Source organism: Pleurodeles waltl, chromosome 1_1, assembly GCF_031143425.1.
Source record: "Pleurodeles waltl isolate 20211129_DDA chromosome 1_1, aPleWal1.hap1.20221129, whole genome shotgun sequence".
Lineage (NCBI taxonomy): Eukaryota > Metazoa > Chordata > Amphibia > Caudata > Salamandridae > Pleurodeles > Pleurodeles waltl.
The window spans coordinates 11,205,254-11,277,342 of record NC_090436.1 but is presented as its reverse complement, the minus strand read 5'-3'; the positions used below and the strand labels follow the sequence as shown (position 1 = coordinate 11,277,342).

The 72,089-nt window shown below is 47.0% G+C and overlaps 1 protein-coding gene across 1 annotated transcript; it reads left to right on the top strand.

The window, feature by feature from the left end:
* Positions 1 to 36,886: 36,886 nt before the first annotated feature.
* LBX2 (ladybird homeobox 2) lies at positions 36,887 to 64,149 on the top strand. The gene is made up of 2 exons (XM_069205782.1): positions 36,887 to 38,527; positions 61,494 to 64,149. The coding sequence occupies exons 1-2, from the start codon at positions 38,203 to 38,205 to the stop codon at positions 61,970 to 61,972; spliced, it is 804 nt and encodes a 267-aa protein (XP_069061883.1). The 5' UTR covers positions 36,887 to 38,202; the 3' UTR covers positions 61,973 to 64,149.
* Positions 64,150 to 72,089: the final 7,940 nt, after the last annotated feature.

Here is a 72,089-nt window from a genome sequence, read left to right as displayed (position 1 = left end):
TGTACTGGCTCTGCAGCACCCCTGCAATGGAGGCCATAGTGGCATTGAGCTGTTTCCATTGCTCCATGGCCTCCTGGTGGTGTGCTACCTGCAGCCTCTGATTCTCCTCCAGCGTGGCCAGGATCTGGCACATCCTGTCCTGGGAATGGCGGTATGCTCCCAGGACCTCAGCAATGACCTCCTGGGCAGCAGTATCCCTCCTTGTGCCACCCCCCTGGGCCACTGATACCCTCCACTGGCCCTAGCCCCCTGTGTCACTTGCACAGGACTGGCAGTCCTACTTGCACTGGGCCCTTCACCATCCTGCCTGGTAGTGGGTGGAGACTCAGTCCTGTGTACTTGTGGGCAGACAGTCCGTGGCCTGGAGACACTGGTGTGGGGGCATTAGGCCAGAGCTGATGGTGGTGGCTGAGTGGTACAGGTGTCAGTGGTGTCCTGGGTGGGGCTTCTGTAGGGTGTCTGTCCAGGGCTGTAGGATGGGCCAGGGATTTCCTCTGTGTCCAGACATCCCTCTGCACTCTCCTGAGTGGGGCCTTCTTCTTCAGCTGGAGAACTGGCACTCCTTGGTGTCTCCATCCAGGTGGCATGGGTGGTGGTGCTTATGTGGGAGAGAATAGAGACGTTGGTGTCCTGCACTTACTTGTCCCCCCTTCCAGCACTGCGTAGGAGTTATTGGTGGTTACATTCCCATGTAGTGGCATGCAGGGTCCATTCATGTTCTTTTGGACGCATTTAGTGAGGGGGGTGTTGAATTCTGGGTGTTGTAGTGCTCCTGCCATTTCATGCCTGGGTTGGTGACTGTGCACAGAGGGCTGGATAGTAATCTGTTGGGGGGGGGCATGCAGGGAACATGAGTAGGAGTGTTTGGGTGTTGTGGGCTGCGTAGGGGATGGGGGGATGGTGGTAGTGAGAGGGATGGGGTGATACATGCATTTCAGGTGTAGTTGACTTACCCGAGTTCAGTGAGGCCCTCCGGGTGCAGGATATCCAAAACCTTCTCCTCCCAGTCGGTGTATTTGGGGGGAGGATGAGGGAGACCACCAGCCAGTCTTCTGTCCCGCGATGTTGTGTCGTGATGCCATGGAGCGCACCTTCACCTGCAGGTCGTTCCATCTCTTCCTGATGTCATCCCTTGTGCATGGATGGATTCCCACTGCGTTGACCTTGTTGACAATCCTTTGCCAGAGCTCCATCTTCGTGGCCAAGGGCGTATGATGCGCCTGTGCCCAAACAGCTGCTGCTTGACCCTGAGTATTTCATTCACCATGGTCCTCAGCTCCCTGTCGGTGAAGCGTGGGAACTTAGGGGGTGCCATGGTATGTGTTGTGGGTGGTGTGTTGTGGGTGTGTTTGTGATGGTGCAGTTTTGTGGTTGTGAGTGTGGTCTGTTATGGTGTGTATGCTGTGTTTGATTTTTGGTTGTGGTTTAGTGTGTGTGACTTGTGTGCTGGTTGCTTGAGTGTATGTGTGTTGTGGTGTAGATTTCTGTGGTGCTGTTGGCGTTGCAAAGGATTGTGGGTTGTGTATGTGTGTGTTTAATGGTTGCGTGGGTGTATGTCAGGTGTGTGCTTTTCAAATTTGCCAATGTGTGCTTCTGTTGTTGGCGGCTTCCGTTTCTGCGCGTGGCGGTTGTTACCACCAATGGTCGTTCAACACCCACTGTCCGCCGTGCTGATTTGTGCATCATTATTTGGTGGGTGGGGGGGGTGTAGCGGTGGTGGGCTGCTGTGTCCTGCCTTTCCTCCATCGTTGGCCCTGGAGGTGAGTGTAGGTTGTCATTTTTTGGTGAATGTGTTTTTGACATCATTATTCGGCAGAGTGCAGTCCATCGCCACTGGTGGTCTTTTGTTCACCGTCAGCACGGTGGTTGGCGGAGATTGCCGCCAAGTTCATAATGAGGGCCTTTATATTGATTTGCGCAGTCTGACCAGAGTGATATGGGTTGATACATATCCTTTACCACGTATTGATGACATCACAACTACTTTTGCGGGAAAAGACATTTTCTGCAAAATATATTTGTCCTCAGCCTATCATCTAGTTGAGTTAGACAAAACTTTGAGGCATTAAACAGCTTTTGTGTCACCTTTTGACACTTTCCAATTCAAGAGTATGCCTTTAGGTTTGGTGTCCGCCGCTTCTGTTTCTCAGAGAGTTTTAGAAAATATTATTCAAGGTATTAAAGGTGTCGTAACTTTTCAAGATGATATCTGGTCGCATGTGAGGACAAGCAAACTCATGATAAAGCAATAAACAAAGTGATACAAAGATTACAACAATACGGTGTGGCAGCAAATATAAAAAAATGTGAGTTTGCCAAACGCAGCATAGAGTATTTAGGTCATGTAATCCCACAATGTGGGGTAGACCAGGGTTGGTAGAAGCGATTGCTAATGCACCCGAACCACAAACAAGGGGTCAGGAAGCATCTCTTCTAGGTGTATTGGAGTTTTAACTCAAAATTTATTAAGATTTGTTCCTCTAAAACGGCAAATTTGCAGGAACTCCTCAAGAAAAATAAAGTATTTGTGTGGGGTACAGTCTCACAGGAAGAGTTAAGAGCACTTAAAAATGACATCGTTGAGGCAGGAATTTTAGCACCATTTGATCCTGCTAAATATTGCGTTGTCACAGTAGACGCTAGCAACGATGGTTTGGGGACAACGTTATCCCAAGAGGATAAAAATAATAACAAACAGACTATAGGCTTTGCGTCACACTCTTTGAGAACTAATTAAAAGGTTTTCTCTGTGATACAAAAGGAGTTACTGGCTTGTTGTTGGGCTGTAGAGCAATTCAAGAACTACATTTGAGGGAGGAGGTTCACACTTAATCATAAGTGTGAACATCCTTAGTGGGGAAGTTATCAAAGAATACACTCTGAGAATCGCTACACTGAGTTTAAAAGTACCACAGTATGATTTCTAGGTAGAGTATATTCCTGGTGGAACAAATATTGGGGCTGACTATTTGTCTCATTCACCAGTCGGATCGGACGTCAAAACAGAATTTGTGGATGGGGAGGATGAAGAGTGTTTGATTGCTGTTGTGGATGTGTGTTGATGGAAACCCTCTTTCGAGACTGAATGCACGAACAAATGTTGAAAGATGAAGAAATTGCATACATGAGGAACTATGTGACCCCTGGTTGGCCCAAGGAAAGTTCACTACCCACAAAGTTACAAGTTTACACTAAAGTGGCAGATGAATTATCAGATAATTGTGTTTGCCCGTCAAGGACATCTAGGACAAACCATTACTAAGAGGAACATAAGAGAGTGTTACTGGTGGCCAGGTATGGATCTTAAAATAGTTATGCGTGTGAGGTGTTGTGTTATCTGTACAATTAGTGACAAAGTGTTGAAAACTCAGCTAACACTTTTCTCACCGAGTATTTTGCCTGTGGGACCCTGGATTAAACTGGCCATTGATTTTGTTGGTCCTTTTAGTACTCGAGCAAGAAGATCCAGATTTGCGTTTGTGGTTGTGGACTATTATAGCAAATGGTGGAAAGTAGAATTTATGGAGGAACCTAATACTAATGCAGTTATTAAAAACTTGAAGAGATTATTTGCCAGAGAAGGAGTTCCCAAGGAAATAGTATCAGACAACTGGGTACAATATGTCTCAAGAGAAATGAAAGAATTCTTGGGAAGGTATGCCATTCAACACAAACGGACAGCTCTTTATCATCCACAAGGAAATTGTCTGGTGGAAAAAATGAATTGAACACTAGTTGAGTGCATACAATGGGCAATTCAAAACAAAATGGCAGTGAATGAAGCAGCGGATGGCATGTTGCTGTCACATTGCTTCTCTCCAAATGCGGTTACGGGAGCGAGTCCGTTAGAAGTGATGAGAGGTCGTGCTGTGGCCTCTAAGCTGTACCCTGCTTGGTTGAAAGAAGTCAAAGCTAATCCTGACAATGTCAAGTCTTTAGATGAGATCATAAGAGCGCGTGCTGAGGAGTTTCAAAATAAAATGAAAGATGAATATGATGCAAAGCATAATGTATGGGTAGAAAGAACTGAAATTAAATTATGTGATTAGGTATGAGTAAAAGATCCTACAAGTGTGGCTAAGGGGTTGTCCAAATTCAGAAGTCCAGAGAGAATAGATGCTGTGTCCAAGAACGCGGTACGCATCAAAGTTCATGAATGGTGGAATAAAAGCAGAGTGGTGAAAAATTAAGGAATAAATATGAAAGTGACACTTGGGGGGAAATTGCAGATGCTATTGATGAGACTACGAGGATTAAAAATCACGGTGAACAAGAATCAAAAAGCAAAAGTGGTTTGAAAGTTAACAATGGAGAACTAATGAGTCACAGAAGCAAAATAATTAAGAAAGCTGCTAGATATTGTGATGTCATTTATAGGGAAAGTTTATGTAGTTTGAAGTGCATTTACATTCAGTTGTTTGCTTTATCTTTCTTTTTTAAACGTACAGTATATATTAAGGTTTATCCTAATCTCGTATATCACTTTATATAGAGAAGGGAGATGTTGTGGTGATCTTGGTTATTCTACATGTCACTGTGGAATGTTTTATGCTGAGAGACACCTCGGGCGCGTTGCGGAGAGCGGTCGATGACTGTGGCCAATAAAGATCTATCACATACAAACCTCGTTTTGATATTTAATCGTTTGTGTTACTACCACAATATATAGTGCAGCCAGTTGGTCCTCTCTAGCCCAGACCTGCCAACTTCTGGGTTTTTTCTACTGTGTGAAGGGGGGTGAAGCCTGGGTAGTGACTAGATTATTCACTGCGATTCCATTGCTCTGACTCCAAAACTCCTCGTTCGAGGTTTCCCTTCCCACAACACAGCTGCCAAGTTAGGACTTAGCCTGGCCGATTGGTTCGGGCAGGACGTGGGTACCAGACATGGGTGGTCATTGTCACCCTGGCGGTCCGAGACCGCCAGGGCTAAAAGGACGGAAGCACCGCCAACAGGCTGGCGCTGCTTCCAGCCCGATTACAACCGCAGCGGTAGCGCCGCGGTCGCACCTCCGGGCCGGCGGTTTCCTGCTGTTTTAGCCCCAGCGGTGATAATCCGCCAGGGCAGCGCTGCAAGCAGCGCTGCCCTGGGGATTATGACACCCCTACCACCAGCCTATTTCTGGCAGTTTGCACCGCCAGGAAGAGGCTGGCGGTTAGGGGTGTCCTGGGGCCCCTGGGGGCCCCTGCACTGCCCATGCTACTGGCATGGGCAGTGCAGGGAACCCCTAACAGGGCCCCGGCCAGCTTTTCACTGTCTGCATAGCAGACTCCTATGTTGCGGCCTCATCCCCGCTGGGTCGGCGGGCGCAAACTTGGTTTGCGCCCGCCGGCCCAGCGGGAATGTCATAATGGGGGCCGCGTGAGTGCGGCCGCATTGGCGGCCGCACGGCGGTTACCGCCTGGCGGGCGGCGGTAGCTGCCCGCCAAGGTCGTAATGACCCCCATGATGTCTTGTAACTTGTTGGTCCCCATATACTTGCCTGCGAACGTCTAACTTAAGTGATGCAATGTGATTGACTAAGGAATTGTTTACGTGTCTGTGGCGGGCCTAAAGTTATGAGTGCAACGAGGAATACTGGACTCAGTGTACTGGAATGAACATAGGTAATTTAGGGCCCGATTTAAATGTTGGCGGTATGTTGGCCCGTCGCAATGGTGGTAGAGTTGTCACACGACAACATGAATGTCTGCCTGATTTAAATAGGGGCGGAGCTCTAGATTTGGCTACAGCCGTGACTAATCCACCACGGAGAAACGGCTACATGTTCACCCACCCAGCCAGAGAGGGCAGACATGACGCTGTGTTATTTAGTGTCTGCCAAACCCTGACGGAGAGGAGCAGTAAAAACCAAACAATGCTCCCCCTGCGGGGAAATGACCGCCTGCTTGGCGGTCATATTGACGGTCGGTCCTTCCGTCACGGGGATGGACGACGGGACGTCCGTCTATATATAGACCTAGCCCTATGTCTTTAGAGTAAATAATTCATGGAGGCCGCGCATCTGCTGACAAATAACATGGCCCAGCGAACCCTGGCGGCCACAGGACCCCAGGGTGTGGCCAGGCAGGAACAGAAGTTACACAAAAGGAAGCCAGGGTAAGGATGGAGAAAGGGAATGGGGGTGGAAGGGATGAATGAAGAAAGGAGGGGAGAGAGGGAAGAGGTGGGGAGACAGAAGGAGGGAGGGAGTAAAGGATGAGTGCGTGAGGAAAAAATGAGAGAAAGAAAAGAAGGGAGGGAGTGGGAAAGGGCAGGAAGGAGAAGGAATATTTTATGAAGGAAGGGAGAAAAGAGAAGAGGGGTGGAAGGGTGGGGGAAGGGAGATAGAAATTAATAAAGATAGCGGAGAAGGAGGGATAAAGGAAGGAAGCAAGAAATGAAGAAGGGACGTGAGGAGGACAGACGCTGGCGAGCCACTGAAAGCTCGAGCCTGGCTGGAGGCTGAAGCCCGGCTCTGGCTCGGCTCGAGGTCCTGTTGGAACCTCGAGCCCCTGACGAGCCGAGCTTTCACGTGGCTTCTGCGGCCTCCTCCTTGTCACCTGGACGTTGTGTGCGGCCACAGCTGTCGACTATAGAACTGGGGATCCAGGTTCCAGTCTCAGCATCGGCGCAACATGGTGCAATTCAGGGCAAATCACTCAGAACCTCATTTACAGTTCGATGGAGGGGTTATTCCCTCACAACAGTGACTGATATCCCGTCCGACGAAATATACACCCCTTAGATTATAATGGGATCTATATTTCAGGAGACAGGATTTCTGTCACTTTTTTGAGTATCTTGCCCGGCAAAGCCTGAATCAGGACCTTAAACTTCCCAAACCAATAAGCAATGATTGGTACCTTGTGTGACATGACTGGTGGCGCCAATACTTTCTGTTGAGTTGTGCACAAAATGCACAAGGAGGTAAACACAAAGCCTTAACATAAGGAAAGACAAGTCATCACCCCTTTACTGATTGATTTGTGAAACCAAAGAGAAACCAAGAAACCTGGACAAATCGCAGCTTCCCTGCCTAAATTGTCTGATCTTAGGCAAATATTTTATTCTTGCAAAAATTCTCTTTTCTCATTATCTGCTAGAAAGAGCTTTCAAATGTGTGAGTTCAGAACACAAGCTGTACAAAGACCTCGTGTTTGATTAGAGTGTCATGTTGCTGTGCAGGGATCCGAGCCACACACAGGGTTTCATTGGCAATGTCCTTGTCTCTGTTGCACTAACGGTTCTTGTTTAAAAACTATCACTTTTAAAAAGTGCTTCTCAGTGCAGCGCTATAATGTGACATATTAATGTCAAATCGTCAACGTATTCAATAAACTTTTTTTTAGTTTTGAAGAGACTTTGTCACAAGTTATGTTGTTTGTTCAGTGATGTACACAGCAACACCTTCAGGGCTCGGCTCGTGCAGGGGTCTAAGAGCCGAGCCAGGTCCTCGCCTGGCCCGGGCTCGGCTCTCCTGGTTAGTTAGTTGACCACCCACCCCTAAAGAGGGTGGGGGAGGACTGGGGTGAGGGAGGGAAAGAGGGAGGGAGGGAGGAAGGAGTGGGTGTGATGGAGGGAATGTGAAAAGGGAGAAAGGGAGAGAAAGAGAAAGGGCGGGAATCGAGGGGTGCAAGGCATCCTTGCGCTGCAGAGAATGTGAGCTCGGTGAGACGCCGAAAAGCAGAAGGCGCTATGTGTGTGAGTGTTTCAAGGCGCTGCGGAGATCAGTAAATGTGAGCTCGGTGAGACGTGGAGCAGCAGAAGGCGCTATGTGTGTGAGTGTCTCAAGGCGCTGCGGAGATCAGTAAATGTGAGCTCGGTGAGATGCGGAGCAGCAGAAGGCGCTATCTGTGTGAGTGTCTCAAGGCGCTGTGCGTCACTCTCGCAGTGAGTCCCGGCGCTGCAGGAAGCGTGTGGGCTCTCCGGGTCCTGTGCATTAAAGCTCCACGGAGAGACCCCAAAGGGGGCCCCTCTATGTGGATACTAGTTGGGCTCATAGAGGGACGGTCGGAAGTCCTCAAGCGCCTCGAGGCTTCTGGGGGAGGCGAGCAGGGAGAGACGAGTCGAGGGTAAGACAGGCTTGAGGGGGTAGGTGGGGCAGGGCCGGCGCTAGGAGGGAGGCGCCAACAGACACCTGCAGACACGCAGCGCTAGGAGAGAGCGCCACGACTTCAAGGCGCTGGTGGGTGGGTCGCATCCGTCTTCGCCCGCCCTCCCTTCATACCTACCAGACGCCTACAGTGCCTCGCTTCTCAGCGCTGCCTCCCTCTTCCCTTCTCTCCTCCTCGCTTCCTCTATCCCTCCGCGGACACTCCTTCCCTCCTCTGCTTTCTTCGGTCGTTTCTCTTTGTATTCTCTTATTCTCTTCCCCTGGTTTTTGTTTCTTTCGTCTGCCTTTTCTTCGTGCTGCCTTCTTATTTTTATCTTTTATTCTTCATGTCTATCTTTACTTCTTGTGTTTTTTTATTGTTTCCTCTTTCCCCATGTGTTCCTTTCGTTATCTTTTATTATTCGTTTCTTTCTTTTTTTCTTTGTATCATTGGTAGTGTCATTTTCCATTTTCTTCGTACGCTCTTTCCTTTTTTTCTTCCGTCTTTTTTTTTTCATTCTTTCCATCTTTTCCTTTCGTCATCGTTTATTATTCATTTCTTTTTTTCCCTTTGTATCTTTGGCGTGTCCTTTTCTCAGTTTTCATTCTTTCTTCCGTGTGACTGGTGTTCTTGATTTGTTTTTCATTCTTGTCTGTTTCCATCTTTTCCTATCTTTTATTATTCATTTCTTTCTTTTTTTTATTTGTTTCTTTTGGAGTGTTCTTTTCTCAGCTAACTTTCCGTATGCCCTCTCTGCTTGTTTTTCATTCTCGCCTGTTTCCCTCTTTTCCTTTCGTTATCTTTTCATATTTCTCTCTTTCGTTTCTCCTTTTTTGCCTTCGGTCGTGTCCGTTTCTCAGCTTTCCTTCTTTCTTCCGTATGTCATTTCTTCTTGTTTTTTTTTTGTTGCCTGTTTCTCTGTGTTTTTCTTTCGTTATCTTTTATTCTTCATTTCTTTTTTTTCCTTTGTATCTTTGATAGTGTCCTTTTCTCAGCTTTCCTTATTTCTGTTTCTTTGCCTTTGTCTTTTTCTTTGCCTCGATTATTTTCTATTTTGTCCTTCGCTTTAGTTTTTTTGTCACTCCCTTTCTTCCCATCTTTCTTTCTCCTCCTCCTCTCTTCGTTAAATTTCTCTTACTGCTTCCTTGCGTGTTTCTTTCCGTTTGTTTCTTTCGTTTGTCTTCATGTTCGGGTCTGTGGATTTCTCTTTCTGTTTCTGTTCATTATCCTCAGCGCTTATCAATAGTATATATTAACGACATTTGTCCCACTATCGCCCCCTCCCCCCCCCCCCCCCCACTCCACCCGCAGTCAGGGGGTTCGTTGCACAGACTGCTGCTCGGGGTCCGGCTGTTGCCAAGCCTGTGCCTTTCAGACCGAATTACACGCACAAAATGGATTATTAGACTGGGGGGGGGGGTCCCTGACTAGGCGGGGGAGCGGTGGGGGTCAGTGAAGGCTGCAGAGGGAAGAGCTTTGCACATTAAAAGAAAAACAAATCATTCATAAAAGCTGGAAAGCAGCGGTCACTTGAACCTGCACCCCAGGGGGTTGTAATAGTTGTAAAAAAAAAAAACGGAGGGAGAGGGGGTGTTTAGGGAGAGGATGTGGCGTCAGGGACAGATATAACGACCTTGGAGTTGGTGATCTGGGTTCGAGTCTCGGCGTCACCTCAACATCCTGTGATTCTGGGCAAATTACGTTATCTCCTTGTGAGGACAAAAACAGAATGTGTCCTTGTGTAACGTGATCGATGCTCATGTAAAGCGATCGATACCATATATATATATTTATACTAACAACTTAAATATTGTAAATGTCACTAGATACCTGTAAAATATATTACACGTTCCTGCTTAAGTAGTTTCACAGTACAGGTTTGTTTTGGGGAAGATTGCTTGAAAAAGCTGTTCCCCTCAAGGTGCCCCCAGAAATGGGCAGTGATTAGAACGAGAATGTTTAGGTGAAACTTTCACAATGAAGTTATTGATAAAGGATTGGAGAACGATGAGGGATTTATGCGGTTCTCTGGCTCAAGCCTTTACCAGATAATTATGCCACATATCGTTTATATTTCAGAGAAATTGTTTTTAGATGGATGAAAATAATACTGCCAGGAAATGTGATGTATACTGGTTCTTTCTAGCTACACAATTAAAAAAAAAAAAAAATAGTGGCCCTGTCATTTCTAAACTTCTGTAATCTGGGGCTGGCCTCTTGATGATAAAACTGTATTTCAAAGGGAAAGGTGAAATATTTACCTCATTTTAGGCGTCCCCGTGAAATATGGATTAAAAAAAAAATCTCTATTGAGTTTTTAGCATGGAGAAATGTATATATATATATATATATATATCAACTCAAACGCAGACCCTCGTCGTGCTGTGCTAATTTCCGATGCGTCCTATTGAAACTCGCAGCCCGATGGTTTATTGTTTAGTAAATTACACGTCTTAGTCTAAATTGTAGCGCAACAAATAAACTCGTTATTTTAGACAGCGTCGCACGAAGGGTTGGGAGGAGGGCAGAAACCAACCCCCCGACATCAGTAAACTCGAAAGATAACAGACTGAAACTGCTGTTTACAAAAATACAAGAGGCGGGCATCCCTCGGACATTAGGGGGTCTCTGGCCGGGACAGGCATCCCTCGGACATTAGGGGGTCTGTGGCCGGGACAGGCATCCCTCGGACATTAGGGGGTCTGTGGGTGGGACAGGCATCCCTCGGACATTAGGGGGTCTGTGGCCGGGACAGGCATCCCTCGGACATTAGGGGGTCTGTGGCCGGGACAGGCATCCCTCGGACATTAGGGGGTCTGTGGGTGGGACAGGCATCCCTCGGACATTAGGGGGTCTGTGGCCGGGACAGGCATCCCTCGGACATTAGGGGGTCTGTGGCCGGGACAGGCATCCCTCGGACATTAGGGGGTCTGTGGGTGGGACAGGCATCCCTCGGACATTAGGGGGTCTCTGGCCGGGACAGGCATCCCTCGGACATTAGGGGGTCTCTGGCCGGGACAGGCATCCCTCGGACATTACATGGGGGTCTGTGGCCGGGACAGGCATCCCTCGGACATTAGGGGGTCTGTGGCCGGGACAGGCATCCCTCGGACATTAGGGGGTCTGTGGCCGGGACAGGCATCCCTCGGACAGTAGGGGGTCTGTGGCCGGGACAGGCATCCCTCGGACATTAGGGGGTCTGTGGCCGGGACAGGCATCCCTCGGACATTAGGGGGTCTGTGGCCGGGACAGGCATCCCTCGGACATTACATGGGGGTCTGTGGCCGGGACAGGCATCCCTCGGACATTAGGGGGTCTGTGGGTGGGACAGGCATCCCTCGGACATTAGGGGGTCTGTGGCCGGGACAGGCATCCCTCGGACATTAGGGGGTCTGTGGCCGGGACAGGCATCCCTCGGACATTACATGGGGGTCTGTGGCCGGGACAGGCATGCCTCGGACATTAGGGGGTCTGTGGGTGGGACAGGCATCCCTCGGACATTAGGGGGTCTGTGGGTGGGACAGGCATCCCTCGGACATTAGAGGGTCTGTGGGTGGGATGGGCATCCCTCGGACATTAGAGGGTCTGTGGGTGGGACAGGCATCCCTCGGACATTACATGAGGGTCTGTGTCCGGGACAGGCATCCCTCGGACATTACATGGGGGTCTGTGGGCGGAATGGGCATCGCTCCGACATTACATGGGGGTCTCTGGCCGGGACAGGCATCCCTCGGACATTACATGGGGGTCTCTGGCCGGGACAGGCATCCCTCGGACATTACATGGGGGTCTGTGGACGGGATGGGCATCCCTCGGACATTAGGGGGTCTGTGGCCGGGACAGGCATCCCTCGGACATTACATGGGGGTCTGTGGGTGGGACAGGTATCCCTCGGACATTACATGAGGGTCTGTGGCCGGGACAGGCATCCCTCGGACATTACATGGTGGTCTCTGGCCGGGACAGGCATCCCTCGGACATTACATGGGGGTCTGTGGCTGGGATGAGCAACTCCCAGACATTATATGAGGGTCTGTGGCCGGGACAGGTATCCCTCGGACATTACATGAGGGTCTGTGGCCGGGACAGGTATCCCCCAGACATTAAATAGGGGGTTAAATGGGGGTCTGTGGCCGGGACAGGTATCCCCCAGACATTACAAAGGGGGTTACATGGGGGTCTCTGGCCGGGACAGGCATCCCTCGGACATTTCATGGGGGTCTGTGTCCGGGACAGGTATCCCTCGGACATTACATGAGGGTCTGTGTCCGGAACAGGTCTCCCTCGGACATTACAAGAGGGTCTGTGTCCGGAACAGGTCTCCCTCGGACATTACAAGAGGGTCTGTGGCTGGGACAGGTCTCCCTCGGATATTACATGGGGGTCTGTGGCCGGGATGAGCAACTCCCAGACATTATATGAGGGTCTGTGGCCGGGACAGGTATCCCTCGGACATTACATGAGGGTCTGTGGCCGGGACAGGCATTCCTCAGACATTACAAAGGGGGTTACATGGGGGTCTCTGGCCGGGACAGGCATCCCTCGGACATTTCATGGGGGTCTGTGTCCGGGACAGGTATCCCTCGGACATTACATGAGGGTCTGTGTCTGGAACAGGTCTCCCTCGGACATTACAAGAGGGTCTGTGGCTGGGACAGGTCTCCCTCGGATATTACATGGGGGTCTGTGGCCGGGATGAGCAACTCCCAGACATTATATGAGGGTCTGTGGCCGGGACAGGTATCCCTCGGACATTACATGAGGGTCTGTGGCCGGGACAGGCATTCCTCAGACATTATATGAGGGTCTGTGGCCAGGATGGGCATCCCTCGGACATAACATGGGGGTCTGTGGGTGGGATGGGCATCCCTAGGACATAACATGGGGGTCTGTGGGTGGGATGGGCCTCCCTCGGACATAACATGGGGGTCTGTGGGTGGGACAGGTATCCCTCGGACATTACATGAGGGTCTGTGGCTGGGACAGGTCTCCCTCGGACATTACATGGGGGTCTGTGGCCGGGATGAGCAACTCCCAAACATTATATGAGGGTCTGTGGCCGGGACAGGTATCCCTCGGACATTACATGGGGGGTCTGTGGTCATCACCAGGACGGGCATCCCCCGGACATTAAATGAGTAGGGGGTCTGTGGCCAGGACGGGCATCCCTCGGACATTACATGAGGGGGGTCTGTGGCACCCCCCAGGATGGGCATCTCTCTGAAATTATCACTGTGGTGGACGCACGACTAAACGTTGAGCACTTAGGAAAGGTGTGCACATCACCGTGGTGAATGCACCAACAAATGGTAAATACTTTGAAAGGTGCGTGCATCACCGTGGTGAATGCACCAACAAATGGTAAATACTTTAGAAAGGTGCACGCATCACCGTGGTGAATGAACCAACAAATGGTAATCATGGAATACAGGAAAATATGACAAGCTTAGTATTCCCAGGCCCCTCTGAAGTGATGTGACTGGTTCATGAGATGAGATGGGTCATGAGATGAGAGTGGAAGTGATCCCGCCCAGAAGAGAGATTTTCCAGGGGCAGGTCCTGGAGTATTCCCAGTTGCCTTTAAAGTGATGTGACTGGTTCATGAGAAGGTTTAAGGGATAAGAGTGGAAGTGACTCTGCCCAGAATAGGGATGCTTAGGGGACAGGTACTGGAGTATTCCCAGGTCCCTCTGAAGTGATGTGACTGTTTTATGAGATGAAATGGCTCACATGATGGAGAGTGAATGTGGCTCTGTCCAGAAGACAGATACTCAGGTGGACATGCCCTGCAGTAGTCCCAGGTCCCTCTGAAGTGATGTGACTGGTTCATGAGACAAGATGGTTCATGAGATGGAGAGAGGAAGTGAGTCTGCCCAAAAGAGAGATGCTCAGGAGTTCCTGGAGTAGCCCAGGTCCCTCTGATCTGATGTGACTGGTTCATGAGATGAGAGTGGAAGTGAACCACACCAGAAGAGACATAGTTAAGGGGCAGGTCCTGGATTATTTCCATATCCCTCTGAAGTGTTGTGACTGGTGCATCAGATGAGATGGTTCACAAGATGAGATGGTTTTTTGAGTTGAGAGTGGAAGTGACACTGCCTGGAAAAGAGAGCTGCTCAGGGGGAAGGTCCTGGATTATTCTCAGGTCTCTCTGAAGTGATGTGACTGGTTCATGAGATGAGATGATTCATGAAATTGAGAGTGGCAGTGACTCTGCCCAGATGAGAAATATCTAGGGGATAGGTCCTGGGGTATTCACATGTCCCTCTGATGTGATGTTACTGGTTCATGAGATTAGATGGTTGTGAGATGAGGTCGTTCATGTAATGAGAGTGAAAGTTATACTGCCCAGAAGAGAGATGCTCAGGAGGAAGGCCCTGGAGTATTCCCAGGTCCCTCTGAAGTGATGTGACTGGTTCATGAGATGAGATGGTTCATGAGATGAGAGTGGAAGTGACCCTGCCCAGAAGATAGATTTTCCAGCGGCAAGTCCTGGAGTACTCCCTGGTCCCTCTGAAGTTATGTGACTTTTTCATGAGATTAGATAGTTCATGAAATGGAGAGAGGACGTGAATCAGCCCTGAACAGAGATGCTCATGGGGCTGGCCCTAGAGTATTCCCATGTCTCTTTGCAGTGATGTGACTGGTTCATGAGATGAAATGGTTCAGGAGCTGGTGAATGGAAGTGGCTCTGACCAGTGGAGGGTGCTAAGAGGCAGGTTCTACTATATTTCCAGGTCCCTCTAAAATGATGTGACTGGTTAATGAGAAGAGATGGTTCATAAGATGACAGTGGAAGTGACTTTTCTCAGAAGAAAGATGCCCAAGAGGCAGGTACTGGAGTATTTCCAGGTCCCTCTGATGTGATGTGATGTTAATGAGATTAGATGGTTTATGAGATGAGAGTGGAAGTGACACTGCCCAGAAAAGAGATGCTCAGGGGGTAGATGCTGGAGTATCCCCATGTCCCTCTGAAGTAATGTGACTGGTTCCTGATATGAGATGGTTCATGAGGTAAGATTGAAGTGACTCTGCCCAGAAGAGAGATGCTTAAAGGGCAAGCTCTGGAGTACTTCCAGGTCCTTCTGAAGTGAAGTGCTGGTTCATGAGATAAAATGTTTCATGAGATGAAGAGAGGACGTGACCCTGCCCAGAAGTGAGATGCTCAGGGGGCAGGTCCTGGAGTATTCCCAGGCCCTCTGAAGTTATGTGACTGGTTAATGAGATGGTTCATGAGATGAGAGTGGAAGGGACTCTGCCCAGAAGAGAGATGCTCGGGAGGCAGGTCCTGGAGTACTCCCTGGTCCCTCTGAAGTGACGTGGCTGGTTCATGTGATGAGATGGTTTATGAGATGAGAGTGGAAGGGACTCTGCCCAGAAGAGAGATGCTCAGAGGGCAGGCCCTGGAGTATTCCCAGGTCCCTCTGAAGTTATTTGACTGGTTTGTGAGATGAGATGGCTTATACAATGGAGAGAGGAAGTGGCTCTGCCCAGGGGAGAGGTGCTCTGGGGCAGACCATGGAGTATACCCATATCCTTCTCAAGTGATGTGACTGCTTCATAAGATGAGGTGCTTCTAGAAATGAGAGTGGAAATGGCCCAGCCCAGAAGACAGAGGCTTAATGAGCAGATCCTGGGGTATTCCTAGATCCCTCTGAAGTGATGTGACTGGTTCACGAGATGAGATGGATCATTAAATGAGAGTGGAAGAGACTCTGCATAGAAGAGTGATGCTTAGGTGGGAGGTCCTGGAGTGTCCCAGGGCCCCCTGAAGTGATGTTACTGGTTCATGAGATGAGATGGTTCATGAGATGAGAGTGGAAGTGACACTGCCTAAAAGAGAGATGCCCAGGGGGAAGGTCCTGGAGTATTCCCAGGACCCTCTGAAGTGGCATTACTGGTTCATGAGATGAGATGGTTTATGAGATGAGAGTGGAAGTGACCCCGCCCAGAAGAGAGATTTTCCAGCAGCAGGTCCTGGAGTATTCCCTGGTCCCCTCTGAGATGAGAGTGAAAGTGACGTGACCAGAAAAGAGATGCTCGGGAGGCAGTTCCTGGAGTATTCCCATGTCCCTCTGAAGTGATATGACTGGTTTATGAGAAGGTTCAAGTGATGAGAGTGAAAGTGATTCTGCCTAGAAGAGAGATGCTTAGGGTGCAAGTCTTGGTGTATTCCCAGGTCCCCTCTGAGATGAGAGTGAAAGTGACGTGACCAGAAAAGAGATGCTCGGGAGGCAGTTCCTGGAGTATTCCCATGTCCCTCTGAAGTGATGTGATGGGTTCATGAGATGAGATGGTTCATGAGATGGAGAGAGGAAATGTCTATGCCCAGAAGAGGGATGCTCATGGAGCTGGCCCTGGTACACTCCCAGATCCCTCTGAAGTGATGTGTTGGTTCATGAAATCAATTTGTTCATGAGGTGGAGAGTGGAAAGTCCCCTGCCCAGAACTGAAATGCTCTGGGGGCAGTTCCTGGAGTATTCTAAGGTCCTCTGAAGTGATGTGACTGGTTCATGAGATGAGATGTTTAATGTGATGAGATGGTTCATGAGAGGAAGAAAGGGAGTGACTCTGCCCATAAGAGGGCAGACCTGCTAAGGGGGCAGGTCTTGGAGTATTCCCAGATACCTCTGAAGTGATGTGACTGGTTTAAGAGATGAGATGGTTAATGAAATGAGATCGTTTATGAGATGAGAGTGGAAGTGACTCTGCCCAGAAGAGTGATGTTTATGAGGTAGGTAGTGGAGTATTCCTTTCCGTCTGAAGTGATGTGACTGGTTCACGAGATGAGGTGGCTCATGATATGAGTTGGTTCATGAGATGAAGAAAGGAATGACTCTGCCCAGAAAGAAGATGCTCAGGGGGCAAGTCCTGGAGTATTCCCCGGCCCTCTGAAGTAATGTGACTGGTTCATGAGATGAGATGGTTCATGAGATGGAGAGAGGAAGTGTCTCTGCCCAGAAGAGGGATGCTCATGGAGCTGGCCCTTGTATGCTTCCAGGTCCTTCTGAAGTGATGGTTCATGACATCAAATTGTTCATGAGATTGAGAGTGGAACTTACCCTGCCCAGAACTGAGATGCTCTGGGGGCAGTTCCTGGAGTATTCTAAGGTCCTCTGAAGTGATGTGACTGGTTCATGAGATGAGATGTTTAACGAGATGATAAGGTTTATGAGATGACAAAATGAAGTGACTCTGCCCAGAAGAGAGATGCTCAGGGGGCAGGTTTTGGAGTATTCCGGGTGCTTCTGAAGTTATGTGACTGGTTCAAGAGATGAGATGGTGAATGGGATGAGCTCATTCATGAGATGGGAGTGGAAGTGACTCATGAGATGAGATTGTTCATGAGATAGAGAAAGGAAGTGACTCTGCCCAGAAGAGATATACTCATGAAGAAGGCACTGGAGTATTCCTAGGTCCCTCTGAAGTCATGTGACTGGTTCATGAGATGAGATGGTTCATGAGATGGAGAGTGGAAGTGCCCTTGCCCAGAAGAGAGATGCTCAGGGGACAGGTCCTGGACTATTCCCATGCCGCTCTGAAGTGATGTGACTGGTTCATAAGATGATTCATGAGATGAAGAAAGGAAGTGACTCTGTCCAGAAGAGAGATGCTCAGGGGACAGGTCCTGGACTATTCCCAGGTCCCTCTGAAGTGATGTGACTGGTTCATGAGATGATTCATGAGATGAAGAAAGGAAGTGACTGTGCAGAAGAGAGATGCTCAGGGGGCAGGTTTTGGAGTATTCCGGGTGCTTCTGAAGTTATGTGACTGGTTCAAGAGATGAGATGGTGAATGGGATGAGATCATTCATGAGATGGGAGTGGAAGTGACTCATGAGATGAGATTGTTCATGAGATAGAGAAAGGAAGTGACTCTGCCCAGAAGAGATATACTCATGAAGAAGGCACTGGAGTATTCCTAGGTCCCTCTGAAGTCATGTGACTGGTTCATGAGATGAGATGGTTCATGTGATGGAGAGTGGAAGTGCCCTTGCCCAGAAGAGAGATGCTCAGGGGACAGGTCCTGGACTATTCCCAGGTCCCTCTGAAGTGATGTGACTGGTTCATGAGATGATTCATGAGATGAAGAAAGGAAGTGACTGTCCAGAAGAGAGATGCTCAGGGGACAGGTCCTGGACTATTCCCAGGTCCCTCTGAAGTGATGTGACTGGTTCATGAGATGATTCATGAGATGAAGAAAGGAAGTGACTGTGCAGAAGAGAGATGCTCAAGGGGCAGGTCCTGGAGTATTCTTAGGTCCCTCTGAAGGGCCTCCAGCTCCTGCGGATAGAGGGTGGTGTGATTACTCGCACCTGCCCCATCCTTTCTACCTCAAAGTTTCCAACGGCAGCAGTTTGTGTAGTATCTAATGTGAATGCCTCTCACTCCACAGTACATTTTATTTCTGCCTCACGGCAGGGCACACCTATTCCATCCATTTCAGTGTTGGTTATGCGTTAAAAATGACTATGTCTGCAAAGGTCTGTGGGAAACCCTCTTGCACTCCAACAATGAAACATAACCCAAAACAGAGGCGGGGGGCTCTGTGATTCACAAAGGTGTCTTCAGTTAATGAATGAACACTGGACAGAACTCTCATGTCAGAGTCCCAGGGACCGCTCACTGACCAGTGGCCAGGCCGCACTCAGCACAGCTGGGCAAAAGGTTTCTGCCTTTCAGTGCTGATCGAAACGCCTGGCATGGGGAGCTGAAGAGCGCCTAGAAGATGGAGGCGCTGCCCTCCAGATTGAGGTTTGCTGGAATGCATCTCCGAGGAGCACATGTCCAATGAAGCGTGCACCGTAGACCACTGGTGACTGAGACTTGTGCATGGGGCCCGGGATCCTAACAGCGGCTGCCCAACTATGCTCTCAAAAAAGGTGGGAAACTGCTATGGAAAAAGGTACTAGCAGTTTATATCTGCAAATGGAAATACTGCTCAGAAAGAAAGAATGGAGCCCAGTGACAAAGCTGTGGAGACCCTCTGCACATCATCACTGTGAGGCCCTAGCTTAATTTGTGCTGGTGTTTTCTGGTGCTCAGTTCCGGTGCTTATTTCTAAACACCGAACCTATCATGTGAATTCACCACATGGTGGCACTGTGTGTCTGTCCTTCTGCCACATTTATCAGTTCAGGGTTTATTTAAAACTGATAATACCAGCACATAGGTTCTGCTGATACGGCACTCAGCAGCAGAGGCCGGGCTGTTGGAGGGTCCAGTTGAAGTGGACACCAGTGATGTGCCTTGGGACCCGGCACTTCATTTTTTACAAGTTAAGCACTAGGCCCACAGTGGATCAGCTCTACTCTGAACTGGGACAAGACCCTACATCCCTGAGAGACTTGGGGTGTGCTCTTGTCTTCCCACAACAGGACTTTCAGCTTGTTTGATGCTGCATCCTAGCCTGGGAGCGCTCAGTGCGACTGACAGTCAGGTTATCACTAGGAATCACTGTTTTCCATTTTTACTAATTTCTACAGATAAATACAGATAGAAAACTATTTCTTTCACTGTATGTATTTATTTTTAAATGTGGACAAAAACGGAAATCAGTATCATTTATCAGCAATTCCATGTACTGTCAGTCATGACTGCCAGGCCAACAGCTCTGCGGATTGACAGGTAAGTTGGTTAAAACATAAAGACGTTTTAATAATGATGCGTACAGAGCAGTAAAAAGGCATAACAGTGACATTCAAAGTTTCATATTTTCTTAAAAGTGTATTGATTTTTCCTTTATGTGTCTTGATATCATTGAAAACTGGTCGACATTACAATAAAAATTTACAATTTTTAGTTGAATATTTTCTGAAATATACCAGTATCAGCTTCAGTTTTTTTCACAAAACCTAAAATAAATATTGTTAACCACAGATAATATTAAAAATAAATAGGGATAAATTCCGATGGAAATGTCAAAAAATAAATACCATAAAACCTGAAGCCATATTTTGCAGGTATATTTAGAGATGAACTAATATGCATGTGATGGTACGGAGATAAGGCAGTTGTTATATTCATGTCATGGTATTGCGATAAGAATGTTGCTTTACGCATGTCATAGTATGGCGATAAGGCTGTTGTTACATGCATATCATGGTATAGAGATATGGCTGTTCTAATGTGCATGTCATAGTATGGAGATAAGGCTGTTGCTATACGCATGTCATGTTACGGAGATAAAGCTGTTATACACACGTCATGGTACAGAGATAAGACTATTGTTATACGCATGTCATGTTATGGATATAAGGCTGTTGTAATGGGCACACGTCATAGTATGGAGATAAGGCTGTTGTTCTACGCATGTCATGGTACAGAGATAAGGCTGTTATATGCATGTCATAGTATGCAGATAAGGTTGCTGTTATACACATGTTATAGTATGGAGTTAAGGCTGTTGTTATATGCATGTCATGGTACGGAGATAAGGCTGTTGTTATACGCATATCATGGTATGCAGATAAGGCTTTTGTTATACGCATGTCATAGTATTGAGATAAGGCTGTTGTTATACGTACGTCATGGTATGCAGATAAGGCTGTTGTAATACACATGACATGGTACGGGGAAAAGGCTGTTGTTATACACATGTCATGGTACGGAGATAGGGCTGTTGTTATACGCATGTCATGGTACGGTGATAAGGCTGTTGTAGTACGCATGTCATGGTGTGGAGATAAGGCTGTTGTTAAACGCATGTCGTGGTATGGAGATATGGCTGTTGTTATACGCATGTCATGGTACTGAGACAAGGCTGTTGTTACATGCACCTCATGATACAGAGATAAGGCTGTTGTTATACGAATGTCATGGTGTGGAGATAAGGCTGTTGTTAAACGCATGTCGTGGTATGGAGATATGGCTGTTGTTATACGCATGTCATGGTACTGAGACAAGGCTGTTGTTACATGCACCTCATGATACAGAGATAAGGCTGTTGTTATACGCATGTCATGGTACGGTGATAAGGCTGTTGTAGTACGCATGTCATGGTGTGGAGATAAGGCTGTTGTTAAACGCATGTCGTGGTATGGAGATATGGCTAATGTTATACGCATGTCATGGTACTGAGACAAGGCTGTTGTTACAAGCACCTCATGATACAGAGATAAGGCTGTTGTTATATGCATGTCATGGTACGGTGATAAGGCTGTTGTAGTACGCATGTCATGGTGTGGAGATAAGGCTGTTGTTAAACGCATGTCGTGGTATGGAGATATGGCTGTTGTTATACGCATGTCATGGTACTCAGACAAGGGTGTTGTTACATGCACCTCATGATACAGAAATAAGGCTGTTGTTATACGTATGTCATGGTACGGTGATAAGGCTGTTGTAGTACGCATGTCATGGTGTGAAGATAAGGCTGTTGTTAAACGCATGTCGTGGTAGGGAGATATGGCTGTTGTTATACGCATGTCATGGTACTGAGACAAGGCTGTTGTTACATGCACCTCATGATACAGAGATAAGGCTGTTGTTATACGCATGTCATGGTACAGTGATAAGGCTGTTGTAGTACGCATGTCATGGTGTGGAGATAAGGCTGTTGTTAAACGCATGTCGTGGTATGGAGATATGGCTGTTGTTATACGCATGTCATGGTACTGAGACAAGGCTGTTGTTACATGCAGCTCATGATACAGAGATAAGGCTGTTGTTATACGCATGTCATGGTACGGTGATAAGGCTGTTGTAGTACGCATGTCATGGTGTGGAGATAAGGCTGTTGTTAAACGCATGTCGTGGTATGGAGATATGGCGTTTGTTATACGCATGTCATGGTACTGAGACAAGGCTGTTGTTACATGCACCTCATGATACAGAGATAAGGCTGTTGTTATACGCATGTCATAGTATGGAGAAAAGGTTATTGTTACACGCATGTCATGGTATCGAGATGAGGCTGTTGTTATACATGTTATGGTACGGAGATAAGGCTGTTGTTATACGCATGGCATGGTACCTAGATAAGGCTTTTGTTATACGCACTTCATGGTACGGAGATAAGGCTGTTGTTATACGCATGGCATGGTATAAAGATAAGGCTGTTGTTCTACACACGTCATGGTGAGGAGATAAGGCTGTTGTTATACGTACTTCATGGTACTGAAATAAGGCTGTTGTTACACGCATGTCATGGTACAGAGATAAAGCTATTATAATATGCACATCATAGTACGGAGATAAGGCTGTTGTTCTCTGCACGTCATGGTGTGGAGATAAGGCTGTTGTTACATGCACATCATGGTACCGAGATAAAGCTGTTATAATATGCACGTCATGGTATGGAGATAAGGCTGTTGTTATACGCACGTCACGGTACAGAGATAAGGATGTTGTTATACACGTCACGATATGGAGCTAAGGCATTTGTTATACGCATGTGATTGTATGGAGATAAGGCTGTTGTTACACACATGTCATGGTACGGAGATAAAGCTGTTATTATACGCATGTCATGGTACGGAGATAAGGCTGTTGTTACGCATGTCATGGTATAGGTGTAAGGCTGTTGCTATATGTATGTCACGGTGTGGGGTAAGGCTGTTATACGCATGTCATGGTTATACGCATGTCATGGTATGTGGTAAGGCTGCTGTTACACTCATGTCATGGTACGGAGGCAAGGCTGTTATAATATGCACATCATAGTACGGAGATAAGGCTGGTGTTATATGCATGTGATTGTATGGAGATAAGGCTGTTGCTATATGCATGTCATGGTTAGGAGATAAGGCTGTTGTTATACGCATGTCATGGTATGGAGATAAGGCTCTTGTTAAACTCATGTCATAGTACGGAGATAAGGCTGTTGTTATACTCATGTCACAGTAAGGAGATAAGGCTGTTGTTACATGCATGTCACGGGATGGAGTTAAGGTTGTTGTTACACGCATGTCATGGTATGGAGATAAGGCTGTTGTTATATACATGTCCCTGAACATGGATGATGCCCCCATTTATGAGCAGATACATAAATATGGGGGGGGAGAAAAATATAATTTATATATATACTTAGCCACAACATACATGGATGTATCAAGTCATGTAAACAATTCTGCTTCTGTGTACACATGGGTTTATATAGGTTTGTATATAGACGACTTATCCCTGGTACTAAAACTTAGTGCCTTGTATATTTATTCATGCATATGAGTACATATGTAGCCGTACATGTATATTTTAACTCTTTAAGTCTAATCTTGTGTTCTGGAGTAGCGTGCAATGCGTCGAAAAGCGCTCCAACGCCTCATCAGCTCTAGTAAGCGCTATATCAGTATAATTTACAATTACAATATTATTTGGCACAACAGAGACTTGGCAGTTCAGTGTCACACGCTGGGCCATAGTGTCACTGACAGAGAGACAGAGAAATACAGACAGGCAGAGACACAAGTGTGCACACAGACACACTGACAGACACAGAGAGACAAAGACACACATGCACACATCCAGACACACAGACAGGAAGAGACACACGTGCACACACACAGACAGACTGACAGACACAGACAGGGAGAGACACACGTGCACACACACAGACACACCGACAGACACAGTCCGGCAGAGACACAAGTGTGCACACAGACACACTGACAGACACAGAGAGACAAAGACACACATGTGCACACATCCAGACACACTGACAGGGAGAGACACACGTGTGCACACAGACACACTGACAGACACAGACATGCAGAGACACACACGTGCACACATCCAGACACACTGACAGACACAGACATGCAGAGACACACACGTGCACACATCCAGACACACTGACAGACACAGACAGGGAGAGACACACGTGCACACACAGAGACACACTGACAGACACAGACATGCAGAGACACACACGTGCACACATCCAGACACACTGACAGACACAGAGAGACAAAGACACACATGTGCACACATCCAGACACACTGACAGTGAGAGACACACGTGTGCACACAGACACACTGACAGACACAGACATGCAGAGACATACATGTGCACACATCCAGACACACAGACAGACACAGACAGGCAGAGACACACATGTGCACACATCCAGACACACAGACAGGAAGAGACACACGTGCACACACACAGAAACACTGACAGACACAGTCAGGCAGAGACACACGTTTACACATTTACACACACATACAGACTGACAGACGCAGACAGGCAGAGACACTCACGTGCATGCATTCAGACACACTGGCAGACTAATTCAGACAGGCAGAGACACACATGTGCACACATCCAGACACACTGACAGACACAGACAGGGAGAGAGACACGTACAGACACACTGACAGACACAGTCAGGGAGAGACACACGTGTACACATCCAGACAAACTGACAGAAACAGACAGGGAGAGACACACGTGCACACACACACGGACACACTGATAGACACAGTCAGGCAGAGACACACGAGTACACATCCAGACACACAGACAAACTGACAGACGCAGACAGGCAGAGAGACGCACGTGTACGCATTCAGACACACTGACAGGCTAATACAGACAGGCAGAGACACGTGCACATATCCAGACACACTGACAGACACAGACAGACAGAGGCACATGTGTACACATTCAGACACACTGACAGACACTGGCAGGCAGAGACACACATTCAGACACACTGACACACAGGCAGACAGAGACACACGTGGATACATTCAGATACACAGACACACGTGTGCACATTCAGACACACAGACACACTGACAGACTCTGGAAAGCAGAGAACACGTGCACGCATTGAGACACATAGACAGACAGATACAGGCAGAGACACCCACGTGCACACATTGAGACACACTGACAGACAAAGACATGCAGAGACACACACGTGCACACATCCAGGCACACTGACAGACACAGACAGGGAGAGACACATGTGCACACACATACACAGACACACTGACGGACACAGACAGATGCACATGTGTACACATTCAGACACACTGACAGACACAGACAGACAGAGGCACATGTGTACACATTCAGACACACTGACAGACACTGGCAGGCAGAGACACACATTCAGACACACTGACACACAGGCAGACAGAGACACACATGTACACATTCAGACATACTAACTGACACTGGCAGGCAGAGGCACACGTGTACACATTCAGACACACTGGCAGACAGAGACACGCATTCAGACACACAGACAGGCAGAGACACACATGTACACATCCAGACACACAGGCAAACACACGTGCACACATTCAGATACACTGACAGACACTGGCAGACTGAGACACATGTGCCACACACGCACACTGACAGACACAGACACACCTGTACACATTCAGTCACACAGACACACTGACAGACACTGGCAGGCAGAGACATGTGCCACACACGCACACTGACAGACACACGTGTACACATTCAGTCACACGGGCACACTGACAGACACACTGACAAACAGATACACACTGTGAGAGAAACACACGTGCACACATTCAGACACAGAGACACACACGTGCACACATTCAGAGACAGGCAGAGACGCACACGTGCACACATTGAGACACACAGACAGGCAGAGACACACCTGCACACATTGAGACACACACGTGCAGACACACGTGCAGACAGAACTACATGCACACACACATACATGATGCGGTGAGCCATCTCAGGCCGTGGCTGTGTCTACTCCAGGGGCCCCGGCTCTCCCAGCCCCACGCCCAGCGCAGCCGCACCCAGGGGCCCCTCTGAGGGTGAAAGATGCGCAGGGCCGGGGCAGGGAGAGTCAGAGACCCCTGGGTGTCATGAATCCGAGCGAGCGCTGCGTGCTAGCGCCAGGCTTCTAGGCGCCTGTCTGCTCCATGTGTGCTCCTCGGCACCGGGAGAGTGCGAGGGGGTCGGGGCCAGGGGGGCTGCGCTGCCAAGGCCACCGCCGTCCATATGTCATTGTATATTACACACACAATCACACACATGATCTCTCTCACACATCATCTGTCTGTCCCTCCTACACACACAAACACAAGCAATCTGTCTCTCCCTCTCTCACACGCAATCACCCACACACAAAAAGAGGCGCCTTCAGGGATAAAGAGCCGCCTTCGGCCACAAAGCGCTGCCACAGGGCTTCTAGGCTCTTGAGGGCGCAGAAGGGGTTGAATTCAGGGTAATTCACCCATTGAGGGGCCGTGGGGGGGGGGGGGGTAGGGGGGGCGGGGCTAGTATTGCGGACGTAAACACAATATCTGCACAACAGTGTTTGTGGATCTGTGTGTGTCCGTGTATGTGTCTGCGTCTGTCTGTGTGTGTGTGTGTCTATGTGCGTTTGTGTATCTGTGCGTGTCCGTGTGTCTGTGTATGCGTCTGTGTGTGTTTGTGTGTGTGTCCGTGTGTGCGTCTGTGTGTGCGTGTGTGTCTGTGTATGTGTGCGTGTCCGTGTATGTCTGTGTCTGCGTCTCTGTGAGTCTGTGTGTGTTTCTGTGTGTATATCTATGTGTCTGCGTCTGTGTGTATCTGTGTGTGTGTGTGCAATAGCTGAAATTTAAATATATATATATATATATGTGTGTGTGTATATATATAACTGCCTCTGTAGAGTTCATGCTAATTGTATTACAGTATTAGATGCACATCCACATGTGCTTGTGTGAATATAATATATTTATAAACATTAACCGTAGATATGTGTGTGTGTGTGAATAAAATATATTTATAAACATTAACCATAGATATATGTGTGAGTGCCTGTGTGTGTGTGAATATAACATATTTATGAAAATTAACCATAGACATATGTGTGTGTACCTGTGTATGTGAATATAATATATTTATAAACATTAACCATAGATATATGTGTGTGTACCTGTGTGTGAATATATTTATAAACATTAGCCATAGATATATGTGTGTACCTGTGTATGAATATAAAATATTTCTAAACATTAACCATAGATATATATGTGTGTACCTGTGTGTGAATATAATATATTTATAAACATTAACTATAGATGTATGCGTGTGTAACTGTATGTGAATATAATATATTTATAAACATTAACCATAGATATATGTGTGTGTATCTGTGTGTGTGTGAATATAATATATTTATATACAATAACCATAGATACATGTGTGCGTGTACCTGTGTGTGTATGTAATATATTTATAAACATTAACCATAGATATATGTGTGTGTACCTGTGTGTGAATATAAAATATTTCTAAACATTAACCATAGATATATATGTGTGTACCTGTGTGTGTGTGTGAATATAATATATTTATAAACATTAACTATAGATGTATGTGTGTGTACCTGTGTGTGAATATAATATATTTATAAACATTAACCATAGATATATGTGTGTGTACCTGTGTGTGTGTGTGAATATAATATATTTATATACAATAACCATAGATACATGTGTGCGTGTACCTGTGTGTGTGTGAATATAATATATTTATAAACATTAACCATAGATATATGTGTGTGTGTCCCTGTGTGTGAATATAATATATTTATAAACACTAACCATAGATATATGTGTGTATGCACCTGTGTGTATGTGAATATAATATATTTATAAACATTAACCATAGATATATGTGTGTGTATCTGTGTGTGTGTGAATATAATATATTTATATACAATAACCATAGATATATGTGTACCTGTGTGTGTGTGTGTGTGTATGTAATATATTTATAAACATTAACCATAGATATATGTGTGTGTACCTGTGTGTGAATATAATATATTTATAAACATTAACCATAGATATATGTGTGTGTACCTGTGTGTGTGTGAATATAATATATTTATATACAATAACCATAGATATATGTGTGCGTGTACGTGTGTATGTGTGTCTGAATGTAATATATTTATAAACATTAACCATAGATATATGTCTGTGTGTACCTGTGTGTGAATATAATGTATTTATAAACACTAACCATAGATATATATGTGTGTGCACCTGTGTGTATGTGAATATAATATATTGATATACATTAATAATAGATATATGTGTGTGTGTGTACCTGTGTGTGTGTGTGTGATTGTGAATGTCATATATTTATAAACATTAACCATAGATATACATGTGTGTACCTGTGTGTGAATATAATATATTTATAAACATTAATTATAGATGTATGTGTGTGTGTACCCGTGTGTGTGAATATAATATATTTATAAACATTAATTATAGATGTATGTGTGTGTGTACCCGTGTGTGTGAATATAATATATTTATAAACATTAAACATAGATATATGTGTGTGTACCTGTGTGTGTGTGAATATAATATATTTATATACAATAACCATAGATGTATGTGTGTGCACCTGTATGTGTTTGAATGTAATATATTTATAAACATGAACCATAGATACATATATTTGTGTGCATCTGTGAGCATATTTGTATATTAAGCATAGATATATATGTGTGTGTATCTGTGTGAATATATTTGTATATCGCGCATAGATATATATATTTGTGTGTATCTGTGTGAATATATTTGTATATTAATCAGAGATATATATTTGTGTGTATCTGTGTGAATATATTTGTATATTGCGCATAGATATATATATTTGTGTGTATCTGTGTCTGTGTGAATATATTTGTAGATTAAGCATGCATATATATGTGTGTGTATCTGTGCGCGTATACAATATCTTACATTATGGGCTCTAAGGATTTACGTGCAATGTTACTGTTTGCAGATCTGTGTAAGCAGAGCGTCCTGCGTGTGTGGGTAAACACAATATTTATATATTACGCATAAATATATGTGCGAATATCTTTGTGTACGTGTGAATATAATATATTCCTCACAATCTATAAACTGTATTTTATCTCCTCGGATGCACACACGTAGGCGAACACCCGCTCGTTTCACTAAACGCAAACTAAAGTATTTACGTGCAAATGGTTGTTACAGTGTCGTGTCTCCGTCTCTGCGCGCGCCTTACTTATCTCCTTAGATTTTTATAAAACCGCTGTCAATATCATCTTGTTTTTTAGCCGTGTACATGCGTGTGTGTGGGGAATGTATGTGTTTGTATGTATGTGTGAGCGCGTGTGCGTGTGGCGTATGTATGTGGGTGTCTGTGTGTGTATGTATGTGTGTAGGTATGTGTTTGTATGTATGTGTGTGTCTGTGTGTGTGGTGTATGTCTGTGTATGTGTGTTTGTGTAAGTGTGTGTGTGTATGCGTGGGGATTGTATGTGTGTGTATGTCTGTGTGTATGTATGTGTGTGCCTGTGTGGTGTATGTATGTGTGTAGGTATGTGTGTATGTATGTGTGTGTCTGTGTGTGTGTGGTGTATGTATGTGTGTAGGTATGTGTTTGTATGTATGTGTGTGTCTTTGTGTGTGTGGTGTATGTCTGTGTATGTGTGTTTGTGTAAATGTGTGTGTGTATGCGTGTGTGTGGGGATTGTATGTGTGTGTATGTCTGTGTGTATGTATGTGTGTGCCTGTGTGGTGTATGTCTGTGTATGTTTGTTTGTGTAAGTGTGTGTGTGTGGTGTGAGGGTGGGAGGAGGGTGGGGGGTGCACGTCTAACCCCCATCCCAAGACACCACCCAGCACCATCCCTCGACAGCCCCCACACCCAGCACTATCCCTCGCCCCATCCCTCGACACCCCCGCACCATCCCTTGTTACCCCCCCCCCCCCCCCCGCACACTCCCAACCAATAACAGGGCTCGGAGGTGCATTTATAATACGGTGACCTCCCGCCGCCTCTAAATTCGAAATAAAATGGTAACTGGTTTATTCTGGCTGAACGGTTGTTGTGCGCCTCTGACCCGCTTTTCCAAATTACACTGAAATGGTATAACTGAGAATAATTTCAGCAGAATTACCATTTCTTCCAACACCCGTCATGAAGCGCCCTGAAGCTGGCGCTCCTAAAATCTTTGTTTCATTTATGTTTTACCTGCACGCAGCGCTCTTTGAAGCGCTAGACTTTCTGCACAAAGCGCCTAGACGTCGACAATAGTGAACTCGTGGCTCTGTACACTCCCTTAAATAAATACAAAATAAAAGCCACCCACGCATTATCGTGAGGGGGGGGGGCAGATCTGCTGGTGTGGGGGGGGGGCTGGGCCCAGGTATCTTGGCTGCTTGGGGGCGTGAAGTGTCAGACACCCCTCCACCCCACGAGCCACCGTAGCCCCTCCCGCTGCCCCCAGGCCTCTGTTCCTTTACTCACTGTAGGAATGATTATTGGTGCTAGATAGATAGATAGATAGATAGATAGATAGATAGATAGATAGATAGATAGATAGATAGATAGATAGATAGATAGATAGATAGATAGATAGATAGATAGATAGATAGATAGATAGATAGATACTTACTCTGGCCTCTCCATGGGCTTAATTACATGATCAATCTATCAGTCTGTCTGTTTGTCTATTTATCTATCTCTCTATCCCTATAAATAGGTAGATAGATAGATAGATAGATAGATAGATAGATAGATAGATAGATAGATAGATAAGGAAACATGGATATTAATCTAGATAATAGATAAATACCTACTCTGGTCTCATATATATATATATACACACACACGTTTAAATTTACGTCTTTCCCCTTTCACATGGATTAATACCCCCCCTTCCTTCCCCCCCTATTATCTGCTGGGCAGAAAGGCCCCCACTGACTGTCCTTGGGTCGGTATTTTCACCTGTAAAACACGCATCTTGTCCCCCATTTCCCGCGATATCGGGGTTGGAAACTTAACTTCTAGAACTTAAAGCCAGTCTGCGACGTGTCACAATCTATGTCGTATGTCGTGAGCTCCTCGTGCCCTCGGGTGACGGCGGAGTATTGCACGAGGGGGTAGCGCCTCTCTAGACATGAAAAGGCTCAGGTTCGCGTTTCGTGGCACTACAACGGGACACTCCCCCAGCAGCGCCTTGTGAGTGTGCTGGTGTCTGCCTGAGGACTGTGTTTGTAGGTGTCTGACACAATGTTATGACTGTGAGTCTCGAAGAGTGTGATGACGGGTGTCAGACACCGTTTTAGAAATGTGCTTGACTGAGGTAACTAATGTTGCGCCTGACTAAGAAAAGTTGTGTGTGGTGGTGTCTGACGCAATGTTATGATTGTGCAATGCGAATCGAATAGTGTCATTACGGGCGTCAGACACCATTTTATAATTGTGGGTGACTGACATAAGTGGTTGCGCGTGTCTAACAAAAGTTGTGTTTGTTGGTGTCTGGGGCAGTGCTATGATTGCGGTGTCTGCCACTTTCTCGTGGTTCCGGGTGTTTGACAAAATATTACCACTGGGGTGTCTGCCTGTTTTCTTGTGGCTGCAGGTGTTTGACAGAATGTTATCACTGGGGTTTTTGCCAGTTTGTTGTGGCTCCCGGTGCTTGACTGAACATGATTGGGGTGTCTGTCACATTGTTGTGGCTGAAGGGTTCTGACAGGATATTATCACCGGGGTGTCTGCCAGAATGTTGTAGGTGTGGGTCTCTGATTGTCAGCTACGTTACTGGGTGTAGGTACGATGGCTGCGTTTGCCTGATATAGAGAATGTTGTGATTTTGGGTGTCTGACGGAATGGGGTTTGTTATCTGTGACCAACCCTTTATAGTGGGCTACTAATAACGGGCAAGCAATGCGGTTTCCATATGTGTTGTATACACTATGAGGCCGGGGTGTCTGACAAATACAAATTCTGGGTTCTGAATTTCTGCAGTCGCTTTTCCGGGTGTCTCACAGGGTATATTGGTGTGGTTTCAGTGTGTCTGACTGTATATCGTGGCTTTACAATGGGTCACAGTGTCTGGCGGCGCACATTATGTGGTTTCAGGATGTCTGACTGTAGATTGTGACTTCACGATGTGGGTTACAGAGTCTGACAGCGCACATGGTGTGGTTTGTAGAGGTCTGACGGTAGATTATGGGTTTACAACGTGGGAGGCAGTGCTGGCGGGGCACATCGGTGAGATTTGTAAATGTCTGACTGTAAATGTAGGCTTCACAATGTGGGTGAAAAGGTCTGGCAGCGCACACGGTGTGGTTTATGGATGTCTGACTGTAGATTGTGGCTTCACAGTGTGGGTTAGAGAGTCTGGCAGCGCACATGGTGTGGTTTATGGATGTCTGACTGTAGACTGTGGCTTCACAGTGTGGGTTAGGGAGTCTGGCAGCGCACATGGTGTGGTTTATGGATGCATAACTGTAGACTGTGGCTTCACAGTGTGGGGTACAGTGTCTGTCGGCGAACATCGGTGTGATTTGTATATGTCTGACTGTAGATTGTGTCTTTACAATGAGGGCTATAATGTCTGACAGCGCACACTGTGTGGTTTGTGGATGTCTGTCTGTAGACTGAGGCTTTACAATGTGGGTTACGGTGTCTGACGGAGTACATGGTGTAGTTTATTCATGTCTGACTGTAGATTGTGTATTTACAATGTGGGTTATAGTGTCTGACAACCCACACTGTGTGGTTTGTGGATGTCTGGCTGTAGACTGCGGCCTTGCCATGTGGGTTACAGTGTCTAACGGAGTACATGGTGTTGTTTATGGATGTCTGACTGTAGATTGTGGCGCCACATTGTGGGTTACAGTGTCTGACAGCGCACACTGAGTGGTTTGTGGATGTCTGGCTGTAGACTGCGGCCTTGCCATGTGGGTTACAGTGTCTGACGGAGTACATGGTGTAGTTTGTGGATGTCTGACTATAGATTGTGGCTTTACCTTGTGGGTTATAGTGTCTGACAGCGCACACTGTGTGGTTTGTGGAAGTCTGATTGTAGATTGTAGCTCCACAATGTGGGTTATAGTGTCTGACAGCGCACACTGTGTGGTTTGTGGAAGTCTGATTGTAGATTGTGGCTCCACAATGTGGGTTAAAGTGTCTGACAGCGCACACTGTGTGGTTTGTGGATGTCTGACTGTAGATTGTGGCTCCACGATGTGGGTTAGTGCCTGCTGCACATGGTGGCTGGTCACACATAGCTGCACACATGACGATACGTTTCTTGTCGTGTTGCGCCGCACACTGCACTAGGTTTGTGTTTCCAGGCAGAAAGGTGACATTTTAACACACATCTCTGTGCTGTTCACAACCCTCTAGTGTCTGCATTGTTCGTGATATCTTGGCAAGAACATACATAGGTCACACGGTAACTGAATGTCTGTGCGATATATGTGTCTGTGGCCTGATATGTATATCATTTAATAAACACGAAATATGAGGGTATTTTAGAATCGTACTGGGCGTTGTAAAAGCTATTTTACAGTATTTTAAAATGCAAAACAATACGTAGGTATGAAATATGATGTGAGCATACATCTCCCCCCCCCCCCCCCCACACACACTCACAGAATACATCAAAGGATGACGGACTCTGCTCCAACGACAGGGGTGTCACAAACTAGGCGCTAAGGAACCACTAGTTTATACATTTCACCACAACTCCAATCAGTATTTTAAGGATATGTTACAGTTTGTGATGTGATATTCTAATTTTTTCTTTTGATGCTGACAGCATGAAAGTTGTATGTTGTGTGATATTCTAACGATGGTGCTGATAGCATGAAAGTTGTATGTTGTGTGATATTTTAATGTTGGTGCTGATAGCATGAAAGTTGTATGTTATGTGATATTCTAACGCATGAAAGATGTGTGTTATGTGATATTTTAACGCTGGTGCTGACAGTATGATATTCTAACACATGAAAGTTGTGTGTTATGTGATATTCTAACGTTGGTGCTGACAGCATGAAAGTTGTGTGTTATGTGATATTCTAACGCATGAAAGTTGTATGTTATGTGATATTTTAACGCTGGTGCTGATAGCATGAAAGTTGTATGTTATGTGATATTCTAACGCATGAAAGTTGTGTGTTATGTGATATTCTAACGCATGAAAGTTGTATGTTATGTGATATTCTAACGTATGAAAGTTGTATGTTATGTGATATTCTAACGCTGGTGGTGATAGCATGAAAGTTGTATGTTATGTGATATTCTAACGCTGGTGCTGATAGCATGAAAGTTGTGTGTTATGTGATATTCTAACGCTGGTGCTGATAGCATGAAAGTTGTATGTTGTGTGATATTCTAACGCATGAAAGTTGTATTTTATGTGATAGTCTAACGCTGGTGCTGATAGCATGAAAGTTGTATGTTATGTGATATTCTAATGTTGGTGCTGATAGCATGAAAGTTGTATGTTATGTGATATTCTAACGCATGAAAGTTGTGTGTTATGTGATATTCTAACGCATGAAAGTTGTATGTTATGTGATATTCTAACGCTGGTGGTGATAGCATGAAAGTTGTATGTTATGTGATATTCTAACGCTGGTGCTGATAGCATGAAAGTTGTGTGTTATGTGATATTCTAACGCTGGTGCTGATAGCATGAAAGTTGTATGTTGTGTGATACTCTAACGCATGAAAGTTGTATTTTATGTGATAGTCTAACGCTGGTGCTGATAGCATGAAAGTTGTATGTTATGTGATATTCTAATGTTGGTGCTGATAGCATGAAAGTTGTATGTTATGTGATATTTTAACGCTGGTGCTGACAGCATGAAAGTTGCATGTTATGTGATATTCTAACGCATGAACGTTGTATGTTATGTGATATTCTAACGCTGGTGCTGACAGCATGAAAGTTGTATGTTGTGTGATATTCTAATGTTGGTGCTGATAGCATGAAAGTTGTATGTTATGTGATATTCTAACGCTGGTGCTGATGTCATGAAAGTTGTATGTTGTGTGATATTCTAATGTTGGTGCCGAAAGCATGAAAGTTGTATGTTTTTTCAAACAAGGAAGGTTTTTGAAAATAGAAAGTGAAATACTGCATAGCCCTGTTTTGGTGTCAGCGTAAACAGAAAATACTTTATTTCGGTCTGTACTTCTCAGGGCACTTTCAGTAATAATGTCCATGAAACTGCAAAAAAACAGAACAGATTTTAACCACAGCAGTGGTGGAGATTACAAGCTGCTGCCTGCAACGCTGAGTCAACAATGGGCCCTGATTGCCATGGGCAGGTTCAGACGCTGTTTACATGTCATGCTCATGACACGTATTGAAGAAAGGGCACCTCTGAGGCTGAGCTGTGTGACGTGGGGCCGCATCATATATGACATTCGTGTTTCACATCAATTGCGTCATTTGCCCAAAATAATATAGAATCTCCGTGAAATATGAACTTTGAAACTGACGCTTTTATTAAAAACAATATGTCCAAGCGTCGCCCCCTCTCCTTCTGTAACTATGCACGTGTGTGTACCTACATGTACATGTATGTGCGTTGCATGGTTATGAGCGTCCATCCTTAGGGTCATCACGTGACCCCGTGTCCACATAAATACATCACAGCCGGGCAGCAGGCGCTGTGAACAGAGACCTCTCAAGGCACTACTGGCCAGGGCCCCCCACCTTCCAGGGGCCCCTGGAAAGGGAGCTTCGCCTCTCCTCGAGATGCCCCCAGCCTTCCTTCCTATTTTCATTTTATTTTCATCTCTTCCCTCGCACAGTGTTCGTCTAAGGGTTCTTGGAGCCGCGAAAAAGACACATTCGGCTGTTTCTGTGGGACCCCGCGCTTCAAGGAGCTTGTTTTCGTATCAAGACAACTTCAACTAACAGAGACTAGTTAAGAAAAATCAAAGCTGCACCGAGCAGCCCCTCCCAAAAACAAATATATATATATATATATGTTACACGGATGCAATGCGTTTAAAGCTAGTGTGTGTGTGTATACAAATTATTATTATTTTATATATATATAGATATGTATATATATAGATACATAGATAGATATGTCACACGGATGCAATGCATTCAAATCTAGTGTGTGTGTGTGTGTGTGTATATGTATATATTTATATATTTGTGTCTTCCATCGCTCAGCGGATTCTCTCCAACTTCACTTCTCTCTGTTCTGGCACCCCCGCCCCCCCTCCCTCCCCACACACACACACATTTAAGTCCTCCTCAGCAGCACAGGTAACGATAGTTTTGTTACACGTCCCTCCACGTCGCACCTCTGCCGCGTCTAAGCGCTGTAAATAGCAGCAGCCCCTCTTACTCGACGTCCTGCAGTTTACCGACTTCGGAAGGATGTCAGGCTGGGCGCGGGGTCGTGAGGGGCGAGCGCTATCTCACTGAGCGATGTGTCATCTGTGCCTTAGCGCCTCCGGGTCCCTCGGCCACAAGACGGAAAACTTCATGAGAGTGGAAAGTAATGGGTGAGGGGCGGTAATACTGGGAACACCGTGCGGTATCCGGACACAGCGTGCAGCAACATAGCGCCTGGAGGCTGTCTCAGGCAGAGCCGTGTCAAAGAGGGGCCCAGGACATGTGTCTGGGGGCTGTCCGATGGCTGGGAGCTGTGAGAAGACTGGGGAGCTGAGGGAGGGGGGCTGTGAGATGGCTGTGAGAAGGCTGGGGGGGGGCTGTGAGAGGGTTTTGGGGATGTGAGAGGGCTGGGGGGCTGTGAGAAGACTGGGGAGCTGAGGGAGGGGGGCTGTGAGAAGTCTGGGGGGGCTGTGAGGGGGTTTTGAGGCTGTGAGAGGGCTGTAAGATGGTTTGGGGGGCTATGAGAGGGCAGGGGGGGGGCTGTGAGAGGGCCTGGGGGCTGTTAGGTGGGTAGAGGGTTGTGAGAGGGCTTGGGGGTTGTGAGAGGGCGGGGGCACTCACGCTTACTCCAAACTTTGTAACCCCTGTGAGGCTCCGCCCCAAGTGCCCACAGGCTGGCACTGCCCCTTTAAGCCGGGACACAAGCGGGGCAGGTACCGGCTCCATTAACTCATCAGCGCCCAATCAGCACAGGCCCTCGTTAGCAGGCTGCACCGGGGAGGGGGTGTGACTGACGCCCCCCAAGACCCAGCAGAGGGCCTGCCCATTCCTGCCTGTTTATTCTGCATTCATCCTCTGTGCAGGGCACTCCGGGCTGTGTGCACAGGCCCTGCTGCCTGGGGTGGTGAGCTGGGAGACCCGTGCTCTGTGGGTGGACAGCCTGCCCTCTCTCGGATACTGCTTGGCCCCTCTGTGGGTGGACAGCCTGCCCTCTCTCGGATACTGCTTGGCCCCTCTGTGGGTGGACAGCCTGCCCTCTCAGGACACTGCTTGGCCCCTCTGTGGGTGGACAGCCTGCACTTTCTACGGATACTGCCTGTCCTGTCCGTGGGTGGACAGCCTGCCTCTCTCCGGACACTCTGCCTGGCTTCTCTGGACAGCCTGTCCTCTCTCCGGACACTCTGCTTGGCTCCTGTGGACACCGTCTCTCGGATACTGCCTGACATCTCTGTGGGTGGACAGCCTGCACTCTCTACGGATACTGCCTGTCCTGTCCGTGGGTGGACAGCCTGCCTCTATCCGGACACTCTGCCTGGCTCATCTGTGAGTGGACAACTGCCCTCTCTCGGATACTGCCCGGCACCTCTGTGGGTGGACACTCTGTCCTTTCTACGAATATTGTCTGGCCTGTCCGTGGGTGGACTCTGTAGCCTCTCCTGTCTGTGAGTGGACAGCCTGCCCTGTCTCCGGACAGTGCCTGTCCTTTCTAAGGACACTCTTCCCGCCGCCTCTGTGAGTGGACAGCCTGTCCTTTCTAGGGATACTCTGCCTGTCCTCTCTCCGGACACTCTGCCTGTCCTCTCCCCGGACACTCTGCCTGTCCTCTCCCCGGACACTCTGCTTGGCTCCTCTGTAAGTGGACATCCTGCCCTCTCTTGGATACTGCCTGTCCTGCTTGTGAGTGGACTGACTGCCCTCTCTCCGGACACTCTGCCTGTCCATTCCGTGGGTGACCCGCCCGCCCATTCTGAGGGGCGCCCTGGGTCCTAGAAGCTAACCCCTGGCCCAGCAGCGCATCTTCATGGGGGGGCCTCGCCTCGGACCGTGAAATGACCCCCAAACCCTCCTCGGCTGCCGGAATCTGCCTTTTTGTGTTAGGGGGGAACCAGAGGACGCCTGGGGCAGAATGAGGTTTCGGGGGGCTTGTTGAGGGGGCCCCTCGGCGCTGGACAGAGTCGGCTGGGACTCAGGGCGCTGCGCCCCCCCCAAACAGGACCCCTCTGCCCTGGCCTTTGAGGGGGGCAGAAGGGTGGGGGGCCCCTGGCCATGACCTCCACCAAAGAGATGAAGCCCGGGACCCTCCTGCCCCCCAGGGGCGAGGAGAGGAGACGGAGCCCCCTGGACCAGCTCCCGCCTCCGGCAAACTCCAACAAGCCTCTCACCCCCTTCAGCATCGAGGACATCCTTAGCCGACCCTCGGTGAAGAAGCTTCCGGGGGGCCACGGGGCCCTCAGGGGCCAGGAAAAGGGCCCCAGCCCCGGGGTACCCAGGAACGGAGTGACCGCCCCCTCCTCCCCTCTCTGCGCCCTGGAAGAGCTGGCCAGCAAGACCTTCAAGGGGCTGGAAGTGAGTGTGCTGCAGGCTGCAGAAGGTGAGTCTAGAACCTGACACCTAGAACCTGGCATCGACTTACTGTGACACCTAGGACCTGGCAGGGACTTACTTGGACTTACTGTGACACCTGGAACCGGGCAGGGGCTTTATGTGACACCTGGAACCGGGCCGGGGCTTACTGTGACACCTAGAACTTGGCAGGGACTTACTGTGACACCTGTAACCTGACAGGGACTTACTGTGACACCTAGGACCTGGCAGGGACTTACTGTGACACCTAGGACCTGGCAGGGACTTACTGTGACACCTGGAACCGGGCAGGGGCTCACTGTGAGACCTAGGAACTGGCAGGGACTTACTGTGACACCTAGAACCTGGCAGGGGCTTCAGTGTGACAATAGAACATAGTACAGACATGCAAAATCTAGCACAAACCCAACGCAGGCACGCAGAACCTGGCACAGCCCTACTGTGACACCTAGAACCTGGCAGGTTTAGTATCACAAAAGAACATGGTACAGACATGCGGAACCTGGCACAGACTTACTCTAACACCTAAAACCTGGAAGGGACTTAACTTTGACACCTAGAATATGCAGGAACATTAGTGCGACAAGTGAACATGGTACATACATACAGAACCTGGCACAAACCTAGTGCAGACAAAGAGAACCTGGCACAGACTCACTCTAAACACTAGACCCTTGCACAGAAATACTGTGACACTTAGAAACTGGCAGAGACTTCAGTGTGACAAGAGAACATGTTACAGGCACCCAGAACTTGGCACACACCTAACACAGACACACAGAACCTGGCACAGACTAACTCTAACACCTAGAACCTGGTACAGACTTACTGTGACACCTAGAAGATGGCAGGGACTTCAGTTTGATAAGATAGCATGGTACAGGCATTCAGAACCTGGCACACACCTAATGTAGATACATAGAACCTGGCACAAACCTAACACAGACACACAGAACCTGGTACAGACTTACTGTGACACCTAGAACCTTATACAAGCTTACTGTGACACCTAGAACCTGGCAGTGACTTAAGTTTGTCAAGATAACATGGTACAGATATGCATAACCTGGCACAAACCTAATGTAGATACACATAACCCGGCACAAATCTAACACAGGCACACAGAACCTGGTACAGACTTACTGTGACACCTAGAACTTGGCACAAGCTTACTGTGACACCTAGAACCTGGCAGGGACTTCAGTGTGACAAGAGAACATGTTACAGGCACCCAGAACTTGGCACACACCTAACGCAGATACACAGAACCTGGCACTCTAACACCTAGAATCTGGCACAAACTTACTGTGACACCTAGAAGATGGCAGGGACTTCAGTTTGACAAGATAGCATGGTACAGGCATTCAGAACCTGGCACACACCTAATGTAGATACATAGAACCCGGCACAAACCTAACACAGACACACAGAACCTGGTACAGACTTACTGTGACACCTAGAACCTGGCAGGGACTTCAGTTTGACAAGATAACATAGTACAGGCATGAGGAACCTGGAACAAACCTAATGTAGATACACAGAACCCGGCACAACCCTAATACAGACACACAGAACCAAGCACAGACTTACTGTGACACCTAGAACCTGATACAAGCTTACTGTGACACCTAGAACCTGGCAGTGACTTCAGTTTGACAAGATAACATGGTACAGACATGCATAACCTGGCACAAACCTAATGTAAATACACATAACCCGGCACAAACCTAACACAGACACACAGAACCTGGTACAGACTTACTGTGACACCTAGAACTTGGCACTAGCTTACTGTGACACCTAGAACCAGGCAGGGACTTCAGTTTGACAAGATAACATGGTACAGACATGCATAACCTGGCACAAACCTAATGTAGATACACAGAACCCGGCACAACCCTAACACAGACACACAGAACCTGGTACACAGAACTCAGCACAAACCTAATACAGACACAAAGAACCTGGCACAGACTTACTGTGACACCTAGAACTTGGCACAAGCTTACTGTGACACCTAAAACCTGGCAGAGGCTTGAGTGTGACAAGAGAACATGGCACAGACTCACAGCACCTGGCACAAACCTAACTCAGACACACAGAACCTGGCACACACTAACACAGACACACAGGACCTGGCACAGACTTACTGTGACACCTAGAACCTTGCAGGGACTTAACTCTGACATCTAGAACATGGCAGGGACATTAGGTACAGACATGCAGCATCTGGCACAAACCTAATGCAGACACAGAACCCGACACAAACCTAACACAGACACACAGAACCTGGCACATACTTACTCTGACACCTAGAACCAGGCATAGATTTTAATGTAACAAGAAAATAAGGTACAGACATGCAGAACCTGACACAAACCTAATGCAGACACAGAACCCGACACAAACCTAACACAGACACACAGAACCTGGCACAGACTTACTCTCGCACCTGGAACCTGGCAGGGACTTGAGTCTGACAAGAGAACAAGATACTAACATGCAGAACCCGACACAAACCTAACACAGACACACAGAATCTGGCGCAGACTTACTCTAACACCTAGAACCAGGCAGGGACTTGAGTCTGACTCACAGAACATGGTGCATACCCACCTTGGACATTCACAACCTGGCACAATCAAAACTCTGACACCAAGAACTTGACAGGGACTTGAGTCTGACACAGAACCATAGTACAGAGATACTACGACACTAAGATATTTAGGACCCAGTACAAACTTAATTCAGAAACCCTGAACCTGCAACAAGCTTATTTTGACACCTAGGACCTTGCAGGGAATTACATCTGACATCAAGAACCCAGCAGGCATGCAAGCCTGGCGCCCAGAACATGCCACAGACCTAAGTTACACACTAATAACTGGCACAAATGTACACCTCGAATCTGGCAGGGGCTTAAGTCTGACATGAGAACCTGGCCCAAACGTCACTGAAACATACAGCACCTGGCACAGACTTACTTTGAGACCTAGAACCTGACAGGGAATTAACTCTGACACTAAAAACATGGCAGAGATTTACATCTGGAACAAGACAGTGGCGTAGAAATAACTCAGCCCTCCTGAAGACCATGGCACAGACTTAATTATGACACCTAGAACCTGGCAGGGACTTATCGCTGACACCACGTCATACACCTCGAACATGACACTTACTAAACCCTGACCCTGGAATCAAACTGGCAGGAACTTAATTCGGACACCCAGAAACAAGCAGGTACTTACCCCTGACACCCACAAAGTGGCAGGGACTTAACACTGACACCCAGAAACTGGCAGGAACTTAACTCTGACACCTACAAAATGGCAGGGACTTAACTCTGACAACAAGAAACTGGCAGGGACTTAACTCTGACACCGACAAAGTGGCAGGGACTGGCACCCAGAAACTGTTAGGCACTTGACTTTGTCAACCAGAAACTGGGAGGGACTTAACGCTGACACCCAGAAACTGGCAGGAACTTAACTCTGTCACCCAGAAACTGGCAGGGACTCAACTCTGACACCCACAAAGTGGCAGGGACTGGCACCCAGAAACTGTTAGGCACTTGACTTTGTCAAACAGAAAGTGGGAGGGACTTAACTCTGACACCCAGAAACTGACAGGAACTTAAATCTGACACCCAGAAACTGTCAGGAACTTAACTCTGACACCCAGAAACTGGCAGGGACTTAACTCTGTCAACCAGAAACTGTCAGGAACTTAACTCTGACACCCAGAAACTGGCAGGGACTTAACTCTGACACCCAGAAACTGGGAGGAACTTAACTCTGGCACCTAGAAACTGGGAGGAACTTAACTCTAACACCTAGAAACTGGCAGGAACTTAACTCTGTCACCCAGAAACTGGCAGGAACTTAACTCTGACACCCAGAACCTGGCAGGAACTTAACTCTGACACCCAGAAACTGTCAGGAACTTAACTCTGACACCCAGAAACTGGCAGGGACATAACTCTGACACCCAGAAACTTCGAGGGACTTAACTCTGACACCCAGAATGTGTTCAGGAACTTAACTCTGACACCTAGAAACTGTGAGGAACTTTAAGTTTGAGACCCAGAAACTGGCAGGGACTTAACTCTTGACACCCAGAAACTGGCAGGAACTTAACTCTGTCACCCAGAACCTGGCAGGTGCTTACCTCTGACACCCACAAAGTGGCAGGGACTTACCTCTGACACACAGAAACTGGCAGGAACTTAACTCTGTCACCCAGAAACTGGCAGGAACTTAACTCTGACACCCAGAAACTGGCAGGAATTTAACTCTGTCACCCAGAAACTGTCAGGAACTTACCTCTGACACCCAGACAGTGGTAGGGACTTAACTCTGACACCCAGAAACTGATCAGGAACTTAACCCTGACACCCAGAAACTGGTCAGGAACTTAACTCTGACACCCAGAAACTGGGAGGAACTTTAAATTTGAGACCCAGAAACTGGTAAGAACTTAACTCTGACACCCAGAAACTGGCAAGGACTGACACCCAGAAACTGGGAGGGACTTAACTCTGACACCCAGAAACTGGGAGAAACTTAACTTTGACACCCAGAAACTGTCAGGGACTTAACTCTGACACCCAGAATGTGGTCAGGAACTTAACTCTGACACCCAGAAACTATTCAGGGACTTAACTCTGACACCCAGAAACTGTCAGGGACTTAACTTTGAGACTCAGAAACTGGAAAGACTTAACTCTAAGACCCAGAAACTGGAGGGGCTTAACTCTGACACCCAGAAACTGGCAGGGATTTCAGTGTAACACCCCGAATCTGGAGGTACTCATTGTTACACGGGTCTCAGGTAAGGTTTCCATTAATTTGCCCCGGGTCCTGCGACCTCCGGTCTATTTAAAGAATCCCAAGTCCCTTTAATATGTGTAACCTACAGAGACTTGTAAACCCTCCGAGTCGCGGCTCTCTGACCCCAGGGTGAAGGGAGCCCTCCCCCAGACGGAACGGTAATGGGGGGTGGTGTTTACAAGTGGGTCCTGCTCCAAAGCACACGGTATTGCAAGGGTGGTGTTTACAAGTGTGAACCCCGCTGTAATGGAGGGCGGTATTTACATGAGTGCTCCCCCTCACGGTAACGGAGGGTGGTATTTACAGGCGCCAGCATCGACCCACAAATCCCCGAATGGAGCAGGGGTTAGGCCCTCACGCGGCCCGGTGTAATAAACTCTGGGTTCACTCTGCAGCTGCCATTACACGTCTCTATCCGTAATTGCCCATATCCCGGGGTATTACAGATATTACACCCCCACTATCAGTAATTGCCCGTATCTTGGAGTATTACATATATTACACCCCACTATCGGTAATACACTCCGCTATCGGTAATTGCCCGCATCCCGGGGTATTACAGAGATTACACAGCACAATCGGTAATTGCCCGCATCCCGGGGTAATAGAGAGATTACACAGCACAATCGGTAATTGGCCGTATCCCGGGGTATTACAGAGGATTAAAGCCCGCCCGATAAGGCCTTCTCTGTGGTAGGAAGAGATGTTATCCGCGGATTACCGGCTACAGCACTCCCAGGGCTATTACACGGATATTAACTGCACTCCTGAGACCCTCCAGATACACCCCCCGCCCCCAACACCCACCTCGGACAGAGCTCACTCGAGCTCCCCTCCCGCCAACTCTACAGATGTCTTATCTCATTTTGTAAGCAACCCTGCGGTGTTATTACATGGAAATACCGCGTTGTATTACGTGTGACACACACCGAGGTGTTATTGCATATTGTACACAAAGCTGAAGTGTTATTACATAGAAATACCGCGTTTTGTTACATGTGACACACACTGCAGTGTTATTGCATCTTGTATCCGATGCCGCCGTGTTATTACATGGAAATAGTGCGTTTTATTACATGTGACACACACCGCGGTGTTATTACATGTGACATACGCTACGTAATTGCATATTGTACCCGATGCCGCGGTGTTATTACATGGAAATACCGCGTTTTATTACATGTGACACACACTGCGGTGTTTTTACATGTGACACACACCGAGGTGTTATTGCATATTGTACACAAAGCTGAGGTGTTATTTCATGGAAATACCGCGTTTTGTTACATGTGACACACACTGCGGTGTTATTACATCTTGTATCCGATGCCGCCGTGTTATTACATGGAAATAGTGCGTTTTATCACATGTGACATACACCGCGCTGTTATTAAATAGTGTACACAATGCTGAGATGTTATTAAATGGAAATACCGCGTTTTTTACGCGTTACACAGATCGCTGTGTTATTGCATATTGTACCCTATGCCGCGGTGTTATTACATGGAAATATCACGTTTTATTACATGTGACACACATCCCTGTGTTATTGCATATTGAACCCGATGCCGCCGTGTTATTACATGATAATACCGCGTTTTATCGCATGTTACACACACCCCGAGGTTATTACATGTACAACCTTGGGTTTACTACTAGTTACTCACACCAAGAGCTCATTATATGTTACATACACTGAGATATTATTGCATGGAGACACAGGGGTTTATAACATGTACGCAGGGGTATATTACATGTTACGCACACCGAGATGGGATTACATGTAGACACAGGGGTATATTACATGTTACGCACACCGAGATGGGATTACATGTAGACACAGGGGTTTATTACATGTTAAGAACACCGAGATGTTATTATATGTACACGGGGTGTTTTACATGCTGCACACGCTGCGGTGTTATTGCATGGCGACACAGGGGTTTATTACATGTTGCACACACTGACAGGTTATTATTACATGTATACAGAGGGGTGTATTACACGTTACGCACACCGAGATTTTATTGCATGTAGACACAGGAGTTTATTACCTGTTACGCACACCGGAAGGTTATTACATGTACACACAGGGGTGTATTACACGTTACGCACACTGAGATGTTATTACATGTATACACAGGGCTGTATTACACGTTACGCACACCGAGATTTTATTGCATGGAGACACAGGGGTTTATTACCTGTTACGCACACCTGGAGGTACATGTACACGCAGGGGTGTATTACACGTTACGCACACTGAGATGTTATTACATGGCGACACAGGGAGTTATTACATGTTACACACATCGCGGTGTTAGTGCATGGAGACACAGGGGTTTATTACACGTTAGGCACACCGAGATTTTATTACATTTATACACAGGGGTTTATTACACGTTACGCACGCCGAGATCTTATTATATGTAGACACAGGGATTTATTTTATGGCACACACACCGCGCTGTTATTGCATGTTGCACACGATGTCTCGATGGTATTACCTGTTACACGGTGTGTGCCTTTTATTGCGTGTAACACACTCAGCGGTATTACTGCATGTACACTCAGGGCTTTATCGCATGTTACACACCGCCACGGTGTTGTTTGTTGTAGTCACTGCGAAACTTTGCATGTTGTGAACACCGCGGGGTTATTGAATGTTGTACAAATGTTATTGCATATTATAGAAACGCTGTTTTGTTTTTGTGTGTGCTCACGTGGCGCATATAATTGCATGTTGCACTGAATAAGATGTTTTTTAAATGTTGTGTAGATCGGAATGTTATTGCATGCACTCCATGCTGTACACACCTCTGGATTATTGCATGTTGTACACGTGTTTTAGGCACACAGAGCTATGTTGTGACATGTTGCACAAACCATCACGTTATTCTGAGCTGCACAACACACGCCGATATTACTGCGTTCTGTACAAACACACACCGTGATGTTACTATATGTTCCACACCTGTACTTGCATGTCATACAAACCGCGACGCTATTGCATGTTGTGCACATTCAAATGTAAGTGCATGTTGGACACACTTAGGGATTAATGGATGTCATAACATGTTATACACATAGCGATGTCATTGCATGTTATACACAATGCGATGTATTCGTATGTTATACACACTGCGATTTCATTGTATGTTGCAGATGCGTTATTGTATGTCACGCACTCAGCGATATCATCGCATTTCCTCCACACATGATCCCAGGTTCTGGGCTGTAATGATCATGTATGAAGGCCTAAAAAAACCACACAGCGGGTGGGGCTGATACACATGTACTGATTACACCTCCTCCCCAAACACACACTCACATACTCTCACTCACACACTCACTCTCACTCACATACACTCACTCACACACTCACACAGAACCACTCACTCACACAGAACCACTCACACACACACACTCACATTCACACACACACGGACACGCACACTCACACTCTCGCACACTCACTCACACGCACATACACACAGTAACTCACACACACACAATCACTCACACACACAGTCACTCACATACACACACTCGCACACACATTTCTAAGAGGGGCGGGATGTGCTCGGCCAAACATTTACAAACTCCACACTTCACACCCCTCTGGCCCGAGTGAACTTCAGTTTTGTATATTATGGGCCACGACACTTTCCGATGTATTTTTTAAAGGGGGCGGCTCCCCCGCCCTGCACATAAACCTGCTAAGCACACTTTGGGGTCCCCAGCCTCTGACACTCTCCAAGGCATCGGGGGGACCCCCATTGACACACTCACACCTTGTGTCCACAGCACAACCCGATGACAACTACATGTTACAATCCCTCTTCCGGCACACACAATGTGCTCCACTGGATCAGGGGCAGCACGTCAGATGACGTCACGAGAAGTCTTGGGGTCACTGGTTAGATACCACGACGCGCTCTAAAGTGTCACAAGCCGTCGGCGCTTCACGTGCACGGGGGGAGTTTGTTTCTGCCGGTGCGCACCGGAGCGTCCCAGAGACACCTTCAGTTTGTGCAGTTTATGTCCGGCGCCGGGGAGGGAAAAACGGTGAAAATAACACGCAAAACGTACTCTTGTCTTCCTTAATAGAGAAAATAAAATATAAAACGTATTCTCGGCTCCCTTAACAGAAAAAATATATATAATACGTATTCTCGGCTCTCTTAACAGAAAAAAATAAAATATGAAACGTATTCTCGGCTCCCTTAACAAAGAAAATAAAGTATAAAACATATACTTCGCTCCCTTAACAGAAAAAAATAAAAATATAAAACATATTCTCGGCTCCCTTAACAGAGAAAATAAAATATAAAACTTATTCTCGGCTCCCTTAACAGAGAAAATAAAATATAAAACGTATTCTTGGTTCACTTAACAGAGAAAATAAAAGATAAAACGTATTCTTGTTTCCCTTAAGAGAGAAAATATAATATGAAACGTATCCTTGCTCTCTAATAGACCAAATAAAATGAAAACCTTACTCTTGGCTTCTTTAATAAAGATTGCAGCAGCAACAACCAGGATAATACCATTAATAACAATAATAATAATACCAACAACAACAATAGCACTGTTAATATTATTATTAATAATAATTGAAAACAATAATATATAATAGTAACAGGAATGAAAATAATACCTACAATAACAATAGTTATAATAACGATAATAACAGCACCAACAATTATAATGCTATTAATAATATTATTATTAATAATAACAGCAGTAGTGATAGTAATGATGTGGGGCTAATCGAACGCAAACTGCGCTATTAGAACGAATAAGGCGGTGCATGTATCGCGATATCCATTTTATCATTAGTGCTTTTGTCGTTGTCACAACATAAACTGCAGCACAGATCGCAGGAGCTCCGGCTCCTGAGGGCGTCTCTGGTGAGTCCCAGTCCCGGCGCATCCTTGGAAGGGCTCCGCGTGTGCTCTTCTGCGCCTGGAGGCGTCTCTGGTGACCCCCAGTCCCGGCGCATCCTTGGAAGGGCTCCGCGTGTGCTCTTCTGCACCTGGAGACGTCTCTGGTGACTCCCAGTCCCGGAGCATCCTCGGACGGGCTCCGCGTGTGCTCCTCTGCACCTGGAGGCGTCGCTGGTGAGTCCCAGTCCCGGCGCATCCTCGGACGGGCTCCGCGTGTGCTCCTCTGCACCTGGAGGCGTCTCTGGTGACCCCCAGTCCCGGCGCATCCTCGGACGGGCTCCGCGTGTGCTCCTCTGCACCTGAAGTTGTCTCTGGTGACTCTGACTCCCTGCGCATCCTCGGACGGGCTCCACGTGTGCTCCTCTGCACCTGGAGACAAAGTGAGCTTAACCGAACTAAACAACTAGCATGAGTTGTTACAGTGTGTACAGTAGTTTTATTACGCCGTCTGCGAGGCAGTAAACTGTGCTTTACTCCTGCCAGCCCCTCTCTGCTGTGGGAATATAAATGAACTTTGCACTTTAGTAATAAATGCGCCACGTCTTCATTAGTCCACTCGCTCCAAACAAGCGGTATTTATTTAGTTTTTACACACACACATATATCAAGAGAGCGTTAGAGGTGTCGTTGCCTCTTTCTCGGGGCATTAATTCGGGCTAATTGCCCGGAACGGCCCCTTCGACCCACTGACGGCTGCTTAAAGCTTCTCTCTGCTCCAGCGGTCCTCCCTCCACTTACGCCCCCCGCGCACCCCTCACACACCCCACGCACTCTCCACACACCCCTCCAGGCCACTGTCTCACCGACCCGCCTGTGGCACAGTGTGTTATTGAGTGTACAGAGCCATTTCAGGCCAAACAAACACATCAGAAAGTGCCGTTTAGCGCTTCGAGGCGAGTGACTGTCGTGAACACTAGCGTCGCCTTGTGACCGGGCGTTCACCTACCTAGTGATGCAATGTGACGGGCACCCTTCGCACCTTCAACCAGGTGAAAATGGGCGTAATTGTCACAAAAATTGTGCATACCACTTCGCAAAGTAACCTTGACAAATTGCGTAAGAATCTCCAAGCACAGCCCGACACCCTGCACAAAGTCACGCGTGTAGTGAACCGTGTAACCCCGGCGGGGAGTGAGGGGGGCACAGTGTTCACAGTTCCATAAACGTATTTTCTCCTTGAAATGGTCTCTGGAGGCGAAAATTCTGCGAAAAAAGCATAAATGGAAGAAAAACAAGAAATGCGCAAAATCAAAAAATCAGAATTAACACATAGATTATTTTCACGGAAAAAACCCTGGGTCCAGTCCCTTCATTAATAACGAATTTTTGAATTGCACACTCGAGGCTCACACCATAGTGCACTAGTAGGGGCGTAGAGACCCCTGCGGTGCAGGGGGCCATCAACCCTTCAGGGGCCCCTCAAACCTTCAGAAGGGCCCCATTTAGCTTGAGTCCTGTGGGTGCTTGTGAGACATGGGGGGCTAATAGCCCCCACTTCTCATTGTGCAGGGGGGCCCATCACTCCGCGTAAGTGCACTAGTGATTCACGTCACACCAACAGACACGCGTGCTTTTTTCACCAGGTAATTTATTCCTAAACTTGTCACAGGGAAGCGTGAAAAGAATATAACAAATTAAAAATACTCTGCTAAACTCCACCATATGTCCTGCCTTCAACAGCATGTTCTCCGAGGGCGGTAATCACGTCTTGAACATTCTAATGGAAATCAGGGCTCACTGTTAGGTGCACCTTGCAGAAAGCACCTTCCAATGCCCCCGCCCCCGCAGACAGCAGGGCTTCACCAAACCGTCTTGTGCTCTCTCACTTAACAAAAAGACATCACAAGCCAGTGACGGAGGAGTGTCGGGAGGTTTTGTAAAGTGCCACGTGGATGCTTCAAAGCGCTACACTGCAGGTGGAGACTGTACCGGAGTGGTGAAGTGAGGATGTTTTTAAGCAAAAATGTTCTCATTTTTTTTTTTTTTTTTTTTGCAACTGAACCAAAAATGTAAGATACAATACATAACGAGCACCATGTGTCGTTTAAGCGCCAACAATCAGCTTTCTGGTAACACTTCAAGGCGTTTCATGGTAACTGACATTTTACCGTAACCGTCCTGTGACGTCACGGAAGTAAAAAGTAAAAGGCACAGCTGACATATGTTTTCATATGTGTAAATCTACGTACCCAGACATTCTGTACCTCAAACAGTAAATGGTTCATCGCGCTGGAAATGCAAAGTGAACGTATCATGCATGGGCTTTTCGGCATTTCCCCGCACATCATAAAATATACAATTTTATATATATATATATATATATATATATCAAGTCAGGCACACAGTCCTGGCGGTGCTGGAGACAAGGGAGACCGACCGTAGTAATATCGCTTAATCAAAAATTAATTAATCGCACTGACCAAACGATATATATATATAAATATATATATATATATATATAGACACACACAGGGAAACGAAATAAACGCTGAATGTTTTAATAAATATTTTCATGCCTCACTTATGTGTGTTCGTGTGTAAACGTGTGTGGGGCAGTGCTTTCTGACCCTCAGTTACAAAACCTATGTAATTAAGAATGTAGAATAAAGACCCCCCCCTGCTGTAAAAAACATATTGTGTGTAGATTGAAGGCAGAGACTGTGGCAGCTGCGTCTGCAAGGTGCACCAAGTACCCGCACTGACCGGAAATACGTCACGTCCTGTCCATCTTTCATGGATGCATGGTTGATTGAACCATGGCCACAGGTGAGCCTGGCGAGGCAGTGCATAGAGGCGCAGGGGGTGTCATTATAAACACCCGTATGTCACAGGGACCCGTGACATGTTCTCCGGATTTCACAAACTCCTGTGAATTATCAGTGTTTACACCACTGCATTTTGTGTAATAAAAAGCTCCCGGACATGTAATATCCCTTTGCGCGCAAGGCATGTATCTGTCTATACTTCAAACACACGGATGAATCTATGTGCATTTTTGGCTACACTTATAGCATGAAAACTGCACATTTCGAGACTCATTTCGCGGGATTGACGCCTGAATTAGCAGAAAAGCGCACAATTCGGGTTTGATTTCACCAGAACCCCAGCCCCCGTCGGATATTTTCCGCTCCGGCTAATTAGCCTCTGTCGGTCACTTAGATAATGAGCGCCGGAAGCAGTAGGCGAAAGTTCTCAGTGCCTTTTGTTTTAATCAGCTCATCGCCCACAAACACCAACAACAGATGATCGCTCTGGGCAATCAGGGACCATTGTTTGCTGACATCTTGCAGCCAAAAGGAACATTCACTTTTTTTTAACCATAGAAAAATCATGTTTCACTTCTACGGAGCAGCTACAAAATGACTGTTACGCCGGCGTAATTTCATATAGTTTATGAATGTTCATTTAATCGAAACTCGCAATATTTTTTGCCACCTCCAGAATGCGAAATTTTCGCGTGAATATAGCTCACTGAAGACTGGAACAAGTAGAAATTGTCTCGGTCGGAGACCTGTTTAGCCTCCAATCAGATATTTCGTTCTCGCACCAGGTTCGCGACCGTATCTCACTTGAAAGTGAATTTTCACGCGAGTTGGAAGCCAAGAGTGTCTGACGTGTCACCTGTAGTTTTACATAATAGTCAGGAAATGACTGAAAGTGAAATGTGGTGAATGTCGCAGACCCGCTAATTAAAAGGTGGATTCTGAACGGTGTAAATATCTCCCCTTCTGTTATTACGTCAGACAACCACACTACAGACATCCGTGTTTTACTGTTTTAACGAATATTTAAGTTTTGAATGAATATTCGCCTGTTTGACATAAAGCGCCTGCTCGCGGTTCTGGAGGATCTTATCAATATAACATTAAGAAATCTAAAAACGGATCATGAGTGACGCGTTTAGGTTATTGGACCTGTCGTCCTGCCTTTCTATAAATCATCTGGTTTTACTAAAGAACACATATGTAAGAGGTATGTGAACATGTGCGCGCGTTTCTACAGGTATGTATGGACGCTCTGGTGTGTGCGTGTCATGTGTGCGCGTTTCTACATGTATGTATGGGCGCTCTGGTGTGTGCGTGTGATGTGTGCGCGTTTCTACAGCTATGTATGGACGCACTGGTGTGTGCGTGTCATGTGTGTGCGTTTCTACACGTATGTATGGGCGCTCTGGTGCGTGCGTGTGATATGTGCGCGTTTCTACATGTATGTATGACCGCTCTGGTGTGTGAGTGTGTGATGCGTGCGCGTTTCTACATGTATGTGTGGGCGCTCTGGTGTGTGCGTGTGATGTGTGTGCGTTTCTACAGGTATGTATGGGCGCTCTGGTGTGTGCGCGTTTCTACATGTATGTTTGGGCGCTCTGGTGTGTGCGTGTGATATGTGCGCGTTTCTACATGTATGTATGACCGCTCTGGTGTGTGCATGTCATGTGTGTGCGTTTCTACAGGTATGTATGGGCGCTCTGGTGTGTGCGTGTGATGTGTGTGCGTTTCTACAGGTATGTATGGGCGCTCTGGTGTGTGCGTGTGATGTGTGTGCGTTTCTACAGGTATGTATGGGCGCTCTGGTGTGTGCGTGTGATGTGTGTGCGTTTCTACAGGTATGTATGGGCGCTCTGGACGTCGCCCCTAGTCTCAGACGTCATCTGTCTCAGATCCGCCAAGTTTCAGTGACGGCGCTAGGCGGAGTGTCCGACTCAAGGCGCTCTGCGACATCCGGCGCCTTTGTAAGCGGCGCTCAGGGTCTAGGACTGGGACAGGAAGAGACGACACCCGCGGCGGCAGCAGTGCTCGGAACAATATGATTAATAATAATAGCGACAATAACAACAACACAAGTAATAATGGCGTTATTCTTATTATTAATAACAATAATAACACCTTAAATAAGGGCGTTATTAATAATAATAATAATACCGTCATTATCATCTTGGTCGTTCGTTATTATTGTTATTTTATTAGTCTTATTAATATTGAAACTTAGCAATAGCAATATTAGTCGTACTTGTCACGGGTCCGGCTCCTACATCTGATTCCATCTAATATTCAGGGACAGTGACGTGTTCTCAATATAGCTCACTGACGTCACTGCAAATAATCTCTGTGGCTCCTCCCATTTCACAACGTCACGTCCTGTTCTGATCTAAAAGGAACTTTTTTTATTGATGTTGCAGGAAAAATAAAATTTCTCTGCAGAATGTCTGACTCAGCGTCACCCACATTAAAAATACATTTTAAGAAAACTGTATTTAAAACAAAGAATTATTCAAGGCCGCCTTGGAGTGACGTCACAGAGCATGAGGCTCCTGCCTGGATGTGACTTCACAGAACATGAGGCTGCAGCCCGTCTCTGACGTCACAGAGCACGAGGCTGCAGGCCGCCTCTGACGTCACGGAACATGAGGCTGCAGGCCGTCTCTGACGTCACAGAGCGTGAGGCTGCGAGCTCGTCTCTGACGTCACAGAGCATGAGGCTGCAGGCCGCCTCTGACGTCACAGAGCATGAGGCTCCTGCCTGGATGTGACTTCACAGAACATGAGGCTGCAGCCCGTCTCTGACGTCACAGAGCGTGAGGCTGCGAGCTCGTCTCTGACGTCACAGAGCACGAGGCTGCAGGCCGCCTCTGACGTCACGGAACATGAGGATTCAGGCCGTCTCTGACGTCACAGAACGTGAGCCTGCAGCCCGTCTCTGACGTCACAGAGCATGAGGCAACGGGCCGAGTCTGATGTATCACGAGGCTTCGGGCCGTCTCTGACGTCACAGAGCACGAGGCTGCATTGTGTGACGCCATCGTGTGTTTTGACTTCACCATGTTAAGATAATTTTGGGACTCTCCCAGGAAGCACTGCGTGTTTTGTCAGGGCCTCTTGGGCTCACTCCAGTCTCTTCTTCACACGCATGTTCTTTCACTCACTCTCACACAGCCTGACATAACCACAGTCCCTCACTCCAGTCTCTTCTTCACACACATGTTCTTTCCCTCACCCTCACACAGCCTGACATGCGCACAGTCCCTCACTCCAGTCTCCTCTTCACACACATGTTCTTTCCCTCACCCTCACACAGCCTGACATGCGCACAGTCCCTCACTCCAGTCTCCTCTTCACACACATGTTCTTTCCCTCACCCTCACACAGCCTGACATGCGCACAGTCCCTCACTCCAGTCTCTCCTTCACACATGTTCTTTCACTCACTCACAGACTGACATGCACACAGTCCCTCACTCCAGTCTCTCTTTCACACATGTTCTTTCACTCTCACATAACCTGACAGGCGCACAGTCCCTCACTCCAGTCTCTCCTTCACACACATGTTCTTTCACTCACTCTCACACAGCCTGACACGCCCACAGTCCCTCACTCCAGTCTCTCCTTCACACATGATCTTTCACTCACTCTCACACAGACTGACATGCACACAGTCCCTCACTCCAGTCTCTCTTTCACACATGTTCTTTCACTCTCACATAACCTGACAGGCGCACAGTCCCTCACTCCAGTCTCTCCTTCACACACATGTTCTTTCACTCACTCTCACACAGCCTGACATAACCACAGTCCCTCACTCCAGTCTCTTCTTCACACACATGTTCTTTCACTCACCCTCACACAGCCTGACATGCGCACAGTCCCTCACTCCAGTCTCTCCTTCACACATGTTCTTTCACTCTCACACAGCCTGACATGCGCACAGTCCCTCACACCATTCTCTCCTTCACACATGATCTTTCACTCACTCTCACACAGACTGACATGCACACAGTCCCTCACTCCAGTCTCTCTTTCACACATGTTCTTTCACTCTCACATAACCTGACAGGCGCACAGTCCCTCACTCCAGTCTCTCCTTCACACACTTTTTCCTTCACTCACTCTCACACAGCCTGACACGCCCACAGTCCCTCACTCCAGTCTCTCCTTCACACACATGTTCTTTCACTCACTCTCACACAGCCTGACATGTGCACAGTCCCTCACTCCAGTCTCTCCTTCACACACATGTTCTTTCACTCACTCTCACACAGCCTGACATAACCACAGTCCCTCACTCCAGTCTCTTCTTCACACACATGTTCTTTCACTCACCCTCACACAGCCTGACATGCGCACAGTCCCTCACTCCAGTCTCTCCTTCACACATGTTCTTTCACTCTCACATGCTTGCGCTTTTCTCCACCCTTTGCTCCTACTCTCGTTTTCCCACGTTTGCTGTCTCTTTCGCTTGTCCTGCCTTCACCTCCATTCTCTCTCACACGAGTCTTTCCCTCTCACACTCACTGTCTCTTCTGCCCCAGCTCCTTTTGTTTTCTCTCTCACCCTCGTTCTCTCACATACACACTCTATATTCTCTCACTCTGACACAGTTTCTATCTTATTCTCTCTCACACTTTCTTTTTCCCACCTTTACTTCCCTTGCTTTCTCTCACGCATACTTCCCCTGCCACTCGCAGACGTGTTAACACACAGTGCACATGCATGTGCTTACATTCCGATCTCCACACATACTCTGGCCGGACTGGCCTATGGCACAATCTAGCAGTGCCAGAAGGGCTGGTCTGGTGGGTCAGTGTGTGAGCCAGTCTTTAGGTCGAGCACGCAAGCGCTCTGATGTGTTGTAATCTATCTGTGGCTTTTAACCACGCCCATCGCACGCCCATCACCATCACTCGTTCGTGGGCTTGCCTTTCAAAAATCCTTTGTTATGATTGGTAAATGCTTTACATTTGTCCCTCCTTGGGTCAGTTTTGTTACCGCCTTGGCCACGACCCTGTTACATGGATAATTGCACGTTTGCCGACACGTTTGACTGCCAGAGAACTTTGTTTTCCTTTTGTGTCTCTCCTACGCGCTCATGCTCATGTCGACCGTGGCGCTTTGAATCAGCTCACTTACGTCAACTGTTTTACTTTTCATTTTCAATTTTTGTGGTGAGAAAAGTCCAGTTAGGAATTTACAGCGCCAATAGCTCTAACTCGCGAGACCCATTGCATTGCAAATGCTTGTTGTATGTTTGTGGGCCTGTTTTATTGGCTAGTGGGACGTTGTTTATTGTTGATTTCACTGGTATTACCAGAAATGTTGTCTGCAGCAAACACATGTGCATGCACTCTCCCATGCCCTGCAAAACAGCTACACGCCATATTTTTACAAGCTAAAACCACCCCGATTCGCAAATGTGGGTCACTTTTTTCAGCTACCTGATTCCAAGTTTTATTCTTGTGCCAGCCTATTTTGTGTCCCAGTCCAACCCCGCAGAGACCCTCACCTAGAAAAACACACAGATGTTGACTCTCACACAGAAAGACGAATATACTTTCACAGCCAGGCACAAACATAATCTCGAACACACAGACCCTTTTACACACACACATGAACACTCTTGCAAACACACACGGTGTACACGCAGCCTTTTAACCATATCAGTCACAGATGCAAAGACCTATTTAAAGATGGCAAAACCTTTTTAAACAGGGAAGGCCAGGATACCTATTAAGTGAAACAGGTAAAAGGCCTGTCCCTACCTGTCTAATTCTATGTTACCAGTACTGCCAGGTTCACAAAACCCAGTGTGACGAAAGCAGTCACCCTTTCTATGAGGGGTGCACTTTATGTGCCCTCCATGATCTCAGAGCCAGGCTCTGCGGCCTAAATCTGTGTAAAGAGGGTGCACTTCAGTGAACATGTATGATTGTCGAGTCCACTGAGGAAAAATAAAAAAAACTATCAACTGCCCTAGGGCCATGCAGGGGACATTTCCATCCTAACAAGTCCTTAGCAAGGGAAGCATGTATGTATGTATGTATGTATGTGAATATATTAGCCACTGGCGGTCGCCACTAGGTAGTTATAGTTAGGACTATGTTTCCATAGAAAAAGCGTTTTTTGACTTGACTATATCTTTGGCACCGTTTGACGACTCTTCAGAAAATTTTCCCCAAAAATGGCCCTGTGATTCTTGGCGAAGTTGGGCGCAAGTTATAGTTACCTTAGGGCGCGAGTTTTAGTGACTTGCAATAACTCTAAGTATAATTGCAGCACTTCTATAGTTTTGTACAAGTAAATTCATAACCTAAGTATAACACCTATGTAACCTTTGGTTTTTTCAGTGAATATATATATATATATATATATTTAATGGTACATAGAACGTGCAAACATAGGGCAAAGCAACGGAGTGTCGCGCAAGAGCGTGGGCTTCAGGTAGTACTGGGTCCCACCAAAAGCCGAACTCTGGGAGAGGTTGTCGTACAGGATTTATAAACTTTTAACAGGTAACTGTCCTGCGGCAACAGTCAGGGCTGGTCTCCTGCCCACTCTAATGACGCTGATATGTTTATAGTGTTATTTGTTTGTTTATTGATTTTATTGTCGTAATTATAAATAGTCATAATGGTATCAAAAGTAAATTACAGTTGTTTGCATTCCCATTGCAATAGTTCAATAACACATGAAACCACAAAAAAAATCCATAGAAGTCGTAATTTTATCTGTGACAACACTACTCACCTGTATTCTAAAATTACATCACTATACACCTGTAAAATGAAAATTACATAAACACGACTACTCACCTTCAATATGAACATTACATTATTAATCATCTAAAATAGAAAAATTGAATGACTACTTGCTTAAAAACAAATATTACATTGGGGGTAAGGTGGGTGTAGGGGAATGAAAGCTTATGCATCTAGGCCCATATTTATACTTTTTTAGCGCAAAAACGGCGCAAACTTACAAAATACAATTGTATTTTGCAAGTTTGCGCCGCTTTTGCGTCAAAAAATTACGCAAATGCGGCGCTAAAAAAGTATAAATATGGGCCCTAGTGTCTGAATTAAACAACGTGAAACCAGAAACTTGGGATCCCGGCTTCTTCACGTAATTAAATTGAGTGATCCTAGGCAATTGTTTTATTTCACATTCCCTCCTTTTTCTTCAATATCATGTGAGGGTCTCGGTATACATGACTTGAGGGGTGAGCTGTACAAAACCTACTCCTGTTTGATCTAATAAACTATAGTTGTTCACATATAGAAGGAACCCCGCCATCCAGAGGGTGTACGTAACAGCTGACTCGCCTCCCAGTTCACTATTAGTAATGTTGTCAGAGTAGGTGGGAAAGAATGAAAGTTTCTAAATTTGTGTTCGAAAACTATCACTTAAAAAAAACTTCTTAATTCACTCATATATTTTTATGCACTAAGGTGAAACGGTTCTGCATGTTAATGATATACAATTTCTGAATTTTTAACAGACTGAATCACACTTTTACACTTCTGTTGCCAGATGTTTTTTAAAATGAAGGTGTTTCTGAGTGTAAGACGTGCAGGACTCCCTAGTCACCTCCTTTCTTTAACTTAAAGTAACCTTTTATTAAACACTTGCCTGTTTATTTAACATCTTTTAAATGTTTGTGCGAAGTCGAGCCCAGTGTGGATGTTGGCCAAGGGGCCGTATGTAAAGATCAGGAGGGACGCATGCGACCCCCGGGCCGTACTTTGAGGGCCACTTTCTCAGGTTTCAATGGTGGTTTAAGATTTAAAAGGGAAAGAGGTGAGATTAGTGAAAATGGATGGTGCAAGCATGTGTTACTAGAAATATGATAGCGCTTGCTATAAGTGAAAAAAGTGCAAGACACTTCCAAGTTCTCTGACCTTTTTTACAGTTTGTAGCAGTAGAACTTCTCGGTGCCTCGCACTATCCTAACACTATACTGCACGTGACACTATACCCCATGCACGTTTTTAAGAGTAATATTCTACAGAACGCTCTTAATGCAATGACTATCATAATTATTATTACTGTATAAAAATAATACTGTTGGTGTCTTACTCTTAAAGAAATAACAACAGCAATTATTGTTGTTTTTATTATATCAATATTTATCAATATTATCTTTCCTATTATTTTTGTTTTATTATCATTATTACTTTTATTATTTCTGAAATCACTATCATATTCTAGTTATTTTATCATTTCACTGCCATGATTTTATCCTCAAATCAATTATTCTGAACAATATTTTAGCAATCTATTTTATTATTAGTGTATTCCTAAAATAGTACATATCATTTTTATAATTATTAATATCATGGATATAGTAATTTTTGACACATTTCCCTGTTAAATACCTATATCACCTCTTTTAAATACAGCTAAGACCGTGAAGGCATATTTCAAAAGTAGAGCTTTCAGTTTACCTTCCAGATAATAAATCAATGGCGATAAATTATTTTATGTGTTCACCAGAGCATCCTACTCTGAAAGGAGGCATGTCTTGTACCCATCAATCAATCAAACATTTATAGAGCGCGCAAATCGCCCGTGAGGGTCTCGAGTAGCCATCAGCAGCGTCCACAAGCGCTGTGCAAAATAATATTTAGAGCTGTGAACTGATTCTTAGTTCAAACCCTGAGACAACTATAAAGCATTTGCAAACAGAATGCAGGAACAAGTAAATTGTAAACGCATTCTATGCCTGTAAAGACAAGTGTGGCCAAAAAGGAAGTTAATTGTAACAAGTTTACTAATAAATTCATCATCACTCCTTTATTAGTACAGTTCAATAACAAAGCCCTTGTTATTACCACAGTACAGGGAAACTGACTTGAGAAAACAAGGGTATGGTCCTAGGGATTCCATTTTAGAATCAACTGACAGAGGACGACCAATGGGGCCTTGCATGCAAATATTAGTTAATGAGATGCAATCTCGCTGCATAGATTTAACCCCTTGTGCTCTGGATTTGATGTATACACCTTTTTTTATAACTAAGCGTAGTATGGCATACATCCTACATGCAGCTCTACAAAGGGTAATAGGCTTCTACAACTGCACGCGGTGTGTTGCGTTCAATTTAACACATACAAATATTTTGTCACCAAATTCCCTTCACAGCGAATTGAGAATCACCTCTTATTTAGCCCAAAACTGCTGAGAAAAAAAGGGCAAAAACTGAACCAACTGTTATACAAACTTAATGGAAACTAAATGATTATTAAAGAGTTATTTTAAAAAAGAGTCTTGGGGTTGAAAATAAAATGCTGTGTTACAAAATGAATCGATTGGCCAAAAAGGGTATCTTCTGAATCGGGCAGAAATACTAAGAAATTTATCAATGTGCAAAGTAAGTAAACAACTCCTATAAAAAAGATTTAAAAAAAAAAAGAATAACTGGGACTTAGCACACAATTTCAAATGTGTACATAAAATGAATATAATCGCCATGTCTAGTGCGTCCCCATCCAAAACTTTCCACATAAAACTAACCTCTTATCCACAAATCGTTGACTATCAGTTGTAAATCCCCTTGAAGTGCCGGAACTAGTTAAGTATGCAAAGGTGGTCACTTTTTAAGTCAAGACTCAACTGGGCCTCAGTTGGGCTTGGAAAACATGGACATGTCGTTCCTACAAATGAAGCTTTTTGGTAAGCGTGGGTCAATGCTGACTGAGCTCTCACTCAGATAGGTTTATTAGTCGGTTAGGCTGAATCAGTGCTTAATTTGTAAAACAGAAATAAGTGCCAGGGCCTTTGTCAGGAGTGCCGCCAATGACAGGGCAAACTCACCTATTAACCATCACACCCTACAAGTGTGAGAATTCAGAATATTCCCAGCACACAAACCTGTAAGAATGGCTTGGGCAGAAGGTAGTAGTTTTTTTTTTAATGTGAATTGAATTAATAAACAACAGTTACTTTGCTCATTTCTAAATTAAACAAACAGCGCCACCATGTGGCAGACTGTCATAAGTGCTGGTGCTGACAATTAAATGCCAGTGCCGAGCACCGGAAAACACCGGCTCAGATTAAGCACTGAATTGAATTAATGCTCAGGTTGGGTATATTCATTAATCCTCATATTTACTAAAATTTTAATGAAGGATACTGTGATTTTCATGTGAAAATACCTGTGAGGGCTGTTTGTGGAACAGTTTTACTACAGCTGAGGAACAGTTTTGGAACAGTTGAGTTCTCCTAGACATTCATGTTGTCACATCGCCTTCTCACTCTGCACCTCCACTTTGGCTCACTATCTCACCTCTGGTCTATCTCTCCAACCCCTCCATCCTCACTTCCCAGCCACCATCGTTCCTACCATCCCGTCTCCTCCTCCTTGTCCATTTGTTCTTCATCATGAAGTATCTCTGCGAAGTTTGACTAAGCTTTTGTCTTCTCTTGCAGGCCGGGACCACCTGAACTCCTTCGGACACCGGCAGACCTCCAAGAAGCGACGGAAGTCCCGCACCGCTTTCACCAACCACCAGATCTACGAGCTGGAGAAGCGCTTCCTTTACCAGAAGTACCTGTCGCCAGCGGACCGCGACCAGATCGCGCAGCAGTTGGGCCTGAGCAATGCGCAGGTCATCACCTGGTTCCAGAACCGTAGGGCCAAGCTGAAGCGGGACCTTGAGGAGATGAAGGCCGATGTGGAGTCCCTCAAGAAACTGCCCCCCCATGCCTTAGAGAAACTTGCCACCATGCCTGAGCTGGAGGAAGAGACTGGGGCGCTCAAGGCTCCGCACTCCCGGGCACTATCCCCCTGCGGGTCTTCCTCCCCCCAGGGTTTGAGGGGCTGTTACCCACACTCTCCACAGTCCTCCTCCAGAGACCACACCACAGACGAGTTCTCAGAAGACGAGGAGATAGAGGTGGACGATTAAGGGGGCCTGGAGTGAGATTTACATTTGTTGAGGGCCAGGGGACCTTTCTCTTCCACCTCTGCGTCCTGGATATATATGACTATGAAAGAGATGACAAGGAGACATGGAAGAGACAGAAATGTATTTATTTAATTATCAAGAATTTTTTCATCTCCATCCCAAGGCCCTGGGACCGTCCTCTTCACCGGACCAGCAGCAACAACCACCACTGATGGAGGGATGTGATGTGTGCCAATGTGTGGATTGGTGCAACAGGTGGTGAACGCGCTGTGCGTCACGCCTTGGGGCGGTTTGTTGTAGCTGCGCGGGAGGAAACAGAAATAACACGAATGTCTGCTCATTGGTGGGAGAGAAGTCACTCAGTGGTACCTCTCTGATGCGATGGAGGCCCCTGTGAAACATCAAGTGGTATGGCCCTGATGCAATGGAGGCCACTGTGAGATATAACGTGGATTGATCCTGATGCAATGGAGGCCCCTGTGAGACATCAAGTGGTATGGCCCTGGTGCAATGGAGGCCCTGGTGAGCTATCACGTGGTATGACCTTGATGTAACGGAGCCCCTTTGAGATACCTAGTGGTATCTCAGGCCTAATGTAATGCAGACCCCTCTTAGACATCACATGGTATGTCCCTGATGTAAAGGAGGACCCTGTGAGATATCTAGTGGTATCTCCCTGATGTAGGGTGACCAGACGTCCCAGATTTACCCGGACAGTCCCGGTTTTTAGAGGACTGTCCCGGTGTCCCGACTCTTCTCCTAATTTTAAATAAATGTCCCGGTTTTTGGGACAACAGTCAGATCATCTAGGGAAGCATAAGTTAAAGAAGCCTACAAAGTATGAAATAATTAAAGTAATTTATCTGTCACTGTCAGGCAACACAGTCCCCTGTCTGCTCCCAGCAGAGACGAGTGGAGAGCAGAGAGAGGTGGGTGGGGCGGGTTGGGGGGTGCAGGGTGGGAGGTCAAGCCATAGCTAATTTTATAAATGAAGTCTTGTACGTGTGTGTGCATATTTGTGTTTGTGTGTGTATACACACACACACGTATACGCACACATTCACAAAGCTACTAAAAAAAAGTGACAGGCCAGACATAAAAGTGAATCATGTCTTTAGTCCTTCTTTTATGTCTGACCTGTCCCGGTTTTTGCTCCTCAAAATCTGGTCACCCTACCCTGATGTAATGCAGGCCCCTCTTAGACATCAAGTGGTATGACCGTGGTGTATAGAAGGCCCCTGTAATACATCTCGTGGTATGTCCCTGATGTAAAGGAGGACCCCGTGAGATATCTAGTGGTAACTCCCAGATGTAACGTAGGCCCCTCCTAGACATCAAGTGGTATGACCCTGGTGTAACGGGGGCCCCTGCGAGAGTCAAGTGGTCTCTTCCCAAAGAAACAAAGGGCTCCTGTAAACATTTCGTGGTATCTCCTTGAGGTAACAAGAGGTCCGTGGATAACGCCAAGATAAGCTTAATGAGGAAGGGGGTGGGGGCGCCCCCTTCCACTTGATCAACTTTTGACACTTTCCAAAGACAACCCTCTGGCCTCTGTTTACCCTCCTCTCACGTCCGCCAGCTGTTTTCTCGCCTCTGGAAGCAAAAGGACAAACTCATTACATTTGTGTTTTTACCAAATACACCTCAGATCTTAAGAAAAACGGGACTGCAAACTGTGAAGAAGAGACCCCTCTGCTTTCCGTCCTTCTCGGGCGCAATGAAGTCTGTTTACTGGAAGGAAACTGGGTTTGGGGACCTTTTCCTGCCCCTTCCAATTAACCCCCCTTCCCCCAAAGTAACTTGGACTGCAACACTGGGCCACCTGTACATTTGGGCAAGGCTCGTCGACAAAATTGAGAACAAGTATAAATTATGAAAACAATCCACGACCTAAATTGGTTGAATAATAAAATCTAGAAATGGAAACAAAAAAAGTCAACGGGAAAAGGATGCAGAATTGGAAACGCAGTTGTGCGAATTGATATCCCTTGAATTGCATTATTTAAGAAAGGGGCAAATTATTGTGAATTTTTAGAGATTCTTCCCTCGATGTTCTTTTTTCTAAAGGGGGGAATTCAATATTGTTGTCGTCACCAAAGCAATGCAGGATCAGCCAGGCAGCAGGGGGCCTGCGGGGAACATGTACATATTTTAAATAAACTCGCCCCAGCCCTCCCCTTCTGTGGTGATGGAGTGTTTCTTGCCCGGGTGTGGGGGTCTTGGGGGGGGATCAGAGGGGCCATGGCCTGTTGGGGTGGGGAGAGGGCACTGGGGACACAGGTCTCTCAGGAACCAGTCCTGGGGCCTGAAGTGCACAGTTTTAGAAGAGTTCTGGGGTGCACAGTTCAGGGGGGCAGCAGCCGTGGTAGAGATGCGCAGTGAAATAATGTGTAAATACGGTAATGAGGCTGCGGTTACGGGGGGGCTGCATCCCGGGGTCCCGTGACATGTCTCAGACAAACATACGTGACGTGTTTGGTGACGCACCTCGATGGGAGGCTCACTCATTACTTCACCGGATTTCCTCTCCAAGAAGGGTCCAGAAAACCGGATACAGAAAGCGCAGTCATGGCTTCGTGACGCTATCTCACCTTCTGGAGTTTAAGAGAGAATGAACGAGAGAGAGACAGACACAGGGAGAGAGAGACAGCTAGACAGAGAGAGAGAGAGAGAGAGACAGAGAGAGACAGCTAGACAGAGAGAGAGACAGGGAGAGAGAGACAGAGAGAGACAGCTAGACAGAGAGAGAGAGAGAGAGAGAGAGAGACAGAGAGAGACAGCTAGACAGAGAGAGAGAGAGAGAGAGAGAGAGAGAGAGACAGAGGGAGACAGCTAAACAGAGACAGAGAGAGACATCCAGACAGAGACAGAGAGAAGAGACAGAGAGGCAGAGAGAAAGAAAGAGTGTGCGAGAGAAAGAGAGAGAAGAGACAAAGGGAGAGAGAGAAGAAGCAAGAGAGTCAGAGAGAGAGAGACGGGGAGAGAGAGACAGACACAGGGAGAGAGAGAGAGACAGCGAGGGAGAGAAAGCGGAGAGAGTGACAAACAGGCAGGGAGTGGCACACAGACACAGAGAGAAAGAGAGAGACAAAGAGAGTGTCGGTGAGAGAGAGTGACAGAGAGAGGGAGAGACAATAGTCAGTGTATTTATTGGCCAAAGTGCCTGTATTTCGCAGACTTTACAATCCACCAAGAAGGTGAGTCCCTCGATGGTCCATTGCCCTGGCCGCCCTCTTTACGTGGAATTAAAGCACAGCAGCACTTACCCCGCAGTGTCACGCATGGCGCGTGATGATAGGTCACTGCACGCACACTGCTCGCGTGAGACAGCGCGTGCAGCTCGAGCATAAGTACCAGTTTAGCACCGAAATATAGCAACAAACTACAGACGGATGAACTATCAACCGCAACAAAGGGACGTGCACTGCGCAGCAACATGTGCAACGGCATTTTTAGTAACTTTTGATCTGTTTGAGCTAGAAACAATTATTTTGTTAAAATTTGCAGATTATGCAGCTGGTGATCGATTACGTGGGAAATGCGGCAAATCTACAATTATGGAAAAAATGCTGAGGCCGCACAATTGCATAATTCCAGTGGGCCTGGCTATGCGTAGTTGTTTAATCAACATGTTCAGTGCACAATAAGAGCCAGGAGGCTGCGAGGCCCAATGATTGTTGCTAGAAATGTTTGTAGTGTGTGTGGGCTGGAGGTGTGTGTGCATGTGTGTGAAAAGTGTGTGAGACAGAGAAGGTGTTTGGATGTGTAGATGTCTGTGTTTAGGTGTATGGCTGTGTGTCTGTGTTCGTATGTCTCTGTGTTTGTGTGTGTGAAAGTGTGTGTGTGTGTGTGTGTGTGTGAAAAAGGCTGTTTGTGCATGCACATTATTAAAGTTTATTTGTCTTTGTGTGAAAATATGTGTGTGAGACAGTTAATCTATCTGACTCTGTCAATCAATCAATCAGGAATTTGTAAAGCGCACTACTCGCCTGTGAGGGTCTCAAGGCGCTGAGGAGGTGAGGAGGGGTGCTGCTACCACTCGAACAGCCATGTCTTGAGAGGTTTCCTGACGGTAAGGAGGTATTTGGTCTGACGCAGGTGGGTGGGAAGAGTCTTCCACGTCTTGGCGGCGAGGTGCGAGAACGATCTGCCGCCGGTGGTTGTTCTACAGACGCGTGGGACGGTTGTGAGGTCGGCGGAGTGGAGATGCCGGGTCGCGGTGTAGAAGGAGAGTCATCTGTTGAGGTATGCTGGTCCGGTGTTGTGCAGCGCTTTGTGAGCGTGGGTGAGGAGTTTAAGAGTGATTCCCTTGTTGACGGGAGCCAGTGCAGGTCTCTCAGGTGGGCTGTGATGTGGCAGTGGCGGGGGATGTCCAGGATGAGGCGTGCAGAGGCGTTCTGGAGTCAGAGGGTGTGTGAGAGAGAAGGGAAGGGATGGGATGGTAGAGAAAAGGAAAATGTGAGAGAATGAGTGAAGCCGAGTGAGAAAGAGAGAAAAAGAGCACACGTGAAAAAAAGGGTGAAAGAGAGGAAATGAAAAGAAAATAACGTTGGTGTTTGTGAGAGTGAGTGAGTGTGAAAGAGTCTGAGTGCGAGAGAACTAATGTGAAAGTGGAACCGGAGCGAGAGAGATTGAAAGAAAGCAAGACTGGGAGAGAGTGGTAAAGAAAAGGAGTGATTGTGTGTGAGAGAGAGTGAAAGAGCGTACAGGTGAAAGATAAAGGAAGAATGAGGGGCGAGAGACGAGAGTAGGAGGGAAGAAATACAGGGAGATTGTGTGAGGAAGAGAGGAAGTGAGAGAAACTGAGTGAATGAGATGTGGAGAAAACGTGCTTAGGGAGTGAATGTGAGAAAGACAACAAACGAGTGTGAACGTGTGGAAGAGGGAGGCAGAGACATGAGTTTGAGAACCTGAGTGAAAGAATGTGTGTGAGTGATAGAGAAAACAGCAGCGCTAGAGACACATATGTGTCTGTATCTGGTATTTACATTAAACAAGCTATGAACTCTGTGACTGGAGAGGCAGCCGGTGTGTGTAAAGTTCTTTAAGGAGGTGCATCGGCTCTTTAATAAATTGGAGCGTTGAGGTGATCCTGGAAGACACAGGGAAACTGTCCCAGATCCTGGGTGCAGATGGAGAAAGCTTGATGCCTTTTTAGGTTACGTCAAGCAGACAGTGCAAGATCTCTGGTTGCAAAAGACCCATTGGGGGCTTATCAAGAACTTACCGGGCTTACAGCCTGCCCATTGCTTACCATTTGCTGGTTTCACTGTCACTCTCATTTGCTTGCTTCTTATTCAATGGCTTGCCTTAGTCCATCTGTCAGTCTTACTTTTGTCCCTCCTCTGGAGCGTACCCTGTACAGCATCTTTCTGATTGGCTGACTTCTCTCCTTTCTCTGTTTACTTTTAGGGGAATATTTTTTTCCTTTTTTGTTAAGCACGCCATTCGAGTGCATGTGTTTTCCGGCTCTCTCCTCCTCTTTCTCTTATACTCCCCCCAGAATCCTCTGGGGCTCCCATTTTTCTCTCTTGTGCGCTTCTTCCCCTTTGCACTCTGTTGTGGTTACTCTTGAGTGCTTCTCGCTCTCGTCTGTGTTTCTCCCCCGACCCACCGGCGCTCTCTGTTCGTCTCTTCCTCACCCCCCCTTTTTTAATTTACTGATCCAAGTAGTGTCCACCATTTTAGATCGGCAAATAAAAAATTAAAGTAAACAGCGCCTGCATCACTCTGCTGGCACGTGCACGAGCTCTGCGCTTAAGAGCTGACATCACCACGCGTGTGTGAGCCAGTGGAATGGCATTGCATCATTGCACCTTTTTTTATTTATATTTTTTTGACGATGCTGCACCGCACATTGCCAGAAAGCATTGGCAAAGCCAGCAGGCCCCAAAGGTTATTTTTTGCTGTTCTTCTTTCCAATGTGATGGTGTCCCTGCTGCGGGTGTGCTGGGAGCCGCAGGAGATGCTGAGCTGCCCAGTCAGACATGGGGGTGCAGGCTCGATGTCTCCGTAGATGATGCAGGACGGCAAGAGAAGCCAGTGGGGCTCCATCAGAAGAAGGTGATGTGGACATATTCGAGACGTGCAGCAGCCTCGGAGTGCAAGGGACACCTTCCTGCACAGAAACAATCCTGAGATTGCGCTCTTTCAAGGTGTGCTGCAGAATGCATTCTGCAGCACATAGAAAGATGAAAAAACAAGAAGAAATAAAAATATTTTTCATCCTTACGCCTGCTCTGGGGAGGAGTATCTTTTTGGGCGCATTTCCAGGTTTACAAGTTCTTGTAAATCTAGGAATGAGTCGAAATCCACAGAACACCCACGCAACACCCATGGAAACGCCTCCCTGGCGCTAGTAATGTAACGCAGCGATTTGCGCTGTGTTACATTTACTCAGGATTTATGAAGCCGCGCAGGGCCACGTACGATTGCCTTGCGTGGCTTCATAAATCTCACTCGGGCCACGTACGATTGCCTTGCGTGGCTTCCTAAATCTCACTTGGGCCACGTAAGATTGCCTTGCGTGGCTTCCTAAATCTCACTCGGGCCACGTAAGATTGCCTTGCGTGGCTTCATAAATGTCACTTGGGCCACTTAAGATTGCCTTGCGTGGCTTCATAAATCTCACTTGGGCCACGTAAGATTGCCTTGCGTGGCTTCATAAATCTCACTTAAGGTTTGCATCCAGCAGGCCATTACCATGGCCCAATATACCTGGAGTGGAGGTGGCCTATTGGGACTTTTGATGCTGCCATCTGTGAGTAGAGCCCGAGGGGTGCCCTGTAGAGGCTGAAGATGGGGTGACAGCACGGAACGCTGGGGAGCTGGGCAGGTGATCGAGAACTTCTGGGATATGACGGTACCCCTATAAAAGGAGGGTAGTGGGCTAAGGTAATGGGGAACCAGTGAAAGACGTTTCCCATAAACCCCATTCAAGACTTCAGGATACGGATGAGTGTGGGGGGGCAGTGACGTCAGCAGGCAGCAGGCAGAGGTCATCTTTGCCTGTGGTCAGAGGGGTCACCTATGGTTTGTAAAGGAGCTGCCTCCGTGCCGCAGGGTGAGATGAAGGTGCCTGCCAGCCCTGCGGGGGAGGGTGGGCGCTGGTTTCATCTTGAAGTTGTGCATAGACTGCTTTTCAGTGATCTTGGGATGAATGGTAGGTGAGCAGCCCTGTCAGGATTCCCCGTCCATGTAATGTGCTGCTCCAGTCTAGGGGTTTTCTTAGAATTCTGGGACTTGTAGTTTTATGAGACTATAATAAATCCCAGAATTCCAAAGAGAAAAACTGGCCTGGGGAGCTCGCGTGTGAGAGCTCTCACTAAAAAGCTGAGAGATCTGCCTCCGAGCTTCGCAGCGCTAGAAGCGCCTCTCATGGGAGGGATGAACGGCCAGCTCCACAAATCTCACACCATGGGGTGGGACAGAAAGCCTACACAGCCATGGGCCCTCGAGGCGCTAGGACAGCCCATGCGGATGGCAGTACCTCTGTTTATCACCCAACACCTCGTTATGGGTAGTAAGCGCTATATAAATGTCCATTCACTTGATGAGGGGATGTGGTCAAGGGAGTGAACTCCGCTTTTCATTCTCCCAGCACTGATACCATGAAGAGTGACTACAGCATCCAAGGCGCTGTGCACACGAGGCGCTTTTCCCGCCATCAGCAGCGAGTGAAAGCAGACGAGGACCCCGGCCCTTCCCTCACCCCCACCCCTAGACTTGTTTTCACTTGTTTATTCTATTAGAAGAGTGGGAAGAGAAACAAAGCGTGTTAAACCCCGAGGGGCTGTGTAAGTGTGATGGGGGGGGGCACAAGTAAAGCCTCCGCCTGCTGGCAGCCCCCCGCCATATGGTTTCTGAATCTGGGCAGCACTCAGTAGTCACCATGATTGATTAACTGCCCGCCCCCTCCCCGGGCCTTAACAGCTTTGTCCCGGCGCAGCCCCTGACGCACAGCATCTGCCGCGAGGGGCCATGAATAGCGATTGATTAGCGCGGGGGGGTCCTAATGAATAAGACTCAAGGGGGGGCTGTAAGTGTCCGTCTGCTCCGCCGCCCCCACCCTCCCGCCTATTTGTAACACTTAACCAGATCAATGGGTTGTTTTCGGGGTGGGCGGGGGGCGCCCTCGGCACAGTCGGGCTGAAGTTATTAGGTGGGGGGCGAAAAGTCAACAACCCCCTCCCCCCCCCCAGGCGGCGCTCACTTTCTCAGCACTAGGCGCTTTACGGGCCTCCCTCCATGTTTGTGCTTTCACTGCCCCTCGCTTCCTCCATCTTGCCCCCTCCTTTCACTCATCCGTTCTTTATTGCTGCCCTCCTTCTTCTATTCTTCCCTTCCCTTTCAATTCCCTTTATTTTCATTTCCTTCACTCCTTTCCCTTTATCTTTCCCACCTCTTTTTCTCTTTGAAGTTTCTCCCTCATCCCTTTTTCTTTATTTTTTCTCTTCGAAGTCCTTCCTTTCTCCCTTATTTATTTATTTTTTTCTCTTTTATTTTTTTCCTTATCCTTTTTTTTCTTTTTTCTCGACCCACTCCCTTCATTACTTCTGCACTCAAATATTCATTTATCCCCATCTTTCCTAGTTCTTTTTTTCTTTGAACTCTCACCCTCGCCCCCTTTCCTTCTTTATTTTTTCTCCTTGAAGTCTCTCTCACTCCCTTTCTTCCTTCATTCTTCTCCAATCCCCTCTACTTCTGCTCTCAAATATTTATTTGCCTTTCCCCCTCACCCCTCTTTTCCCCTCCCTTTCTTCTGTCCATCCTTCCTTCCCTCTCTCCCCTGCGTCCTTCCACCATCCCTTCTTCATCCCCCTCTCGTCCTCCTCTCTCTTTCCGTCCGCCTGCTCCGCGCCCCCCCCCCTCTCGTCTTCCCCTCTCTCTCTGACTGCCCCCCCCCCTCCTTATCTCCCCTTTGAAGCCAGATTCATTCTACGAGGACCGGGCGGCCCCCAGGTGGGTGGGGGTCCCTGGCCCGGTGGGTCCCTCTGCACCCCGACCCTGGACATTTGTGCTGCGAGAGCAGCCCCCACCCCTTACATCTCCCCGAAAAGCCCTCAGGGCCCCCCAGGGTGAGTGATAAAAGAGCCATTTGCTGCACGCAGATGCTTTACATGCCCCCCCCCCCCGCGCCCCACACACACACACTTTTCACCCCCCCGGGCACCTGCGAGTCTAACATCACAAAATGCTGTTTCCAGTTTATGTTCTTTCTCTGCCCGTGAAACCCTCAAAGCGCTTTTATCACCAACAAGATGAGAATAAGTGAAAAGTGAGCGGGTTCGAGGCTAGTGCCCCCCAAGACTCACCTGCCTGGTCCACCACGCGCTGGACCCCCCCCCCCCCCCAGGATGTCTCTTTGTTTCATCACTGCAGGTTTTACGTCACACAGAGCGTGCACGGAGTGAGCACTAACTGCACACTCTCAGGTGCACCAGTGACCTGCACTGTTGTCCTATCCCACCATGCTTCGCTCAAAGTCCAAGGTTCAAACAGAGTAAACACATTTTTTAATATTTTAAGAACCATATAGATTCCTTTAGCATAAAACAATTCCTACAAGTGTCTTTCCTCCCTGAGCCACCAAACACACCCTGCATGGGTTGGTGCATTGTACTGCATTCAGTGCACATACACCCTGCATGGGTTGGTGCATTGTACTGCATTCAGTGCGCACACATACTGCATGGGTTGGTGCATTGTACCCCATGCATTCAGTGCACACACACCCTGCATAGGTTGGTGCATTGTACTGAATTCAGTGCACACACCCTGCATGGGTTGGTGCATTGTACCCCATGCATTCAGTGCACACACACCCTGCATAGGTTGGTGCATTGTACCCCATGCATTCAGTGCACACACCCTGCATGGGTTGGTGCATTGTACTGCATTCGGTACACACACACCCTGCATGGGTTGGTGCATTGTTCTGCAGTCGGTGCATTGTACTGCATTGGGTACACACACACCCTGCATGGGTTGGTGCATTGTACCGCATTCAGTGCACACACACCTTGCATGGGTTGGTGCATTGTACTGCATTCGGTACACACACACCCTCCATGGGTTGGTACGTTGTACTGCATTCAGAGCACACTCCCTGCATGGG

Coding starts and splice junctions, on each gene's coding strand:
- LBX2 (XM_069205782.1), top strand. CDS start 38,203: ATGACCTCCACCAAAGAGATGAAGCCCGGGACCCTCCTGCCCCCCAGG. Junction 38,528..61,493: donor TGTGCTGCAGGCTGCAGAAG/GTGAGTCTAGAA, acceptor CTTCTCTTGCAG/GCCGGGACCACCTGAACTCC.